Here is a 72089-nt window from a genome sequence, read left to right on the forward strand (position 1 = left end):
ATCAATCCTGATGTTAAGTTACTCGCTGTTCTCATTTCTACTACTTCTCATTACCTTCGTCTTTCTCCGATTTACTCTCAAACCATACTGTGTACTCATTAGACTGTTCATTCCGTTCAGCAGATCATTTAATTCTTCTTCACTTTCACTCAGGATAGCAATGTCATCAGCGAAACGCATCATTGATATCCTTTCACCTTGTATTTTAACTCCACTCCTGAACCTTTCTTTTATTTCCATCATTGTTTCCTCGATGTACAGATTGAAGAGAAGGGGCGAAAGGCTACAGCCTTGTCTTACACCCTTCTTAATACGAGCACTTCGTTCTTGATCGTCCACTCTTATTATTCCCTCTTGGTTGTTGTACATATTGTATATGACCCGTCTCTCCCTACAGCTTACCCCTACTTTTTTCAGAATCTCGAGCAGCTTGCACCATTTTATATTGTCGAACGCTTTTTCCAGGTCGACAAATCCTATGAAAGTGTCTTGATTTTTCTTTAGCCTTGCTTCCAATATTAGCCGTAACGTCAGAATGGCCTCTCTCGTCCCTTTACTTTTCTTAAAGCCAAACTGATCGTCACCTAGCGCATTCTCAATTTTCTTTTCAATTCTTCTGTATATTATTCTTGTAAGCAGCTTCGATGCATGAGCTGTTAAGCTGATTGTGCGATAATTCTCGCACTTGTCAGCTCTTACCGTCTTCGGAATTGTGTAAATGATGCTTTTCCGAAAGTCAGATGGTATATCGCCAGACTCGTATATTCTACACACCAACGTGAATAGTCGTTTTGTTGCCACTTCCCCCAATGATTTTAGAAATTCTGATGGAGTGTTATCTACCCCTTCTGCCTTATTTGACCGTAAGTCCTCCAAAGCTCTTTTAAATTCCGATTCTAATACTGGATCCCCTATCTCTTCTAAATCGACTCCTGTTTCTTCTTCTATCACAGCAGACAAATCTTCACCCTCATAGAGGCTTTCAATGTATTCTTTCCACCTATCTGCTCTCTCCTATGCATTTAACAGTGGAATTCCCGTTGCACTCTTAATGTTACCACCGTTGCTTTTAATGTCACCAAATGCCTTTACGAGAGTATAAGATAAATTTCTGATCAGTAAAGTCAGGCATGGTATTCTATTACTATTACAGAATTATTTAGAATGAAACAAAATAATTCGATACAATCTGAGAAAGAAGGTATTGTTAAGAGTGGATCAAAATGTGTAGACAGTTTAATTAAATGAGAAGCTTCCACAATACATTATTTGATCAGCATAAGACCGTGTCATACGGTTCCGCTTCCCAGGATTGATATAAATCATTCACAGTAACCGTTTGTATGTCAGCCCAGCCTAGAAGAGAGAGAGGATAGTAGTAGTAATGCTGTGTATGTCGACACAGCCCGGAAGTATTATTTTATACAACCTTGTATTGTAGTATTCAGTATGAAAATGTCAAGTTCTTCTTTTGCGGCAGCCATAGTGAAGATGTCGACTGTCTCTTCGAGAATATTTCGCGTGTGAATGATCGAAAATTATGTTTTCTAAGCTAAGTTCAATGAATATTTTTCAGTTTTGCTTCTTATTCCTACTAATATTTTCTCTTGCCTTTTTTTACAGCACAGCACTTAATTCACCTCCATGATGCAAACACATGTTCACTAGCTGTGGGTGGCTTCCGTGCCACATTGCTTTACTGTGCATTGCTCTACTGGAAATAGAATGACCATACCTCTTACTCACCTGTGAACTGTCTGAAATTTACAGTTTCCTGTGGACCTTAAACCTCGGTGGGACTTGGATTTAGCTTCAGATCAATCAAGCTGGAGATAACAAAAGATTGTGCGACTGGGGAAAAGCTAGATCGCAAATATATTGACATGCAGTCTTAACTCAGAACCATAAGAATTTTCTACGAAACTAAATCTCCGCAACTAGGCGCAGTATTAGTAGGTACGAACATTATTTTTTGTATGTTAAATTATTGATGCCTCTTGTACCATATTTGTTCACTTAGACATATGCTTGGTTTCTCTTCATCTTCAATGACAACCTTTAGCAGCAGACACGTTTAGTACACTGTAGATGCATAATAAGTTGTATGGTGCAAACAAGGGAAGGAATGCTAATACTTCAATAGTATGATAGCAGATGTTATTAATGTTTAATTAACAGATGTTATTGCATTTAAAGGTATATGTACCTGCTGAAGACGTATATAAATACATTTCTCGTTAAAAAATGTGAAGCGCCCAAAGACATGTTCCGTTGTCGATGTAATTGCGTACAATTACACACCATCTGCAGGTATATAAATGAATAGAGTTCCAATTCTCTTGTACAGGTAAAACTGTCACGAAAGTGCATTTGTGTTATAAGCGCTCAGTATTGTTACCAGATGTGGTAGCCTACATGAGGTAGCTGAATAGCGTCAGATGTGGAGAGAACACTGTCAGGGGCATGCAGATACATTACAGTTCTGTGGGACAGCGCTAAAGAGCTTGAATGACCGGGATTGATGGTCTCCATTTGGCCGGATGGTCGAATCGAAAATGTCCAGATTTACGAAGTATTTGAATGTGACAGCGTCCCACTGAAGTACTGTATGAGTTCATGAGGGCAGTCATATATTCGTCAACGTTCCAGTTGACCACATCCGACCACCAGAAGGGAGAATCACTGTACTGTGTACGAAGCACAACGTAACGCCTTCACATCTGCATCTGCCATCCGAACAAGTTATGGATTCCCTACGATAGTATCTGTCATCCCACACTGCCCACACAGTCGCTCAGAGATTAGCAGCAGCTGGACAAGGGAATTATCGTCGTATGTCTCGACTGCCATCAATGGCACAACACAAACTCATATAATTGGAGTGATGCTGTAACTAGAAAGCAAACAGTACTGATTAATGTCGTTTCATTGTGTTTAGTGACGAGTCACGGTTCTGCACTACTCGGAAAACCATCATCAAAAGATATAGAGACCTTTGATGAAACCAAGTTCTTCCAAAAATTTGGAGAGACACAGCAGTGTAACTAAAAGTGTCATTGTCTGAATAGCCATCAGATATGATTTCAGTTCATGGCTGTTGGTGACTGAGGGAACTCTAATGGCACAACGGTATATCAAAGACATCCTGTCTCCTCGTGTATTAGCCTTCGTTCGACAATATCGCGGTGCCATTCATCAACAGATCAATGGTTGTCCACACACGGCCAGCAAGGTCCCCATATGTGACCCCAGCAGAATGCGTGCGACCATCTCAGGCGTCAACTCGGTTCCAGTGTCGATATCCAGGATATCAGGGACCAGTTACAGTAGTTATGACCTAGCTTGCCTCAGGAGAGGTTGAAACCGCTTAATTATACCCATCCCAACCAAATCAATGTATGCATCGAGCCCTGAGAGGGAGGGGGGAACGCCATACTCATTCGTGTGCTCGTACTTCAAATTTCTTTGTAACTTTCACTCGATTCTGTAATCACTGAAATAACATCACACACTCTCTCAAGTCGTGATGTTTAGTTACTTTTCCTCCCTTCCTTCTGTGTACTTCAGTATGGTCCATTGATAGTGACCGGGCCAAATATCTCACGAAATAAGCACCAAACGAAAAAACTAAAAAGAACGCAACTCGTCTAGCTTGAAGGGGGAAATAAGATGGCGCAGTGGTTGACTCGCTAGATGGCGCTGCCATACGTCTAACGGATATCAACTGCGTCTTTTTAAATAGGAACCTCCATTTTTTACTACATATTCGTGTAGTACGTAAAGAAATATGAATGTTTTAGTTGCATCACTTTTTTCGCTTTGTGATAGATGCCGCTGTAATAGTCACAATCGCATAAGTACGTGGTATCACGTAACATTCCGCCAGTGCGGACAGTATTTACATCGTGATACATTACCCGTGTTAAAATGGACCGTTTACCAATTGCGGGAAAGGTCGATATCGTGTTGATGTATAGCTGTCGTGATCAAAATGCCTAACGGGCGTGTGCTATGTATGCTACTCGGTATCCTGGATGACATCATCCAAGTGTCCGGACAGTTCGTCGGATAGTTAAGTTATTTAAGGAAACAGGAAGTGTTCAGCCACGTGTGAAACGTCAACCACGACCTGCAACAAATGATGACGCCCAAGTAGGTGTTTTAGCTGCTGTCACGGCTAATCCGCACATCTGCAGCAGACAAATTGAGCGAGAATCGGGAATCTCAAAAACGTCGGTGTTGAGAATACTACATCGAATGCAGCCGTACCATATTTCTGTGCACCAGGAATTGCATGGCGACGACTTTGAACGTCGTGTACAGTTATGCCACTCGGCACAAGAGAAATTACGAAATGATGACAGATTTTTGCACGCGTTCTATTTAGCGACGAAGCGTCGTTCACCAACAGCGGTAACGTAAACTGGCATAATATGCACTATTTGGCAACGGAAAATCCACGATAGCTGCGACAAGTGGAACATCAGCGGGTTAATGTATGGTGCGGCATTATGGGAGGAAGGATAATTGGCCCCCATTTTATCGATGGCAATATAAATGGTGCAATGTATACCGACTTTCTGCGTAATGTTCTACCGATGTTACTACAAGATGTTTCACTGCATGACAGAATGGCGATGTGCTTCCAATATGATGGATATCCGGCACATAGCTCACGTGCGGTTGAGTCGGTATTGCATAGCTTGTTTCATGACAGGTGGATTGGTCATCGAAGCACCATACTATGGCCCGCACGTTCACCGTATCTGGCGACCCCGGATGTCTTTCTGTGGGGAAAGTTGAAGGATATTTGCTATTGTGATCCACCGAAAACAACTGACAACATGCGTCAGCGCATTGTCAATGCATGTGCGAACATTACGGAAAGCGATCTACACGCTGTTGAGAGGAATGTCGTTACACGTATTGCCAGGTGCACTGAGGCTGACGGACATCATTTTGAGCATTTGTTGCATTAATGTGGTATTTACAGGTAATGACGCTGTAACAGCATGCGTTCTCAGAAATGATAAGCTCACAAAGGCACATGTATCACAATGGAACAACCGAAATAAAATGTTCAAACGTACCTACGTTCTGCATTTTAATTTAAAAAACCTACCTGTTACCAACTGTTCGTCTAAAATTGTGAGCCTTATGTATGGGACTATTAGAGCGCCATCTATCACAAAGCGAGAAAAGTGGTCCAACTAAAACATTTATATTTATTTACGTACTACACGAATATGTAATAAAAAATGGGGGTTCCTATTTAAAAAAAACGCAGTTGATATCCGTTTGACCTATGGTAGCGCCATCTAGTGGGGCAACCATAGCGCCATCTGGTTTCCCCATTCAAGCTAGACAAGTTTCATTCTTTGTAGTTTTTTCGTTTAACGCTTATTTCTTGAGATATTTGGCCCGGTCACGATCAATGGACCACCCTGTATATATATATATATATATATATATATATATATATATATATATATATATAAAATCTAAATGAGTCTGCAGTAATTCCACTTTTGAACAAAATACGTAAGTACCATGTTGGAACGTTAAGACAGGTACCGTAATACTGTTGATAAATAAATTTGCTTGACAAAAATGAGAAAACGTGGATTAGTGTACTAAACACATGGCTAAATAGAGGCTGCGTGATAGAAATATTTAACGAAATACATTCATCGCTACTGAAGAATGAATAGTAAGGAACACTAATTTTCTCAAAAAACAGTTTATTTTATAACTGTAACCATAAATTGTGGTATACACTTGAAGCACACATTGATGAACCTTACATTGCATTGTGATAGTACTGCGTTCACACATGTCTACGACAGATGTAAAGAAATGGAATGCTCACATTCATTACAGGTGATACTATATGCAGTAGAAGACGATAGATTTTCATCACCAAGGGGTTGTTTCAGTATGGAGTTACAGAGAATGAAATTTTAATGGCGTTACGTTTGTAAGAATAAAGTCTGAAGTAAATTTTTGCAAACGGTTTTCGAAACAGGGAACATGGTATCTGAAAGTGAAAGAAACACTTTTAATACAATCAAAATAATGGTTATAAAAATAATTTTTCTACATAGTTCAAAATACAGTACACAAGCAGCTGGGTAGGTATGTATGATCGTTGCATCTACGTAGCAAGACTAACATAGTCCTTTACTTCGAGCAGGACGTACAACTCGTCGGATCTTCATGAAGGTGGGAACACTGAGTTGTACGGGACTTTGGCAAACAATCTCCTGGCCATCTCCTTGAAAGAAGCGCCCAGTGCTTCCCCTATGGCAGGTTCCAGCTCCTTCGCGATCTCCCCAGAATTCTCGTTGAGGAACTTGAGAGTGTTATCAGCTGAAACATTCGCACACATTTCTGAATTAGTTATATTGCCCAGATGCATGCTGTAATCGTAACAAATATAATTTGTGAGTTTTCAGCTCAGAAGCACAGATAAACAGGCTGATAGTTTCTGAGATGTTGTAAGAGGTCCGTAGGCCCTTACTATAAGTTTGCACTCGGCACAGGTCGATAGAGCGAACAATCGATTGTGTCGTGTTGCGAGAACGAGTGTGGGGTTGAGTCAGTCCCATGTCGCGGACAGAGGTGTGTGGAGACCAGTTGTTGTAATGCAAGGCTTTAACGACAAAGGGAGTGGCCATCGCCGTGGTTTATCCCCTTTGTACTAGAATAATACCGGGGAAGTGAAGAGGTATAATTACGAGAGTGATCAGTGATATTTCTAGTGCCGATATTTTGGTTTCGCGTCTACCGCGCCGGCATCTCTTTGGATTGCAGTGTTGGATTGCAGTGATTGGATTAGCGTGTGACGGTAATGAATAACGAAGAAGCCTGTGCTGAGATTAGCCGTCATTAGATATGTATGACGAAGGCAGTGGCTGTCTCCTCCATTTTGTGTTTTTGAGACGAATATAGGTTCTTGATTAGTGAAACTGTGTTGGTGTTCTTCTTGTTACCAGACATTTCATTATTACAGCATTTGAGAAGGACGAACTGGAAAGTAACAACTTCCGTAACAGTCAATTTCGATTGCCAGCCCCATTAGGTACACGGTCACATTAATAACAATTATTGGGCTGCTATTCGATCAGATCAGGTCGGGTCGAATATAAACGGAGGTGTTACAATGTACATCATGAAACAGAAATTTAGAGAACCAATTTTCTAACCCCGCCCGCCAAGTATATGGGATCAGCACACATCACCAACTCTTGTCTGAGAAGGCGGCACAGTCAGTGACACACAGGGCCTCGCTGGGGTTGGCACGATACAGCTTTTATCAGTGTGGAGCTTATACAGGCGCGTCATCTGGAAAAGAAGCCAGCGCCATAGTTTTTGAGCCGGGGGGGGGGGGGGGGTTGGGGGCAGGGTCTGGGCGAAGTATGGTGGGCTGTTCACACTATTTTTGCAACAGCGTAGCTGCCCTAAGGAGCCGACAGGGAATGAAGTCGGAAATACGGGACTGAATCGGACATATCTTCTGGAAGCCAGCGCCGGACTGCTTTGTGTACGTGGATGATAATTTTTTCGTTTGCAGCTGTGTCAGTGCATTGATGCCGTGTTTTATGATTGTTTGGAAACGTTGGAAAGACCCAAGACTGGCTGGACCAAAGCAGTAGGGAGTGCGACCAGTGACATCGTCTTGAGCTGGTGCTGTAGATCACTGTGGGTAGCCGTGGGCAAATTATGCAGTGCAGTAAAGTCAAGCTGGGGCATCAGTTGCTTTTTTTCTTTGCATCATCGTCAATGATCAATATGTTGGGTGCAGCATTGGTCGGAGATACCGCAGTGGTTGGGGTTCGTTGATGGCTGCCCAGGAAAACCGTCTCTGGGGAACCAGAGTGCCGTTGAGCCGAGAGTAGTGTGGAAACAGCGGCAGTGCGCTGCAGTGGTTAGTGTTGGAGATGGCCGCTTGTAGTGCGGACATCGTCAAGCTTTGGTACCAGACGGTTTCTTTCTTCGAGAGCCCAGGGGAAGACGGGGCCTCATAGACACGGAGAAAGACTGAATGTCCCTCATGGATTAGTAGTTGAAGTGACATCTGACGACCAGTTCATATTCTTCAGGCCACAAGTGGCCCATCGGGACCATCCGATCGCCGTGTCATCCTCAGATGAGGATGCGGATAGGAGGGGCGTGTGCTCAGCACACCCCTCTACCAGTCGTTATGATGGTTTTCTTTGACCGGAGCCGCTACTATTCGGTCGAGTAGCTCCTTAATTCGAATCACGAGGCTGAGTGCACCCTGAAAAATGGCCACAGCGCATTGCGGCCTAGATGGTCACCCATTCAAGTGCCAGCCACATCCGACAGCACTTAACTTCGGTGATCTGACGGGAACCGGTGTATCCACTGCGGCAAGGCCGTTGTCAGCTGCTACCTTGCATCCTTCGCAATTTAAAATGAAGAGTTCCTGTGATAGCAACACACTCTACAGCACAAACCGACAAATCTTTTTTACGTGTTATTTATGCAGTTGACACGCACTAGCGTTTGTCAGAATTTTGACCAAATAAAAATGCATTGTGGGAGTATGCATGACGGTCCGCGAAGTCAGCCTGGTATTGGTTGTGGTATGAAGAAGGACGGCGATGCAGTGAGGAATCTGATTGTGAGATAACTGCATAATTTCATTACAAATCTGTTCACCTGTTTTCAAATGTTTATTATCTTCATCTTACAGATCTCCCGTTCCCTACTTCTGTATATCATGCCAGCCAGAAATTTGCAAGCGTAGGCCTGTAACCCCGATAGTTTACACACAGAAACACACACACACACACACACACACACACACACACACACACACACACGCACGCACGCACGCACACATACAAACACAAACACACACACACACACACACACACACACACACACACACACAATTTCCTTATAAGCAATATTTAATATTGGTATATTCTGTTCCTTCTAGGTAAATAAGAGGATGTTGCATTTGTGCTGTTTCTGTAGTTTCCAATCGGCGCTACCTCTCTCATTCGTATTTATTTATTCTTTAGTTCTATGTCATGTGTATCATTAATTTCCTATAACGATTTGCTATTGGACAATATCTCAGAATGACTGGAAACAACAGGGTATTAATGTAAATAAGGTTTACAATATACTGTTTTCAACGATGTGACTGAAATATGTATTAGGGCACCAATACACGTCGTTAACTTGGTTAGGAGTACAGGATTTTCCAGATGTTGCTTTCAAAAGAGCCAACATTCCTTGGTGTGTACAGGAATCTAACCAATATGACATAAATTCCATTGGTTACGTAATTTACCTAAGTGATATAACTCATCAAAAATAATTTAACCAAATATATTTCCGTCCTTAGATAAATCATTTGGTATAAGGAATAGCACCCTTCGAAGGACTCTTGGGCTGTAGAAAGTTGCCTTTTTTGTAACGGGTCTCATACTCTTCATAAAATGAAATAATTAACAACTCATTCAGTCCACATGGCATTAACGTTACTTCTCCACGCTTAACAACTGACCAAAATGTAATAAAATCTGTGGATCGCCTCATAAATTATTACCTTCAAGCTTAATTTCTCCTACGACTCACCCCTTCAACGTACCTGACTTTTACAGTATAATATTCTAGAACAGGTACATAAATTATTTGCTCAATAACGCGGGATCTACTCCACTGCTTACCTAGTGCCTTGTCGTTGTTGTATAATCCCGTTAAGTCAACCACCAACTTTTCCAAATGGGGATTGACTTTGAAGTCCGTCACATCCCAGTACACCTCTCCATCCCGTTCAACCGGCTGTCCAGTCATCTCCAGGTCGGCCTCCAGTCTAGCTGTAAGTAAGAGGAACATGAGAAAGAATATTAGAGTAAATTTCAGGTCACTCAAGAAAAAGCACAGGACGAGGAGTCTCGCATACATTAAGCTAGATTTTGCAGCTTTCAGTAGATAACAGATTAATAGGTTTATTTAAAGATGAATTATTTCCGTTTATGTCGCATTTCTTGAAATCTCTATTATTCATAGTGGTGACCTAAGTCGAATCAAATTACTACGAATGACACATGGTAGAAATAAAAAATCTTTGTAACGGTGTTGTTATCAAGTCTTAGAAATGGTTACAGACATTCCTTCCAAGTGAATATTTTTAAGAATTTCTAATATGGTTAAATATTATTTACTGTACAGGCAACATTATTCTGTGTTATGAGAGGTGTACAGTCTTCAATAAGCTATTATGAATGATTATATACCTATAACAGGTAATAAGTGTGTTTATTGTAAGTGGAAAAGTTTGGGATCTTCAAATCTCTGTTAAATCTAATTAGACATGTATACTAAGTAAACATTACAATGAGTAGTACATAATAATAATAGTAATAATAAAAAATTAATAAAATCTTTGATTGGGCATCAGCTTTGAAAGCCTTACACACGACCTGATCTACGACACTCACAGTTTCCACAATTAACAGTAAATATAAAGCTGGTTTCAAAACCTACTACAGATTGTGTACTATTTTGTGACAAAATTTAATATGAAAGGAAAAGGACAATAACGTTTATCTTGCTCCACTGCACAAACTGCTGTTTAAAAGTGGGTATCAATTTGTGGTATGCTGGCTTCTCAAATACTCCACTATTTACTTAACTGGTCCATGTAATCACATTTGTCTCATGCAACAGTGGAATGTGGTGGTGGGAGACGGGGTGGAGGGATGTGGTCCCAGCATACCTTAAAAACCTGTGTTCATACATAGAGTGTATCATAATTAATAGCGTAAACGCACTGACGGTACACGATACCAGAAGCAAAAAAGTCTTTATACAAATAGTTCTGCAAACGAAACATTTGCAAGGTAATTGCAACTTTGTGATTATCAGTCACTACCCATGTGATTCCGTGTAAATACCGTATTCCGGTCGCAAGTTCGAATCCTGTCTCGGGTATGGATGTGTGTGAAGTCTGTAGGTTAGTTAGGTTTAATTAGTTCTAGGTTCTAGGGGACTCATGACCTCAGATGTTAAGTCCCATAGTGCTCAGAGCCATTTGAACCATATTCCGGTAGGTGGTGTCAGCTGTGTTCACATTTTGTAGACGTGGAGTAGTAAACAGAATTGGTACTACAGTAGAGTACACAGTCAGAGTGTCACTCGTGACAGGTGTTTCCAGAGCATGAGTTGTTTTGTACGGTTGTTGGCAGTAGCTTGGAACTCTACAATATGAGGGAGTATGGGGACATGCATTTCACGCATGGTAAGGATAACGGCAATGCATGAGAGACTGCACGTTTGTTATAAGGAATACTACTTCGACTGAAGAAACCTAGACAGTCGAACGTTTACAATGGTACATCAACGCCTCCGAGAAACTGGGAGCTTTGCACATGCTGCTGGAGTGGATAGGCGTGCACGAATTCCACCTGTGCTTGATGATGTGGAGCTGGAAACAGCCGAACATTCTCCATAGATAACGACAAGGCGGTTTGCCACAGATATTCCTGGAATATGGTGGAGAATTGTGGTGCATCACCTTGCGATGTACACATACCACCTGCAACGAGCTCAGTGTCTTAGTGAGATGGACCTCGGTCCTACACTAACGTTCTGTTAGTGAATGTAACAACAAGGTGTAGCAACGCTGCATTTGACAATAACACTTTATTCACAGACGAAGTAGGATTCGCTTGTTGTGTTTAATTACTACACGTTTGGAGACATCTAGGCTCCAAAGCACATGGGCACGTGTCTCCATACCCGCGTCATTTCTCAGTGAATGTATGGTTAGGGGTGCTAGGTGATCGTCTTATTGGGCTGTACATTTTACCAAACCAGCTAAGTGGATGGTATGACCTTTGGTTTCTGCAACATCATCTAACAAGGATTGCTTGAGGATTTTCCCTGTTCGCAACGTCAGGGGACGTGATGCATGCATGATTGGGCACGGGCGAATTTTGCTGTTATGGTGAGATGCTATCTAAATTGGCGATATGGCTGAAGATGAACTGGGCGAGGAGAACTCCAAGATCACTCGATCTCAGCGACAATGGAGTTCTATGCTTGGAGCCACCATACGCGTAGCGTACGCCACTGCGGTTAACACTGTTAAAGATCACAAACAAAGCTTTCGGAACTCATTACAACGGGTACAAGCCTGCATCTGAGCATTAGGTCGACAGTTTCAACATCTCCTTCTTGTACGAGAACAATTCAATAACTGTCGACGTTTTTATTTAAAGTGGCTGTACTTCTACCAAAATACCTCTAACAACTTTTCTTAATTTTGTAAAGAATTGTCAATTTTTCCTAACTGGTATGGCATTTACGCAGAATAAAGCCAGGGCGGGTGGTAACTACAAGGTTGCAATTATCTTGCCGACGGTTATATGTTTACTCAGACTCTTTTGCTTCTGCCACCGTGTACGTTCAACTGTACGCTTTTACGCCATTAATTGTGATACATCATGTATAATGAGTCATAAACTGTTAGTGTTGAAAGTAATTTGTGTCTTCGCTAAGGCTTTTAACTGTCAGAACTTTACATGAAGAGATAAAAATACCATGAAATATCCCAATAGCAAGTTCAAGGTTTCCATCTCATTTAAATAATAAAAGACAATCTGTATCAGTTCATCATATTCTGTGTTATATTCTGTACCTGAAAGAGTCAATAATGATACACCACAAGCTTCTGCCTTGGATCTTTCGTAGTTTAAAATGTACATTACGGATCTTTCACTGTTACAAGACGCTAGTCTTTAAGTTTTCTTAGATCGCAGAAGTATAGAAATAACATTATTATACTAATACTAGTTACCTTACTGCAGATGCAGTTAAGGGCTATTTCTAAATATTCTGAAGCGTCTGGAGGCAAGTGTATTGACATTACATTTTGATTAGAATATGTACAAACAGTGTAATACTTCACGTAGACTATTGGAGCCTATAACCGTAATTAATCCGAAAAATAAAATACATAAAGTTGATAGAGCTCAGTAGTTCGTGGAACGTAAAACCACAATATGAACATGTGTACTTATGTATAAGATTGTTGGGGCAGTGGTAGTTTCAGTTTCCGACAACCAGCAGTTTCGTTGGTGAAATCAAGTCTCAGTTTTGTGCAGAGCAATTTGTAGATTAAGATTATATGTTCGTTTACTAACAAGGCTTAGTAAAAGATTTATTAGTATGTCAATTTGTCCCTGTTTTGTTTACAGTGACATATGAATAAGGTACTTTAAATTAGGTAGGGTACTATGCAGAATGATAAACATATTAAAGGCCAAGAATACAACAGTAGTGAAAGATAAAATGATTCGCCTCCCAGAGAATAAAAAAACGTACCTGAGTGAATGGACGGTTTCCCAGACTATACTACTTATATGAAGCCCTAGAGACTCTACCAAGGTGGCAGTGTGTGGCAGTGTTTAGATACCACGATCGTACGTCTAGAGTGATAGTCTTCAGGTCCTAGCAGAGTGTCGAGATGTCCCTATATTTACTCATTATGGTGGCCATCCCCTCCACCAATGACTTCTTGTATACTTAAACAACACCTATCATAACATAATAGTCATCAAGTTGTAAGATAGGAAATTGATGTCTCGTTTTCTACTGTTTCTTAATGAAGAAGAACACTAATGGTATTCTAGGCCTTGCAGTGTTTAGGAAGGAGACCGCACAGATCTATAACTGGATGCAACTAACTGCCACCATCGAATGGTGCAACATACAGTGCTTGCATACTGATCCATACAGCACAAGTCATCTGTGATAAGCAAAGTCTTCCAGCGGAGCTACAACCACAGGGAGGAAGTGTTCTATCAAAGTGATTACAGTGAACCCCAGTAAAAAAGGGCATTCACTGAAAGAAAAGACACCACATCAGCCACCTTATGTGGGACCATTCTTAATAGAGTGGATAGGCCGCCTGGAAAAAACGACATCAGAACTGTCTTCCAGCCACCAATAACAGCGAATGATGCTCTAGGATCTACCAATCACCCAATGAAACTTCAAGTTCCGGGGATACGTATTATTTGATGTGAATAAAATGTCCAGTAAATCAGAAAGACGCACCATAGGAAATCGACACAGAGAGAGGGACTGGTTAGATTCCGCGCGGTACACTCACAGAAATCAGCAGCGGAAGAGTACTGCCTGAATGAAGAACATGCGCCGTCTGATGAAAAGTTTCTGGACAACTGTTCGCGGACATTAATATGGAATGTGTCTGCGCTTCACACGTGTGGCGACTTCAGCTCTGCTGGATATACTTCCAAGGAGGTATCCAAATGTCTATGGAGGAATAGCAGGCCCTTATTTCTGAAGAGTCAAAAGTAGAGAAGGTCTGGGATCTTGAGCGAAGTTGACGTTCTGAATCACAGCAGAGGAGTCCCAGTCGGTTCATGTCGTGATTCTGGGCACGCTTGTCCATTACAGGAATCTTATTGTCCACAGATCCCTACGTCAAAGATGCTGTTATATGACAGGATGAATGGTCATGCTGAAAAGAACACAGTAAAATGTATTCATATGTTTCCTTATTTCGATTTTTCTTGAGCGCAATAAGGGACCACACCCTAAGTACGAGAAATACCCCTACATCCCAACACCATCTCCTGTGTATTGCACATTTGGCCCTATACGTGATAGCCGTTAACGTTCGCCAGATATCGGCTGAACACAAACCCATCCATCGGATTGCCCCAGGATATAGCGTGATTAATCGCTCAAACTCACAGAAGTGTCACTTAGCACTGACTACAGAATTATGTGGCTCATAATAAATATCTGAACCCTTCCACCTCTTACTTTGTAATTCCCGGCGCATAGTCACTGTGGTGGCAGGATTGCTTGCAGCATTTTGGAACACACGAATGCTATCTTCCACTGAATTGGTGCGATTTATTGCAACTTCCCCCGCAAATCTCGCTATATCCTGGAGCAATCCGATGGATGGGTTTGTGTTCAGCCGATATCTGGCGAACGTTAACGGCTATCACGTATAGCTCCAAATGTGAAGTACAGAGGAGACGGTGTTATGATTGTGTGGAAATAAGATTCCTGTAAAGGACAAGCGTGCCCAGAATCTCGACATGAACCGACTGGGACTCCTCTGCTATGCAGTTCGAAGACGTCTGGATGACCTTGGTTTAGCTGTGGTCCCTGATGGATTAGTTGGTGATGACTAGCCCACATACATAGTAGCTGTGCCTTCGTCACCGTCGAATTCCGCTGTTATTGATTCTCTGTTGATAACAAAATACCCTCCATTTCCTTCTACAGTGAGGATTCCGCCTCTCGTGTTAATTACACATTGCATTGTGCCGTCCAAACAGTTTCTATAGGATAGCTTACGTTCGATATTGAAAACATCAAGTTGCCGTGCCGAGCTGGGCTAATAGGAATCCACAGAAATGAGGTTCGACTCGGTCTGTGAATAGGGCGGTAGATTATCAGCCAAGTTCGGCGTGAAATTCCACGTTATGTGTGGCCAGCACGCGGTACGGACGAACAACGCCCACTCAAAGATTGGAACAAAGTTTGGCCCCCTTTCCCCCTTATCACAACGCTACGTCCCTTCCATTCCTCCCCATCTGCCGGTTCGGGAGCCTGGTAGCAAGGGTGGCCGAGGGGACGTCCGAAAAACGCAGCATTTTGCCAGAAGACGATGTGCAGTGGCAGCCCGTGAGTACACTTTTTGGCTGTTCACATATTTTTTTTTTGTTCAGATAAACTGAAATAGCATTAGGTGTATAAGTGCTATGATTATGAACAAATTTATACAACTGCAAAAAATGGTTCAAATGGCTCTGAGCACTATGGGACTTAACATCTGTGGTCATCAGTCCCCTAGAGATTAGAACTACTTCAACCTAACTAACCTAAGGACATCACACACATCCATGCCCGAGGCAGGATTCGAACCTGCGACCGTAGCGGTCACGCGGTTCCAGACTGCAGCGCCTAGAACCGCACGGCCACATCGGCCGGCTATACACCTGCAGCCATTGCCAGTAACAAAAACGCAATAATTACGCCCGAACTTATTTTTATGTATAGTGAGTGAATCAGCATATCTGAGGAGCGTACTACAATCCAACGGGATTCATGTCAACTGCCAAGCGAACAGAGATAAACGACTGCCACAGTTTGCAGCCAACAAGTGACACTGACGTAAATTTGCACGCCACGAAATGTGCATGTTGTTCATCAAATACGTATATATTTGACTAATAAGGCAATAACGTCATATCAGCTGCGCATGTGCAAAAACTGGTTAAAATGTGTACAACGGAAGACATGCTCTGGATCCAGATTTCAAGTTCCACAGAGTCCAGAAGAGGAGCAATGCAGCATAGCACGCTAGATTTAGTTGCCGTGGCTTCAGACCACTACATCTATGCCTTCAACAGCATTCTAAGAAAAACAAGCAATAAATCCGCAAGGTGTGAAAAGTTCGGGTGTACACGTGCTCTTGTGCTCTTACAGAGCCGTCGCCGCCGGGTGATGAGTGTGACAGTCGTCAGAATTTCGCGGTACACCAACATTTCCACCTGGATGGGCCTTGGAACCCGAGAGCTTTTCAAAAGAAACAAACTTAAATCAGAACTCTGGATTGTTGTTGATAACCAGTAACAGCTTCACGAGAAGTGCTTATGAGAAAGCGTAAGATGTTAGAATCTGGATACTCACGTACAGTTATGTTGCTTATTCCCTCTCCCTTGACAGGGAGCACCAACACCTTGCCATCGGCCTTGTATGGCCCGACCAGCCGGAATGGTACGCCAGAGTGTATGTGTGCCTTCATGTTGTAGCTGCCAGGCTTCATACTGCAAACAGTTGTACAGACCAGTTTTAAGGCCAATCTACATTCAACAAATACTCAATTCTATAATTGTGTGGAAATAACATACAATTTACAAAGCAAAAGGAAATGCCGAGAAGATTTAAAATAGAACTAAAGTAGTGTAGCTATTCATTACAAGGTAGATAGGAATGCATTTCGTCTCATTTCTCTGTATAGTCATCAATGTTATGTAAGCACGTCTGCATAGAAATCAAAAGCCAGGGCCCCCGACTGGTCTCTGAAGTTTTTCAACGCCGCACTGTTAGTGTGAAGCTTCATGCACTCTGTGCGTACAACAATTTCCAAAATACATAGAAGCATTTGAAGGTCGCATCCTATAACAATTACATAGCAGGAATACCCTCTAGCAGTGAATTGCAAGGTTTTTGCCTCTTGGAGATCGTCGTACACTCATACATATATATGTTTCCCACCTATCTTGACCACACCAAATAATCTTTTTCCAGCAGCAAAATAAAAAATCCATCACGAAAATTTTTCTTAGCTACAAGGGGGTCATTAACTAGTTTCATAGCCTTTCTTGCAACCTTGTTAGTTACGAAGATATTAAGCCTTTTTAAAATAATATCTTGTATATTTTATTCTTTATTCCACTTCCTCTCCTCAAGAACCGTTCAAAAACGTATCAGTGTACCATTCCCCTGTATTTCAGTCCACCGTTTTCAGTGAGTTTTGGGTGAGTACAATGTACACGACAGAAGAGAAGGTGGAAATGCTACTCATCTGTGGACACTGTAAGTTAGAAGAACGGTAACTGCAATAATGTTTCCTTGTTAACAGAATGGGTAGGTGCGATACGGTACTGTAATACTACCCGACAAATTATTAGTGTTCTTTGCCTCCAGTGGCCGTAATAGGAAAAGTGTGATGATGTTACAGTAAACAGGTACAGTAGCGACTAAGGAAAATACATCGCACTGCAAGACAGTTTTGCATTTACTATCAAGTGGTTCAGAGTGTCCCTGTGACATACTAGAATAAAAACTGAGTACAAGCCGAACGAAGTGCTCTCACCCTCAGGTGCAATAATATTACTGTCAAATAATACCACTATATATGTTGTATACAGTATTTGTAGTCCTTGCTTAAAAACTTCATCGTCATCAGTTTTTCTTTTATTGTGGCTGTAGGCAGGTGCAAGGTTACTTAGGAAGGCAGAACTCTACAGACAGTTATACCTTGACAAGAATCCACCTTCGTATAGGATGTTTTCTCGTCGTTCTAACGCTTCAAGAAATAGGAAGTTTAAGCCCAAACTTACATTCTTCCGCTGGAGTGCACTGTTCTCACACAGACATTCAACCGAAGACGTTTTACAGAATGGACGGACTGTCAACATCAGCAATTGGACCAGTTACGTTACCCAGAATATGTGTCCTATGTGCTAGTACAGGGATTCAAAATTAATTTCGTGTTATGCTTTTAGTAACGTCATTTTTACTCACTGAAAAGATCTTGATGAGAGAAGTGGATTTCTGAACAGCAAATAGAGGGCTATTTAAAATAATTCGTTCTACTACTCATATCTTCTTTGTGAACAGAGTTACAATAAAATCTATGATGCTGACCTGATAGCTAAACACCATTTGTTTCACACATTTTGGTCCGCAGCTCGTGGTCGTGCGGTAGCGTTCTCGCTTCCCACGCCCGGGTTCCCGGGTTCGATTGCCGGCGGGGTCAGGGATTTTCTCTGCCTCGTGATGACTGGGTGTTGTGTGCTGTCATTAGGTTAGTTAGGTTTAAGTAGTTGTAAGTTCTAGGGGACTGATGACCATAGATGCTAAGTCCCATAGTGCTCAGAGCTATTTGAACCATCACACATTTTGTACAATGCTTCTACACAAAAAGCTATTTTGGATGATCAAAATAAATGGAATACCCCATGTACAAGAAAGATTAATAAGATGCACTATATACAAAACTAAAACATCTACTAAACACGCTCACACACACACACACACACACACACACACACACACACATACAGTCATAGTTTTGTATGTAGAACAATAGATACTGTCCCAGGGAAATGTTAGTTCAATTCCCCAGTACCGATTGAGGTTTTCAGGAAGTTTTCTTTGGTCATAAGGCAAATTACGTAAGTGATAATCCCTTTCAATTTATTCCCGTATGGCGCTCCATCTGCTGCACTACAAACTTTCCTGGTATTAACTTGGAAGGAACCGCAACTCTATAGTCGGATGGATCTCAATCAATCCCTCCACTCCCTACTTCTTGCAGAAGAGAATGAAAAGTACAAATAACAGAAATATGACGTAGTTCTTCAGTGGCAAATTATTTCGTTATGAAGTACACTGCCGAAGTTGAAATATCTCAACAAAAAGTAAATTTTCTTTTGTAGCAGTGTCCAGAAGATATAGGCAAATCCTAGGATAGCGTTTTGAAGTAATTAACTTGTGCCAATTTCCCTCATCAGTGAATTTAGCAGTTTTTTTGGAAGTAACTGAAAAATAATGAGGGCCTATGTTTTATCACGGATTACTTGGGTAAAGGAGAAGCAGAGACCATAGATGATGTTGCGCCACAGAATAATACTCCTGGCCCATATTTAAAAATGCCCTGGCAGTGCCAGACGCAGAGCAGAGAGAATGAATGACCAAGTGGGATGCCAGCGAGAGAGAAATAGTGATATAGTAGCACTAAATACACAGGCTGTTTCCAGTCTTTCGCAGAGAGCCCGTGACATAACGCTCCATGACCACGGCTACTTCATGCAGAGCTATTCACTGCCTTTCTGGAGTTCAGTCTATGTCATCAACGATATCACCGTAGTAGTGTGCTAGCTGTGCTCCTTGTGACTACACAAGCTATTGCATCCGTGCTGGGGCTAATGTCTATGACGTCGCGATGTGCTAAGTGTGTGCCTTTCTCGCCACAGCAGTCAAGAATGCGAGATGAGCTGACGTCAGCGCATATCAGCGTGGCCAGAGTCCTACTCCCAGTCACACTGATGGCAGCTGTAATGGAGGAATCTGTGTATCTATGATCGGCGAATGACCATTCTGATAACAATGTCCCATTAGCACCTTCAGACGTTCGACAGATCCTCGTAACCACATTTGGCACAATGCTATTCTGACAACTGTAGAGGCCACTGCTCTGGCCCTCTACAATGACACCACAATGTGGAAAATATGTAAAATGTTTTATTATTAACGGCAACGTCAAGGAAATAGTTTGTTATGAGAGGGAAAGATTGGAGGGTTCTGGAAGTACCTCCCACCCAAAATTGCAACAATAAGAACCTTTTACAACCTGTGCCGTTTGTGACTCAGATTGGTGTCCTTTATGTGTCCTGCAATATGTGGATGCATGTCTGATTGATTTTCCACTGCACGACTATATCACTGGCATTCAAAGCACATACTTCCTTTATCAACAAAGCATGAAATGTTCGAGCCAGTGTGTGACATTCGTGATGAAGAACAACAATATTTAAAATATCTTCGTGCACCTAAATCCACCACGTTCTCACTTTCTTAGTTTCAAACGTGCATTCTCACATGTGTCCTTTCCAAAAAAAAAATTCTCTTGTAATTCGGTCATAGACACCACAGGACGACTAGAAAGAGTGGATAGTGTCTTGAGAATAAGTTAAAAGCTGAACATCAACAAAAGTAAAACAAAGATAGTCAAGAATGGACTGATTAAAATAGGAAAAGCACAAAGAAGTAGGTAAGGTAATGAGACGCTAACAGTGGGAGAGAAATTTTGCTGTTTGAGCAGCAAAATAACTGAAGATGGGAGATACAAAGAGAACGTGAAGTGCAGACTTGCGATAGCAAGAAAAGATTTTCTGAAAAAGATAAAAATATAAACATCAAATAGCAATTTAAGTGTTAGGGAGCGTTTTTAGTAAGCGTTTGTCTATCGTGTAAACTTGTACGGAAGTGAAACGCAGACGATAGACAGCACAACAAGTAGCGAATAAACGGTTAGAAAATGTTTCGCAGACGACTGCTATTGGTGTGTTTAGTACAGCGGTTAACTAATGAAGATTATTCAGTCGTATTTGGGAGAAAAGAGCTTTATGGGAAAATAGATTAAAAGAAGGGTTGATAAGAGTCGTCCTGGGGCATCAAGGAACAGTTAATTATGTAATTAATGGAGGTTTGGAGTTTAAAACGTGTATTGGAAAACTAAGGTTTGACTACATAAAAAAAGTTAAAGTTTATGAGGCAGTTATGCAGAGACTAGCAGAGAGCTGATAAGGTCGGAGTACTGCATCAGACAAGATTTTGTCCTGAAGATCGCTGCAGCAGCAGCTACTTACTCAAGGGTGTCAACAATTCCCTCACCCATGCCGAACATATCGGCCTCATTGAATTCCAGGTTAAGAAACACTGGACGATCCGGTGTGTCCTTAATGCTGATCTGCGTGAAGTGCATCGGGTCGATAGATGGCAGCCCCAGACTCGGAATTCCTGGAAACAAAACACGTATGAGAACGGATAGGCAGATGCGCTGCACTACTGCCACTTACATATATGAAGCAGACAGGACAGATGGATATGATCAACAACATCTTATCTTTTTGATTCGCTGCACTTGACTCACTCCTACAAGTCAGAGCAAAACACTAAATAGAAAGCAACAATCAAGACATTTGATTACATTTGCAAATCAGTGGTTCTACGCAAAGTACTACAAAAACCATTAGCGTAACAGTTCAGTTACGCCAGAGGTCGATGTTGATTTGGGGAGCCATATCGTGGTATTCAGTGGTTACTATGCACGGCCTCACTACAACCAAGGATTACCTGACTGTTTTGATTGATCAGGTTGTAACATTATAGACGTAGTATGGACAGATTAATTATCGACTTCTGGACCAGATTTCCGATATAGAGAAGATGTATATCTGACCACTTTATCCTTCCATATATAACATTTCTGTAGATAACACAGGTAGGCACTCCGTAAGGACTATATTCAAGAAATAATCAGTAAAGAAGATTTTACTATCGAAAATTTTTATCAAAGTGAGCTTACAACTAAATTTGCAAATGAACTATTCTCCAGAAACGTAAATTACAATGTACATTTTACATGTAACCATATCTCTGAATGTTAATAACATGGAATTGACGATTTTCTTTCAATAACAATGACGAAACTAACGAACAGTAAAATTATGTTAAATTTCAAATAAAATAATCGTCTGGAACTTCCTATCACGTCCGAAACCTTAGGAGACAGGGACCATAAAAATACTTTTCAGTTTACGCGACTTCTTTCCAAATAGAAAATATCCAAATTTGAATGCGGAAATTGTGTCATAATTTTGAATTCAGAGATATATGTGATTCACGGAACTATTCCCGCCAAAATTCTAGGTACAATTTGTTATTCTAGACAATACGATCCATATAACTTATTAGTAGGAAGACACAAAACAACAAATCACGTCTTTGACGACCAAAGCAGAAAACACATCCTAGTTAAATTATGCGAACCTTCGTCAATACAACATATACACTGAAGGGCAAAAAATCTGTTACACATAACTAATATCGTATAGGGCCCCGCGAGCAAGCAGAAGTGCCGCAGCACGACGTGGTATGGAATCGACTAACGTCTGAAGTAGTGTTGGAAGGAATTAACACAATCAACCTTGCAGATAAATCCGTAAGAGTACGAGGAGTGGAGATCCCATCTGAACAGCACGTTGCAAGGCACCACAGATACATTCGATAATGTTCCTGTCTGGGGATTTTGGTGACCAGAGGAAGTATTTGAAATCAGGAATGGTCCTGGAGCCACTTTGCAGCAATTCTTGACGTGTGGGGTGTCGAATTGTCCTGCTGGAACTGCTGAAGTCCGAAAGCTCAATCGACATAAATGGATGCAGGTGATCAAACAGGAAGCTTACGCACATTTCACCTGTCAGAGTCATATCTAGTCGTATCATGGGTCCCATATAACTCCAGCTACAGACGTCCCACACCATTACAGAACCTCCTCCAGCTTGAACAGTCCACAGCTGACATGCAGGGTCCATGGATTCATGAGGTTGTCTCCATAGCCGTACACGTCCATCTGCTCGACACAATTTGAAACGAGACTCGTCCGACTATACAACATGTTTCCAGTCATCAACAGTCCAATGTCGATACTGACGGGCCCAGAGGAGACGTAAAGTTTTGTGTCGCGCAGACATCGAGGGTACACGAGTGGGCCTTCGGCTCCGAAAGCCCATATCGGCGATGTTTTGTTGAATGGTTCTCACGCTGACACTTGTTGATGGCCAAGCACTGAAATCTGCAGCAATTTGTGGAAGGATTGCACTTCTGTCATGATGAACGATACTCTTCATTCTTGCAGGATCTTTCTCCAGCCGCAGCGATGTCCGAGATTTGGTTTTCTTATCGGAGTCCTGATATTTCCGGTACATTCGTGATACGGTCGTACGGGAAGCTCCCCTTCGTACTTCGGAGATGCTGTCTCCAATTACTCGAGCGCCGACTATAACATCAAACTTACTTAAATCTTGATAACCTGCCATTGTAGCAGCAGTAACCAATCTAACAACTGCGCCAGATACTTGTCTTATATAGCCGTTGCTTACCGCAGCGCCATATTCTGTATGTTTACCTATCTCTGTATTTGAATGCGCATGCCTATACCAGTTTCTTTGGCGCTTCATTGTAATTTCATATTCTCATGAATAAGTGCAAGTAACGCCTGTAAGCTTTATTCACAACCTATATGTTTTGTATTTTACTTTTATTGTAATGTTACAAACCTGTCTCGGAAATGTAAACGAAACAGAGACTAATAACTGGAGCCTAAACTTGGAGGTTTTTCAAGGTACTTTACTGCTCGAAGTATACGCTTCTCTTCGTTTTCTAGTATCCTAGAAAGCAGTCGTGTACTAAGAGAGCCCTGTGAAGTATTTCATCACCATAACGAATGGATGACAATAATTGTACTAAATGACAAAAACGTAACTTAGTTAGAAACTAAGGCTTCTATGCACTTTGTTCACATTTAAACGTCACTGTATATGTTCGGAATTAGGCTATGGCATGTTAAATATACATGCCATCATTGGTGATAATGTGTCGCAGGTAAATAGCGAAATTCTGCATGACTCACTGAAGTGTCGGAAAATCGATGCTGTCGATGATCTCCTAAATGGCTGTTTTCAGTTCAGAAATGGCTTTGGGGCTATTTCTGTGCACCTTGTCTTTAATTTATTCCCACAAAAAGGAGTCGCATGTTCTGGCGCTGCAGTCCGGAACCGCGGGACTGCTACGGTCGCAGGTTCGAATCCTGCCTCGGGCATGGGTGTGTGTGATGTCCTTAGGTTAGTTAGGTTTAAGTAGTTCTAAGTTCTAGGGGACTTATGACAAAAGATGTTGAGTCCCATAGTGCTCAGAGTCATTTGAACCATTTGGAGTCGCATGTGCTCAGATCCGGAGAATGTGTCGGCCAATCGAGGCCCATGCCAGAGGCCTCTTTGTACCGCAGAGCCAGAATGCGGCCCCCAAAGTGCACCTGCGGGACACAAAACACTCTCCTGCTCCGTTTGAGTCGTGCACCCTCTAGCATGAACCACATCTAGTCGAAATTAGGGTCACTTTGGATAAGGGGGATGAAATCATCTTCCAAAACCTTCACGTACTGTTCGACCGTACCGTCCCGTCATGCAATATCGCACAGAAGGAGATTTTCACTCTGCAGCGGAGTGTGCGCTGATAAAAAACTTCCTGGCACATTAAAACTGTGTGCCCAGCCGAGACTTTCTCGGGAAAGTGCTCTACCATCTGAGCTACCCAAGCACGACTCACTACCCGTCCTCACAGCTTCAATTCTGCCGGTAACTCGTCACCTACTTTCCAAACTTCACAGAAACTCTTCTGAGAACTTTGCAGAACTAGCACTCCTGGAACAAAGGATATTGTGGAGACATGGCTTAGCCACAAGCCTGGGGAATGTTTCCAGAATGAGATTTTCACTCTGCATCGGAGTGTGCGCTGTTAAGAAACTTACTGGCATATTAAAACTGTGTGCCCGACCGAAACTCGAACTTGGGACCTTTTTCTTTTGCGGGCAAGTGCTCTACCATCTGAGCTACCCAAGCACGACTCACGACCCGTTAAATTCACGTATGAATGACTGCTTAAATGCATCTGCGCATGTTATAATTAGTCTTATCATGTTATTGAGGTTTTCAGAGAAGTGATATGATGGTGGCTGTGGTATAGGGAATTTTTGTTACTATTTTTCGTGGTAGAACTGACTTTAATATTTAAGCGTCTGTAAAGTCAGGTATATCAGCACTTCCGTGTCACGTTGCAGTGGTTCAATCATACCCATAACCATTCAGTGTGAACTTCTTCGTAAATATTCAATACCTCTGATATATCCTGTTTGTATTATTTCCCTACACTTCTAGGATGGGTCACATGAATATTTTTCAAATAGTCTCTATTAGATATTGATTGAAGTTTGCCGCCTTCTTTACTCTGTACTGCAAATATCTGATGTTACGAATTCATATGCCGACGAATTGTCAGGCACAGGTGATTTGCAAAGGGTACTCCATTAGAAAAGTTTTTAAGTGCACAATTTCCCGTTTCTGAACATTTATAAGGTTCCAATCTTTGCACCGCTTTGAAATCTTCCCAAAATCTTACAATAATAAGAGCTGTTTTATATAGACCCTGAGAAAGCTAAGTAGAAAAAACACCGGCGCATGACATCCAAGAACTGCACGAGGAAGTCCGCTTCACGCTACTGCTCCACCTGTCTCTTATGTAATTTCGACTATTGGGAGGGGGAAGTAAAAATAATAGTCTACATTCGTGAAATGCATCACTGCCTCGACAAAAGTTACCTTGTCTCAGAATTGGTCTGGAATCCATGAGAGCATTCTTCAAGCAGCCGCTGAAGTCTGGGTCAGTCTGCTTGCATGTTTTCATCGATGGTGCTGTAATGAAACAAGAATTCATTAGTGCACTATTTTACGTATCTAAAACACGTCGTATCACAAATAAAACGACGAAACACCTATTGGATGTGGGCTGTCAACCGTCGCAAACATTTTTTGTAATTTCTCTGCTACTTTATTGAAACCACTTTTTTTTATTTCAAGAACTTGAACTGCAGTCGTAACATATACAAGAAATGCTTCTAAATCTGTGAACATTATAGGGCTCGGTACTCATTGCACTGGTGTCAGGGCATATACAGGTATGAAGATGTACAGCCATGAGCTATAGCTGAATGGTAATAATTATGTACCAATTTTTCGGGATTGTATGTCACTGATTCAGGGGATAAATATCTACTGTCTGAAAAGGAAGCTGTTCAGGCATGTGGCAAAGTTTCATGTGTACAGACGCTTTTCTTTATACTTTCAGTTTCTTGTGATTTTGCGCTAGGCTTGCAGTTTAATGTTGTTTCTATTCTAGAGCTCGGCAGTAGATTTAAAATTGGGAGTACTTTGGAGAAGGTAACGATAACCTCCGGAAACCTTGACGATACAGGGGAACTGGAACTGTTCTGAGGCAATTTGTGTCAGAAAAAAATATTAGGCCAATTGTAAGTATCGGAGTACAGGACCGTAATAATTAAACTTAAGCTACTTGAGATAGCCCCGATGGAAACGAGTGATCGTAGGACAATAAGACATTGTGGAAACATTTGTAAGAACATTCGGAAAATAAATAACTAATAAACTGTTGAAAGGAACACATTTTAATTTCCTCATTACAGAGTAACATGCGTACCATGTATGAGCCTCAGGTCACAATCGTTGCTCGATGTGACGATCATCTGCGTGCAGGACAGTCTGGGACTGCAGCAGAGACTGCCCTACTGCTCTCCTAAATTTTTAATGTGGGGTGTTGACGACGGAATATTCAGCTGTCGTGGCACAGCTTGTGCACTGCTTCAAGACCCTATATTGCGTCCAGCATTCTCATCCACGTCAGCACTAATTTCTTCAACAAACTTTGCTGGAATAGGCCTTTTCTAGCGTCACTTTACAAATCACCAGTTAATTGGAACTTAGGAATCATATTTTTCAACCCCGATGTGGAGAGAAAACCTCTCTGTAAGCCATTAAAGTGTCGACACTGGCGAATAGCAGCTGCACTACTGCTTTTGTTTTGGTAAAACAGCTTTACCAGTAAAACCTAGACCCCTTGTCCAGGCCCTTATTGACTGTGTGGAACTATAGTACACCCTGGTGCCTCTGTTTGACCCCTACGTCGCCATACCAGTGCTGGTGCCTAACGGCATGTCATGACACTAACACTACGAGAGACGTTCAATCAGAATTGTGACACATGTTTTTCTTGCCCTACGTCGGTTGAAAAATGCAGAGTTTCTTGTGGAACTTCGTCGAATACTGGCACTTCAGCCCCTACACCAATGGTTCCCAAGCTGAGTGCAATTAGACATTAGCTCGTACCACCGCCCTCCCACCTTCCCCTCCCGTCTCTTGTCACTGTCCCCCACATTATCACCAACATTAGCATCTAACTATTCTGTAGAATAATGGCTTTTGTTGGAACACTTTTGTTTTTAAAATGACGAAATATGACCGGTATTTACATTGTGTGTGTATGTGTGTTTGTATGCGAGAGAGAGAGAGAGAGAGAGAGGGAGAGAGAGAGAGGGAGAGAGAGAGAGAGAGGGAGAGAGAGAGATAGAGAGAGAGAGAGAGAGAGAGAGAGAGAGAGAGAGAGAAAGAAAAGAGAGACAGTGAGCGAGAGAGAGAGAAGAGAGACAATGAATGAGGAAGGAATTCGAGGTGCATAGTACTTACTCCCCACAACTCCGTCTCAGACAAGAAATCTAACTAATCACAGTGAAGGCAGACACTTCCTATGTATTACTTCTCTCCACTGCGTCACTTGGGTGAATTGCACACTGCAACCCCAATGAAACCCAACCAACCTAAAATGTGTGCACCATAGTTACTGTTCGTAAGTCACTTGATTGCTGCACGCCTTACTTCTAACTGGCAAATATTGGAAGACTTCAGGCTGTTAATCCTTTGTGTCTGACCGCAGGAACACAGTAATAGTAATAATAATAATAATAAAATATACAGCGCTACGGTAGGCCTTGCATAGTAACAGCTATGTCGTGCTGTCAATTAATTCATTTACCTCTTTCGAAGCGAGTAGTGAAGCAATTTCTAGACTACTATCTACAACTTGGAGAAGACATTATCTTGAGATATTCAACATTTGTTAGGTATATGCCTCATTTTTACCATCATCGATGCATGGGATAAAGCACAACGTATGTGTGGTGTGGACTGAGGAAGGAATCTCTAGCTACCAAAGCATTAATGCTACTAACTGCGAAAGTATCCGCCCCTGGTAGCTGCGTCGTATGCCGGCACGGTAGCTCAGCGTGTGTCAACGCGACGGAATGTCATACCTAACGGCCCAGGTCCGATTCCCGGCTGGGTCGGAGATTTTCTCCGCTCAGGGACTGGGTGTTGTGTTGTCTTCATCATCATCATTTCATCCCCATCGACACGCAAGTCGCCAAAGTGGTGTCAACCCGAAAGACTTGCACGAGGCGAACGGTCTACCCGACGGGAGGCCCTAGTGACACGTCATTTACATTTTACTGCGAAACTTATATAATCAACATTGTTGTCCTAAAAATTGTGATAATAGCAATGATCTTTTCGAAATAATTTAGTTTCATGACTGAAACAGATTCGAATAATTTATTTTTTAACCCTCAGAAAATTTCATTTCATCCCTTACGGGGTTATTGCTCCCACGTTGAGAACCACTGGCGCTATATTTTCATGAAGTTCCGATAGGTGGCGGCGCTACACGTAGCTTTTGAAACGGCTTCTGTAACAGAGGTGCTTTCAAAGCAGAGAGCTGAAACACTTTTGTCGGAAAACAAGAGCGTCGTGGGCGCTTGCAGAAAGTTTACAAAGATGTGAGAGTGAACGAAAGCACGGTGTCTTTGGGCGAGGCATCTGCCAACATGTCGACAAGATCGTGGAAAACCTGTCCGATCATTGCTATAAAGTTATGTATCAGTATGGTAAATAGTTTTCCGTCGACGCTGGCTCAAGTAGTGAAAGTATTATAATCGCTGTGGGGTGGGGGGTGGAAAGGAGAGGACCAGCAATTTATTACAAAATAAAATTGTAACGGAAAACATAGTTTATAAAACGACGAACATTCTGATAATATTACTTGATATTAAATACCTACGTAGGGACTTCAGAAAGTAAGATCGTTGTACACATTGATGATAGTACGTGTTTCGACTTCCCTGTAAACACAGTCCTGCTGCGGCACGAGTAACAGGAGCATCACAGCGCGAGTGAACTTGTTCTGTCTTAGTTAAGTGTTACCTACTCTCTGAAGTATCCTCACACTATGATTGTCTACAATATTCTCAAATGAGATCATAAGAATAGAAAAAAATCATAGCGATTTATAGGTACAACACTACTGGAAGCTGTGAGAACCTAGGGGCATCTGGCAAGGCGGATGACGGAAGAAGCAGAAATAGTCTTGAGTTTCGAAGAAAAATTGCTGTTGGCACACTTGATACCAGAAACAACCTTTAAACTTTATACCTTCCGCCAACACGTACAAAACTATTACGTCTGTCTGTTTGGCGAGGAATGATATTAACCGGTTTACGAAGGCCACAACATTTTTTTTTTTCTACGGCGAAGCGACAGCTATCACATGTCGACAAACAGACGCTGTAACATGCAATAATAAAGTAGAATCAAAGGGTTGTGTGCCGTACACGTAAATAAGTCTCCATAAATAGAAACTTTAAACTTCGTGCTTTCTCTGGACATACCGTTCTTTCATGGATCAGTTTATACAACGATTGTTTTAGCCGCACGGGATTAGCCGACCGGTCTAAGGCGCTGCAGTCATGGACTGTGCGGTTGGTCCCGGCGGAGATTCGAGTCCTCCCTTGGGCTTGGGTGTGTGTGTTTGTCCTTCGGGTAATTTAGGTTAAGTAGTGTGTAAGTTTAGGGACTGATGACCTTAGCAGTTAAGTCCCATAAGATTTCATACACATTTGAACACTTGACATTGTTTTATGCGACAACACAACGAAACCATGATATAAAGAGAGGAATGTGTTGTTCTATCTATGTCTACGAAACAATGCAAAGTCTGTTCCGTATATTTTCTAGTTTTAACGGATTGTGTGTAGTGCTTCCAAAAAGATAATATTTAATCAGCTAGGAATTTCCAGAATGAGATTTTCACTCTGCAGCGGAGTGTGCGCTGATATGAAACTCCGTGGCATATTGTATGCCGCACCGAGACTCGAATTCGGGACCTTTGCCTTTCGCGGGCAAATGCTCTACCATCTGAGCTACCCAAGCACGAATCACTCCGTCCTCACAGGTTTACTTCTGCCAGTACCTCGTCTCCCTACCTTCCAAAGTTTCAGCTAGAAATTTGCTTGAAACAGTGTGAGGTGTACCAAATGCAATAATCATTTTATTTTCGAAATATCTGTGATGTCATATCAGCGATTGAATTATTCAGATACCTCTGCACAGGACGAAACAATCATCCATTGACGTTAGACATCATGAACCTGGTATAAAAACTCACTAACAGGAATCAAGATGGAAGTCTATGTTGGGATAAAGCTCACAATGAAATGAAACAGCAGAGAGAGTAGCTACAGAAGCCCCTCGTCTCAGAAAGGGAAACACTTAGGAGCAGCAGCTGCAGATATATTAATCGGCGTCAAACCAATAATCTGAGAGACGTGGTACGCAGAATTCTGATAGTCATCCAATTACTTTCTCCGAGCGTACGCTATAATAAACCCAGTACTGGTGATTTGAGTTCTGGCGGGAGAAACGTCAGTTTATCAGAACATTTAAGAACATTAAAACACTCCTTACGTTCAACCATGGCTGATACACGAAACAACTTGCTCTTATGTGATAGCGGTAACCGACAGCATGCCAACCATTTCTCCTTTAGCTGTCCGAACAGATGTGATACTACAACTGCTGCAACATCGGGTCAACATGAGCTGCCCTCTACAACTTCTATAACAGTACTGCTACGTCGAAGAGACTTTACAGTATACTCATTTTTGACTGAGGTGCTGGTCCTCTTTTATTGTAAACATCATATAAGACCTGTGCGTAAGTCTCTGAAGTAAGTGGTTTGGGAGGTTTCAAGCTGTGCGTCTGTTTTGTGTGAATTTGTTTCCAGAAGGCATATATATGTCTTTATGACAATATGAGTCCCTACTCAAGTGCCAAATAAATTAAACAGAAAAGAACAAATGAACATTGAAAAGCTTCGTAATGTGTTTGTACGGGCTGCTTCATTACATCATTTGCAAACATTGTGGAACTGTAGCTTAAACATACAGAACCTTCACCTCTTGCGGAAAATTTTTCTTTTAACACGTCATTTGCTACGCAAACGAGTGGTCTTGTAGGTTCCGAGAATGAAATTGAAGAATTTTTACGTGGTCGTTCGGATAATTCATAACAGGCATTGAGCCTTCCTAAGGCTGACTGTTTCCCTACCACAGGAAACTATTTGTTCCTCTGGAGTGGGCCGTTACTTCTCGTGAAAAAGTAAGAGTGATTTTAGGCTTCAAACATACAACTGCTTCAAATAACCCGTCCCTTTTCATAACAAACTCTCAGCTGTTGTCATGGCGTTTAAGTTTTCGTTTTTGATTTCCACTTTATAAATTATTAGTAACACGTACGGACAGTCAGAACCACATATCGAAACAACTGAGCTATCCTAGTGGATTCAGCAGGTCGAAATACAGCGTGACCGCAAAGTCCGCTAAAATTGGAAAATGCTATAATTCACGGAATAATGTAAGTTGAGGTGTAAAACGTGACGCACGTGCCTAAAATGGCATGGGGTTTTTTGAACCCACAAGCGGGTGAAAAAACGGGCCAACAGATAAAACTGCAGAATTTGGGATACCGAAATTACTATAAGTGTCATAGAAACCGAACTGCATGACGACATCACGGTGAGGCGTGTATTTACCATGTTAGTCGTGATGACACCCTTTTTTTTTTTCGAGGAAATGCGGGCTGCTACTTATCAAACTACGTGTGCGATGTACACCAATAACGCATCGTCCCTAGCCTAGGTGATAAACACCTGCTGGAAGGTACGGCTTTTATGCAAGATGGCTCTCCACCCCTCATTAATACTCGTGTGAAAGATCTCTTGCACACATCGTTTGATGGGGATCTAGTGCCGATCCGCCACATTCGGTATGCTTGGCCTGACAGGTACCCACACCGTAATCTGTGTGATTGTTGGTTATGTGGTTACGTGTAGTCTTAAGTGTACCGCGATCGTCCGACATCTTAAGGGATGCTGAAAGACAACATCGTGTAGCAATTTCTCGCCACACCTTCTGATATGCTGTACAGTGATGTTCACAAAATTGTCCCTGAACTACAGGTATTGTTGATGATTGATGGCCGATATGGTGAGCATTTGCTATAAAGAACATCGTCTTTTTTGTGCTAATTATTGCTTTTGTATCATATGAAGAGCAGCCTGATGTTCTTTTTCTGCATTATTCTTTTGGTTTTGAATAAAACTATATGTCATTTCCAGCGTGTGTGTCAGTTTATACCTTTTGAGCTACATTATTCAGTGAATTACTGAATTTTCAAATGTATACAGACTTTTGGATCACCCTCTACATCGATTCAGACCATTAGTTCCACATACATGACTTTATTTTCATTGGTGTAAATTAACTAATTCCAAAGAAAACAAAAATGTTATCATCTGCGACAACCTATTATCACTCTATTTTTTTCCTTGAGACACGTCTCTGAGTACACGTAAAGTGTATACGACAATTACCCGTATCAGAGCTTCAGGGGGTTTTCTTTGACGTTTTCATGTTACGGCACTTACCTGTGGGACGCCATGGAAAGAGATGGGTATGATGCAAGTCGGATTGAAAGCAAACCACACGAATTTGCTGCGTAGTCTCTGCCATTGATGATTTGTCTAATACGTGGTTCTTGTGCACCTCTTTTCTTCATCATTACAATAAGAAAACAAAACTCGAACATCGTGCACTGTACTTAATATACGAGTACCCTCTAAGAACACATAATCAGTTGCTCCAACACGTCAGCCTATTCTAACTGGTTTCCACAGGTATAATGCACAATTTTTTACGGACACCGCTAGTGGATATTTAGTGACAAATATCGCCTAATCACGAAAAGCCACAATCCGATATAATTTCCAAGTGAAAGAAGGACGGAGCAAAGCGGAAAGAACGTTATTGATCTGGCTTGAATAGAATCAGAAGAACTGTTTGCAATTTCCCATTACGACCAAATTAAATTGGAAAGAACACATAGAAAATGTTGTGGGGAAGGCTAACCAAAGACTCCGTTTTATTGGCAGGACACTTAGAAAATGTAACAGATCTACTAAGGAGACTGTCTACACTACGCTTGTTCGCCCTTCATAGGGCGGAACGATCATCACGATAAAATAAGGGAAATCAGCTCTCGTACGGAAAGATATAGGTGTTCATTTTTCCCAAGCGCTATGCGAGATTGGAAAACAGGGAATTGTGACGGTGGTTCGGTGAACCTTCTGCTAGGCATTTAAATGTGATTTGCAGAGTATCCATGTAGATGTAGATGTAGATGTAGACAACAGATTTTCAAAGACATTGTGACCCTGCGATGAGATACAGCATCTACAATTAAGTCTCTCTTCGTCACATCGAATTGCTCTTTGAGGTGTTACAACACATAATGTATGTTCAGCAGGATAACACTTTAAACTAATCTAGAAGATGAAATTAATTTTCGTTCAATTGCGTTTTGTTTCTCTATCAGGTAGTTTACGCACTTTGTTACTATATTCACATGTATCTAGCTGGGCGTAAATGGTAGAGAAACACATTTTCCGCGATAATTTTTAAGGCGATGGGTATCAGAAGTTGGCATGAGATGCCTTTCCAAATGTTATCTACCTTGAAACTTCATGGCAAATTAAAACTGTGTACCGGAACTGAGGACCTTTGCCTTCCGCGGGCAAGTGCTCAATATCTGAGCTACCTAAGCGCGATTCACGACCCGCTCTCACAGGAGACGAGGTATTGGTGGAATTAAAGCTGTGAGGAAGGGTCGTGAGTCGTGCTTAGGTAGCTCAGATAGTAGAGAACTTGCCCAAGCAAGTAAATAGGCCCCGAGCTCGAATCTCGGTTCGGCAAACTGGTCTGCAAATAAAGTAGTTTAAAACAGAAAGGAAGTTCCGCATCAGCGCACACTCCGCTGGAGTGTGAAAACTTCGTTCTGGTTATCTACTTTATTTGCAGACCAGTTTGGACAAGTTTGCTTCCATTATCCGACGAGCACCAAGCCATACACAAGAGAGCCGCTGCTCAAAGCACTGAGGGATCGGTCTCGTGTAGTGGTCGACAAGCAACCACGATCTTAAATCAGTGCAGCGTGGCTTACGGAAACGGAAAAGTAAATTTCGGAAAAATACTTTTGTAGCTGTTCGGTGCGTTCTTCTGCTCTACAAAATACACTACTAGCCATTAAAATTGCTACACCAAGAAGAAATGCAGATGATAAACAGGTATTCATTGGACAAATATATTAGAACTGACATGTGATTACATTTTCACGCAGTTTGGGTGCATAGATCCTGAGAAATCAGTACCCAGAACAACCACCTCTGGGCGTAATAGCGGCCTTGATACGCCTGGGCATTTAGTCAAACATGGCTTGCATGGCGTGTGCAGCTACCGCTGCCCATGCAGCTTCAATACGATAGCACAGTTCATCAAGAGTAGTGACTGGCATATTGTGACGAGCCAGTTGCTCGGCCACCATTGATAAGACGTTTCCAATTGGTAAGCGATCTGAAGAATGTGCTGGCCAGGGCAGCAGTCGAACATTTCCTGTATCCAGAAAGGTCCATAGAGGACCTGCAATACGCGGTCGTGCATTATCCTGCTGAAATGTAGGGTTTCGCAGGGATCGAATGAAGGGTAGAGCAACGGCTGGTAACACATCTGAAATGGAACGTCCACTGTTCAAAGTGCCGTCAATGCGAACAAGAGGTAACCCAGACGTGTAACCAATGGCACCACATACCATCACGCCGGGTGATACGCCAGTATGGCGATGACGAATACACGCTTCCAATGTGCGTTCACCGCGATGACGCCAAACACGGATGCGACCATCATGATTCTGTGAACAGAAGCTGGATTAATCCAAAAAAATGACGTTTTGCCATTCGTGAACCCAGGTTCGTCGTTGAGTACACCATCGCAGGCACTCCTGTCTGTGATGCAGCGTCAAGAGTAACCGCAGCCATGGTCTCCGAGCTGATAGTCCCTGCTGCTGCAAGCGTCGTCGAACTGTTCGTGCAGATGGTTGTTGTCTTGCAAACGTCCCCATCTATTGAATCAGGGATCGAGACGTGACTGCATGATCCGTTACAGCCATGCGGATAAGATGCCTGTCATCTCGACTGATAGTGATACGAGGCCGTTGGGATCCAGCACGGCTTTCCGTATTACCCTCCATATTCTGCTAACAGTTATTGGATTCGACCAATGCTAGCAGCAATGTCGCGATACGATAAAACGCAATCGCGATAAGCTACAAGCCGACCTTTATCAAAGTCGAAAACGTGATGGTACGCATTTCTCCTGCTTATACGTTTCACCAGGTAACGCCGGTCAACTGCTGTTTGTGTATGAGAAATCGGTTGGAAACTTTCCTTAAGTCAGCACGTTGTAGGTGTCGCCGCCGGCGCCAACCTTGTGTAAATGCTCTGAAAAGCTAATCATTTGCATATCACAGCATCTTCTTCCTGTCGGTTAAATTTCGCGTCTGTAGCACGTTATCTTCGTGGTGTAGCAATTTTAATGGCCAGTAGTGTATTAAGTACTTAGAGAAGTTGGAAACTGTAGATCAATAAAACTGTGTAATCGCAAAGAGGTAAACATTTTCTTCACTGAAATAATAATATAACAAATGCCAATAAGAAGATTTGCAGAAAACATAGCATAAGGGGCGATTAAAAAGTTTCCGTTTGAGAGCGTTGGTGCAGCGTATATACACCGTAGAGCGACACCAATACGGGTATATGAGCACCGACATTTAGGAAACGGATTAATGTGGCATTCATGTTTCTCCAAGGGGCCTGCGGTTGAAACGAATTATTGCGACGTTTTTGCCAAATACGTTGAAATACGACCAGCGTGCTGCTACTCTTTCCTTGGCTGCTGATGGACGAATTAAGAATATAGATGGGGCAGAACATCTCTCTAAAACCCTAGTTGTGGAATCAAGGGCCAAATTTATGATAACGCACGTCCCCATGTGACAAATTTCCTAAAGTGGGAGACACTCGAGCACCAGGCGAATCTCACGATCTCTCTCCGCCGGCCGCTGTGGGCGAGCGGCTCTAGGCGCTTCAGTCTGGAACCGCGCTGCTGGTATGGTCGGAGGTTCGAGTCCTGCCTCGGCCATGGATGTGTGTGATGTCCTTAGGTTTGTCGTTCTAAGACTAGGGGACTGATGACCTCAGATGTTAAATCCCATAGTGCTTAGAGCCATCTGAACTTTGCTCTCTCTTCGTGCGATTAACATGCCTTCAGTCCCTTAAAAGTTTCGACGATCTCTGTCGTAAAAATATGTACAGCAGGCAATTACGGACATCTTGATGTAGCACGATACGGTATTTACCAGACTTGTATCTTCAACCTGGTTCGTCCGTGTGATGATTACCTCAAAGCCCTCATCGATTTTGCCTCGGTGGCATACTGGTTCTGCACTGTACGGCCTTCGAACGGAAACGTTTTGATCGACCCTTATACCATAGGCAAAGGTTCTCAGGCATGTGCCATGTTCCTTGACTTCAGGAAGGATTCTATACAGTTCCGTATTGTGGTATTGAGAAGAATGTACAGGCTTACCGGGTATCGGAGCAGATTTTTGGTTAGATACAGGAGTTTCTTACGGCATGAACACGTATTTCTTAACTACAAAAATTCGAGAAAGATAAACATACATTTCGGGATTACGATATGGAGTTAGAGGACCGCTGTTATTGACATTTTCTGATAATGATAAAGTAGATCATGTTTGCGTATCCGAGACGCTATTCACGCACAATGCTGCTGTCTGTAGGACGGTTGCATCTCCCAGAGTACTACATCAAAATGACAGAAAAACCTGCGCAGGTTCGACGCTTGGTGCAGGGACGACGAGATCGTCTGCTGTCCGACTACACTATTGACTACAAATTACTGGAAAGAGTAACTAGCGTAGAATTCCTGTAATAGCAGCAACCGTCCAGAGTGACAGAAAGTGGAATGACCAGATAAAACACATATGGCCCCTTATATGTAAATTGAAGTTGCAGGGGGGGGGGGGGGGGGAAGGAAAGGAAACGGGTTAGCGACATCAGCTGTATTCAGACGTTACACAGAATCAGCGAAGTCGAGTGAAAACGTGTGCCACACCGGGATTCGAACCCGGGATCTTCTGCTTACAAGGTGGATGCGTTAACCACTGTGTCACCCGGAACACAGTGTTCATCACAACTGCTGGGGTTATCTCGGTAGGCCTCAAGGCCAACCGAGTCTCCCACCGAGCGCCACGGATCCATAGTCCATGTCCATTTCCTCCATGCTCGCTACTCACATTCCCACAGGAGGTCTGACGTGCATCCGCACTGGAGAAGTTTGATCCATTGCCCAGCTAGCCGAAGCATTTGTATGAAAGTGTGGCATCTGTTCTTTCGGATATGTCCGAAAGACCAGACACTAAGCATTCATATAAATATAGTCCCGCCAAATAGTAGATAATCCTTTCAAAAGGTGGGGTAGAAGATTTTATTTTACTAAATGTCTTTATTTTACTATATGGCTCCAAAGATTGGAAAACTAACTTTTTTCAACAGAATTTATATTGCCTAAACTCTCTGTAGTCAAAATGCTTTCAAAATAAAGGACTCTATTCAGTTTTCTTCTTCAAAAAATATCAATCTCTTATGCTCGTAGAGCTTTGGCATCTATTCACTTTTTAAAAGAGCAGAAAATTCTATGCAAATTTGACTATTACGACTTCCTTCATTACCCTCCTTCAGTACCAAGCAGTGGCAAAGTTTGTCAAAAAATATGTTTTTAAAATTTTGTGTGATAGGCAAAATACCTAGTTCTTGAGCACTTTTATTTCGGTTTCTGTTTATATAGTAGATATATAACATACATAATGTTATATATTGGAATTGAATGTTTCACTTTGCAGTATTCAATTACTCCATGTGCAGTTGGATGATTCCTGGGCATCCATATATTGTGATTGGTACTTCAACACGACATAATTTACTCATTATGTTATGTTGATAAGGTTATCATCTCCAAGGAGATGATAACCTTATCAACTTCTTTATCTACGTGTGAATGGTCGACTGGAAAACCAAAAAGGTTGGTAAGCATAAATCTCCACTGCTTTGACAGAAAATTTAACTATTATTAAATTAAATAGGAGAACGGAAATAGGTAGCTAATTGCGCTTGTATAAAGAAACCATACAATATAAATGACTCGTAGATGGCAATATTATTAAGAAGGCATTAACATTTACTAACACTTGTTAATACCACTTCTGTATGCCTAATAATTCTGACGGTGTTTTGCAGTTTTTACAATTAATATCACTGCAGTTGTAGCAAATGGCAGAATTTCTCAAACCTCCACTAAAGATCAACTTAAGCACGAAACAAGGTGAAGAACTGACTAATGTGTCGGGTCTTGGTTTATGGCCTGAGACCGTTGTTAGTGTGAGTTCAGCCCCATTTCTCAGGAGGTTCAAAGTTTCCCATCCAACGAACTAAATGTAAGCGTTCTAGAAATAATAGGGAAGGAAAAGTTTATATGTGGATGGACTGTGGATGACAGCGGAATGAGGCAGTCGCAAGTGGAGAAACGTTAGATACGTTATGTTTTTCGACAAGTCAGGTGTGAGGGAATCAGTTATTGAAGCGAAACTGGGTGGATTCTGAAACTCTGCATGTAGATCACAGAGTTGTGTGAAATAGAAATATGGTCGAATGGAAATTCGGAGATGAAGAAACTGGACGGTGTAAAAATTTAGTGCTAAAAATATATGTTAAATTTTAAGGTGGTAAACAGCGAATTAAATGTACACGTTCTAGAAATAGTAAGCGAGGGAAAGTGTACATAAAATACTCTTATACTTAGGAAGGATAGGACACCCTTTTAATGTTTCATAGCACGAAATCTGATACTGAGACCTTAGAAGTTGATAATAAACGAAATGTCAACAAGTGCAAATATTCATGGCACAGGAATGTAGGTAGACGCGTTAGCACAACGCCTGTGCGTTCTCAGACATGCACAATAAGCACTCACGTAGCTGAGCGGCGCCGGCGTATGCGACAAGCAGCAGCACAAACAGCGGCATTGTTGACCCCATGGCGCCTGGAACTGGAAACCGACCTCTGGAGCTGGAGGATGGCGTGTGGCGTTGGCGGCACACCGGTTCTTGTTTTTAAAGATTCCGTTCTCAAGGGCAACTACACCCACCGTGTAGCCGTGACGTCGCCGCACGCATGCAGACTCTTCTGTGCTCGGGAGACAGCTGTAGAAGAGAAGGTCGTAGGTAATGTTTAGCCTGAGCTATCGACGATCCGATACGTACAGGCTACAACGTTCCCGATATCCTCACCCTTACTCCCAAATGGAGCCTGAGGCGTTCGCGACGCTGTCGTACGATATGCTAGCCAACTTGTTCACATCAATTCACATCAACAGATAAGCATCGGCGCGGTGTCTCAAGTCAATAATAACACCGCTAAACGAAATTTTAGGCAACATCACAACAAAGTTTTTCCTAATCGTTCGCCTTGCAAGTATGCATTGCCTGACTGATATAAACAAAACTAACTACATGTTCAAACGTATTAGAGGATTCTGCCTCCAAGCCACTTACAAAGAGTTGGGCTCCTAAGGAGGAACCACCTGACAACAAGAAATTCTCACATCGAATGGAAATAGGAGGAAAAACACAATACAGAATAGAAGCAACTGGCCACCGTCTGGGAGCTGTGTGGAAATACATAACCCTCAAATACGTACATAAGACGTTACATCCACGTGTTAAGAATAATATTGCAAGAAATGAAAAGCTCCACGAAACAGGAACTAGAGACACGGATAAACGTCCTTCATGTGGTTTAGTTGATTCTCAATTTCAGCCTTTCACTAGCTACTGTCGTTTACGCAAGTGGCGATGGGTCAGGAACAGAATTGCCTTCTTGTTAACAAGGAGCTCGAAACCAAAGACAGACATCGTACATCGCCCTGTATACAAACTGTATCCTACCACAAAACATGACTCGATGGTGTGATTACTGGCGCATTATATAACTGACATCCAAGGAGATGATAACCTTATCAACTTCTTTATCTACGTGGGAATGGTCGACTGGGAAACCAAAAAGGTTGGTAAGCATAAATAATATGGCAACAGCCTGGAAATAATATTTGACAAACGCGGAACAGAATAATCTATTGGAGGCGAAGCAAGACAGGAAGAGAACAACAATCTTAGCAAGAAGAATTTTAAGTTTGTAAAAAGATTAATTTTGCCGCCCAAAAACATATTTTATCCTTTCATTTTCATTAATTCAATTAAAATATGCATTTTCATTGTGATTTTTCATGTATATGATTACTATTTGTTAATAAAGCTTTTTCTCAAAAAAAGGCTGTACAGCCTCTCTAGGAATAAAAGTTAAAATTTCGTAAACGACCATACGAAACATGAGACTGCGTTCCTGACTGGACGAAAGAGTTCGCAGCAGGCAGAACTTAAGATGTCATTCTCAACGGAGGGACTCTTCAGACACAAAGACTTCCGACGAGTCCCTGGCGAGTGGTGAGTGTTGTAGGACCTTTACTCTTGACATTATGTATAAATGATCTTGTGGATGACATCGGAAGTTCTATATATACGCAACTCATCGTAAAGAAATGTAACTTGATGCGTAGAAATAAGCAATAAGATAGCTTAGTTTACTGCTGTTCGACAGCCCATCTATCTTTGGAAAGAGAAAAGTCATCTAAATACTTACGAGTTATTATACTGAGTGATTTAAAGTGAAACGACAACATAAAATTTATCATAGGCAGATGCGAGACTGAGATTAATTTGAAAAATCCTCAGACAGTGTGTACCAGCCATGTAACATGTAACCTACGAAACTTTCGTGTGACAGATTCTTGAGTATTGCTTGTCAGTGTGGGACCGTTGCCGGATGCGATTAACAGAGCCAACAGAAGACAACCAGCGAAGAGGAACTGTTTCAAGAAGGGTTTGATTAGCAAAATCTCCAGTGGCAGGTCCAACAGCACATGTTTTGCTCGTCATGTTGTGTTATACTGTGAAAACTCTGAGCGCCTAATCTCCTAGAAGAGTAATTTGATATATTCCTTCTGCTTATCTATATCTACGGAAAAGAAGGTAAAGTTATATAAAGTCGATGCCAATTATCGTTCTTCTGGCGCACCATTCGGCAGTGGTAAAAATAGGGGAGTAACTCTAGTAGACGAGGTACCCTCTGCCACACGCCAGGAGGTGTACGATGTATGAGTGTAGATTTGGACCAGAGCTCGTATCGCACCTTGTCACAAAGACGTATGAAGCAATTCAGGCATAATTTAAAGAGAGCCGGAACGTTCAATGGATATTGACGAACTAGCAGCATGTGCCCCCATAGACAGTTTCGTGAAATATCAAAAATTTTTCGCCGTATGACACAATGGCAATTGAATCTCAATGTAGACAAGTGTAATGTGCTGCGAATACATAGAAAGAAAGATTCTTTATCATTTAGCTACAATATAGCAGGTCAGCAACTGGAAGCAGTTAATTCCATAAATTATCTGGGAGTACGCATTAGGAGTGATTTAAAATGGAATGATCATATAAAGTTGATCGTCGGTAGGGCAGATGCCAGACTGAGATTCATTGGAAGAATCCTAAGGAAATGCAGTCCGAAAACAAAGGAAGTAGGTTACAGTACGCTTGTTCGCCCACTGCTTGAATACTGCTCAGCAATGTGGGCTCCGTACCAGATAGGATTGATAGAAGATATAGAGAAGATCCAACGGAGAGCAGCGCGCTTCGTTACAGGATCATTTAGTAATCGCGAAAGCGTTACGGAGATGATAGATAAACTCCAGTGGAAGACTCTGCAGGAGAGACGCTCAGTAGCTCGGTACGGGCTTTTGTCAAAGTTTCGAGAACATACCTTCACCGAGGAGTCAAGCGGTATATTGCTCCATCCTACGTATATCTCGCGAAGAGACCATGAGGATAAAATCAGAGAGATTAGAGCCCACACAGAGGCATACCGACAATCTTTCTTTCCACAAACGATACGAGACTGGAATAGAAGGGGGAACCGATAGAGGTACTCAAAGTACCCTCCGCCACACAGCGTCAGGTGGCTTGCGGAGTATGGATGTAAATTTAGATGTTGATGGACATTACAGCTGAAAATTCCAGATGGCTCTGGATTCTCAAACGCCCAAGTTGGAAATTTGTGTTAAGGTCTTAAGGGACCAAACTACTGATGTCATCGGTCCTTAAGCTTACGCACTACTTAATCTAACTTAAACTAACTTACGCTAAGGATAACATCCTCACCCACGCCCGAGGCAGAACTCGAACCTCCGACGGGGGGAGCCGCCCAGTTCAAGTTTCTCGTACGTTCAATTGAAGGAGGTTTTCTTGTTACCAGCCAAAATCAAAAACAACTAAACAGTTTAGAATTCCATACCAACTATATTCTCCTACTTAACAACATTGTAAGAAGCATGTGAAAGTTGCTGGATTTGGACGGGTTACTCCTGTAACTGAAATATCAGATCTGAAGATGGTTCTGAATGAACCGAACACGGTCATATGAATAATAAAAAAAAATTTTTTGCAATCAAGACGGATTTCAAGTAACATTATGAAATCACTGATTGCTGTTATCCCATAAGACATTATGTCTGTTTTTGCAAAAAAGAAAAAGTTGTAAGAAGCAGCTACTTGTTATCAAGTGGTAGCTTCAGCATGTCTGGTGATCACCAAACACCGTTTTTCAGTAGTTTCGATTTCTACTTCAGATGAAACCTCTTTTTCGTTTCTCCACCCCTTACGTGAGTTGGCTTAGTTCTCCCTCCCCCACCTCCCCCTCCTTATCCGCCTGTCATAGCTTTTGCACGCTATCAGCGTGAACTCAGAAAATTTGTCACTGCTTAGTTCACGAATTCCAGTTGCAGTTGTTGTAAAGCAGAAGACATTTTTATGATGACTGTGTTAAAATTTGCTAAATCTGAAGTAAACTTGACTTTCAGTTTGCATTAACTGCAAGTAATATGTAGATTACAGCTTTTGCGTAAGGGAACCAATGTTTTCTACAAACTGTTTCATTCCATCACACCCAACAACTTTTTTCAATATTACCCAGCTCTGAGTTCGTTCTACACTGAAGTTTCAAAAACAAACTGGTATAGGCATGCGTATTCAAATACAGATATATTTAAACAGGTAGAATAGGGTGCTACGGTCGGCAAAGCCTAAACAACACATCAAGTGTCTGGTTCAGTTGTTAGATCGGTTATTGCGATTACAATGACAGGTTATCAAGATTTAAGTGAGTTTGAACGTGGTGTTATAGACGGTGCACGAGCGACGGGACACAGAAACTTTGCGGCAGCGATGAAGTGCAGATTTTCTCATACGCCCATTTCACGAGTTTACCGTGAATATCAGCAATCCGGTAAAACATCAAATCTCCGACATCGCTGCGGCTGGAGAAAGATCTTGCAAGAATGGGACCAACGACGACTGAATGTAATCGTTTATGACAGAAGTTCAATCCTTCCTCAATTTGCTACAGATTTCAATGCTGGGCCATAAATAAGTGTCAGCGTGAGAGCCGTTCAACGAAACATCATCGATATGGCCTTTCGGAACCGAAGGTCCACTTGGGTACTCTTGTTGACCGGATGACGCGAAGCTTTACGCCTCGCTTGGGTACGTCAACACCGACAACGAACTGATAATGACTGGAAACATGTTGTCTGGTCGAACGAATCTCGTTTCAAATTCTACCGAGTGGATGGACGTGTACGGGTATGGAGGCAGCCTCATGAATCCATGGACCCTGCATATTAGCAGGGAACTGTTCAAGATGGTGGAAGCTCTGAAATGGGGTGGGGTGTGTGCAGTTGGAGTGATATGGGACACCTGATACGTCCAGACACGAGTCTTAAGTACGTATGGATACACTCAGGTCGCCTGCATCCATTTATATTCACTGTGCATTCCGACGGACTTGGGTATTTCGAGCAGGACAATGCGACACCCTGCACTTCCGTAATTGCTACAGAGTGGCTCTAGGAACACTCTTCTGAGTTTAAACACTTCCGTTGGCCACCAAACTCCCTCTAAGTATATCTAACGCAGACGTATTAATTTTTGTGGAAACTGAAACTCTTTCAGGACATTCGTTAATACGCCCCTATGTGTATTCTCATAGCTTTTTGAGCTCAACAAACTTCATGTGAATATCAGTACTATGTTCCTAGTCTCCGTTTCCTGTCTGAGCGTGGAGAGCTGATCTACAGTTGACTTATTCCTTTTGAAACCACAGTGACAGTCCCCTATAATTTCTTCTCTAATAGGAATCATTCTTTTCAGTATAAACTGATACAGAATTTTGTAGCTCACGTTAAGTACTTCGGCCATCGTCGTTCTACTTCAGAGATATTAGTGAGGATCTTCCCGTGTGTATCATTACCTAATGTATCTTTTGTCTTTGTGTTACTTTCTGTCCTTATCGTTATATTTGTATTGTCCTGTGCTGAATACATTCCCGTTCGGCTTCTTCTATTAGCTTCCTGTTATACATCGGTTTCTCCCGCCTTAGTATACTTGCCATTTCCTTCCTTATCCTAATATACATGTCTGTTGCTCCTGATGCCTGATATTTGCTAGCCACGTCTTCTTAGCCAACCTCCTCTCTCCACTCTTTTGCTGACACAATTGACTGAACCACACCTTACCTGACGCCTTTAGTTTGCCCATAGTTTATGACGCTACATGTTTACCGTTTCCTTAATCTGACACCAGTCGTGTTTATCACAGTCTCCTTCTTTTTCCTCACAATTACTTGGGTTTCCTGACAGTGCTGACTCGTACTTCCTTTTAATCTATTTTTATAATAATGTGTAATCTGCTTAGTAGTTCTACATACCTATTTAAGTTTTATGTTCCTCAGTGCTTCAGTGCGGTTTTATAAGGTCCACGGATCTTTAGTTCTGTTCGCATGCTGCTTCGGGATGCTTCCGTAGCCTATGTATATGTCCGTTTGTGTATGTTTTTATATTGAAACCATTTACTCTTGATACAGATATTATCAATTACGAAGTTTATCATATGGGTGCTACTGTCGCTTCTCTCTCGTCGCAGACTTTCATTACCGGCCACCGGTTTATAGATGTGTTCCGGACCCACTCCGGCGTCAAAATCACCCAACATTGATACAACACTATGACTTGGCAACCAGTGATACACAATACAATTCAGTAGAGAATTCATTCTTTATTAATTCCTCCTTATCCTCGCAGTCCACGTGTACATTAAAGGATGATACTTCCCTATGACGAGCAGCCATTGTAATATAGGATAGCCTGTTTTTGACGGATTTAGATTCTTCACCCCCTTGAATTGTTGAGTTATGTACGCTATGTGATCGAAAGTATCCTAACACCTCAAAAACATAAGTTTTTCATATTAGGTGTGCTATGCTGCCACTTATTGCCACGTACACCATAACACCGACATCACTAGTCAATAGACATCATGAGAGAGCAGAATGGGGCGCTCCACGGAATTCACGGACTTCGAAGTGGCCAGGTGAATGGGTGTCTGTATGTGAGATTTCCTTACTCCTAAACATCCCTAGATCCACTGTTTCCGATGTGATAGTAAAGTCGAACCGTGAAGGGACACGTACAGCACAAAAGCGTACAGGCCGACTTCGTCTGTTGACTGACATAGACCGCCGACAGTTGAAGAGGGCCATAATGTGTAATAGGCAATCTATCCAGACACAGGTATTCTAAACTGTAGCAGGATCCACTGGAAGTACCACGACGGTCAGGAGGGAGGTGAGAAAATTTGGATTTTACGGTTGAGCGTTAAATGCCAAACGACGCCTTGCTTCGTGTAAGGAGCGTCGGACGATTGACAGTGGAAAAACGTTGTGTGGAGTGACTAATCACGGTACACAATGTGGCGATCCGATGGCAGGGTGTGCGTATGGCGAATGCCCGGTGAACCTCGTCTGCCAGCTTCTGTAGTGCTAACAGTAAAATTCGGAGGCGGTGCTGGTATGGTGTGGTTGTGTGGAGAGGCTTGCACCCCATGTTGTTTTGCGTGGAACTATCACAGCAGAGGCCTACACTGATGTATTAAGCACCTTCTTGCTTCTCACTGTTGAAGAGCAACTCGGTGATGGCGACTGCAGCTTTCAACACGATCCAGCACCTATTCATAATAAACGGCCAGTGACTGAGTGGTTACACGACAGTGACATTGCTGTATTGTACGGGCCTGCACAGAGTCCTATAGAACACCTTTGGGATGTGTTGGAACGCCGACTTCGTGCCAGACCTCACCGCCTGACATCTATACCTCTCCTCAGTGCAGCACTCCGTGAAGAATGTGCTGCCATTCCCCAAGAAACCTTTCAGCACCTGATTGAACGTATGCCTGCGAGAGTGGAAGCTGGCATAAAGGCTAAGGGTAGGCCATCACCGTATTGAATTCCAGCATTGCCGGTGGAGGTCGCCAGTAACTTGTAAGTAATTTTCAGTCAGGTGTCCGGATTCTTTTGATCACATAGTGTATGTGTCGGTACTAACCGTCACCAGGCGTGTGACCATTTGAAACCCCTGCTGCCCGCCGCAGCGCGAGAAATCTCGTCGTTAGAGCAGGCACCTGGGGCACCGTACATATACATCTACAACTACATCTATACTCTGCGAAACACGCTCAAGAGCCTAGTAGAGGGTTCATCGAACCATCTTCACAATAATTCTCTATATTCCACTCGCGCATAACGTGTGGAAAAAACGAACACCTATATCTTCCCGTGAGAGCTCTGATTTTCCTTATTTTATTATGAAGATAATTTTACCCTGTGTAGGGTGATGTCAAAGAAATATTTTCTCATTCGGAGGAGAAATTTCGTGCCGCGGTGAGACAAACTTTTGTTTTAATGATTTGCACCCCAAATCCTGTAACATGTCAGTGACACTCTCTTCCCTATTTCTCGATAATACATAACATTCTCCCCCTTTTGAGAATTTCTCGATGTACTCCGTTAATCCTACCTAGTAAGTATCCCACACGACACATGGGTACTCCAAAAGAGGGCGGACAAGCCTAGTTTAGGCAGTCAAGATCTTCTCCAGTGGTTCATGGTGTGGGTCCCTGTAGTTATGTCCTAGTTCATGAACCACGGGCAACGTAAGAGTGGCCAACTAAGTGGTCCCGACAGTCGGGATACCAGTTACTTTGGAATAAGGCTGGGCATCTCGGACATATTCTGAGTCGTAGTCACTTTTGTGCTCATACGGCATAGACTACCAAATCCACCGGTTAGTCGCTCAACCGTTAGGGGTAAAACTCAATGGGACTCGGGGCAAGTAAGGCTAGCAACCTGCTTCCCTGGTACTTTAAATATGATGCTGGCAACAATCAGAGCAAAAGGCCTCGGACCTTTCGAGGTGACGGAGTCCCACCTCTAACTGACAAACCAGGGACTCCTAAGATACGACTTAGCAAGCAAATGGTAAAGAGATGGGGAGCTATTAATATCAATGGGGGCTACCCTGAGAAGAAGATAGAGCTGGCAGAGGCTGCAAGTAAGATGGGGCTGGACGTTTTAGCTGTTAGTGACATTCGGGTAAGGGGTGAGAAAGAAGAGGAAGTGGGAGAATACAAGGTCTACCTGTCAGGAGTCAAAGCAGGAATAGCACAATGGGGTGTAGGGCTTTACGTCAGGAAAGAAATGGAACCCAGCGTAGTTGCAATAAGGTATGTAAACGAACGACTGATGTGGATAGAATTGACAGTGTCTAGCAAGAAAATTAGGATTGTGTCAGTATATTCGCATTGTGAAGGGACAGATCAAGATAAGATGGACAGTTTTTATGAGGCACTCAGTGATGTAGTTGTTAGAGTAAAGGACAAGGACAGTGTTCTGCTCATGGGTGATTTGAAAACCAGGATGGGAAATCGAACAGAGGGCTACGAAAAGGTTATGGGTAAATTTGGAGAGGATATGGAGGCCAACAGGAACGGGAAACAACTCTTGGATTTCTGTGCCAGTATGGGCTTAGTAATCACAAACTTCTTTTTTAAACATAAGAACATTCACCGGTATACTTAGGAAGGCAGGGGAACCAGATCTGTCATTGACTATATAATAACAGATCAGGAATTCAGGAAGGCTGTGACGGACGCACGTGCATTCAGGGGATTCTTTGATGACACTGATCTTTATTTAATCTGCAGTGAAATTGGGGTTGTGAGGCCAAAAGTGCAGGAGGTCAGGTCCATATGTAGGAGGATAAGAGTGGAGAAACTTCAGGATAAGGAAATCAGGCACAAGTACATAACAGTGATCTCAGAAAGGTACCAGTTAGTTGAATGTAGTCAATTACAGTCATTGGAAAAGGAATGGACAAGGTACAGGGACACAGTACTACAAGTGGCTAAAGAATGTCTTGGAACAGTAGTGTGTAAAGGTAGGATGAAGCAAACAGCTTGGTGGAATGACACAGTGAAGGCAGCCTGTAAAAGGAAAAAGAAGGCGTATCAAAAATGCCTACATACTAGAAATCAGGTAGAGAAAGTTATGTTGAAGAAAGAAACAAAGCCAAACAGATAACTGCAACATCCAAGAAGAAATCTTGGGAAGACTTTCGAAACAGGTTAGTGACTTTGGGTCAAGCTGCTGGAAAACCATTCTGGAGTGTAATTAGCAGTCTTCGAAAGGGAGGTAAGAAGGAAATGACAAGTATTTTGGACAGGTCAGGAAAACGTGGTGAATCCTGTGGATTTCTTGGGCAGATGGAGGAAACATTTTGAAGAGTTGCTGAATGTAGTTGAAAATACGATCAGTAATGTTTCAGATTTCGAGGTACAATGGGATAGGAATGATGAAGGAAATAGAATCACATTCGAGGAAGTGGAGAAAATGGTCAATAAAGCAGCTGGGGTGGATGAAATTAAGTCGGAACTCATCAAATACAGTGGAATGTCAGGACTTAAATGGCTACACAGAATAATTGAAATGGCCTGGGAGTCGGGACAGGTTCCATCAGACAAAAGCAGTAATAACGCCAATCTTTAAACATGGAAACAGAAAAGATTGTAACAACTACAGAGGTATCTCTCTAATCAGCGTTGTGGGCAAAATCTTCTCAGGCATTGTTGAAAGGAAAGTGTGAGTATTAGTTGAGGACCAATTGGATGAAAAGCAGTGTGGGTTTAGGCCTCTTAGAGGTTGTCAGGACCAGATCTTTAGCTTACGGCAAATAATGGAGAAGTGTTGTGAGTGCAACAGGGAGGAAGTTATTGTCTGTTCTACGAGTTTATGGAATAGGAGGCAAACTTTTGCAAGCAATTAAAGGTCTTTACATGGATAGTCAGGCAGCAGTTAGAGTTGATGATAAATTGAGTTCATGGTTCAGAGTAGTTTCAGGGGTAAGACAAGGGTGCAACCTGTCTCCACAGTTGTTCATATTATTTATGGATCATATGTTGAAAACAATAGACTGGCTATGTGAACACAAAATAAGCAGTTTGCATATGCGGATGACTTAGTTGTGATGGCAGATTCGATTGAAAGTTTGCAAAGTAATATTTCAGAGCTATATCAGAAATTTAAGGACTATGGTATGAAGATCAGCATCTTCAAAACGAAAGTAATATCAGTGGGAAAGATATATAAACAGATTGAGTGCCAAATAGGAGGAACAAAGTTAGAACAGGTGGACGGTTTCAAGTACTTAGGATGCATATTCTCACAGGATGGCAACATAGTGAAAGAACTGGAAGCGAGGTGTAGCAAAGCTAATGCAGTGAGCGCTCAGCTACGATCTACTCTCTTCTGCAAGAAGGAAGTCAGTACCAAGACTAAGTTATCCGTACACCGTTCAATCTTTCGAGCAACTTTGTTGTGTGGGAGCGAAAGCTGGGTGGATTCAGGTTACCTTATCAACGAGGTTGAGGTTACGGATATGAAAGTAGCTAGGATGATTTCAGGTACTAGTAGAAGGGAACAATGGCAGGAGGGTGTCCACAATGAGGAAATCAAAGAAAAACTAGGAATGAACTCTATAGATGTAGCAGTCAGGGCGCACAGGCTTAGATGGTGGGGTCATGTTACACGCATGGGAGAAGCAAGGTTACCCAAGAGACTCATGGATTCAGCAGTAGAGGGTAGGAGGAGTCGGGGCAGACCGAGGAGAAGGTACCTGGATTCGGTTAAGAATGATTTTGAAGTAATAGGCTTAACATCAGAAGAGGCACCAATGTTAGTACTGAATAGGGGATCATGGAGGAATTTAATAAGGGGGACTATGCTCCAGACTGAACGCTGAAAGGCATAATCAGTCTTGATGATGATGATGATGATGATGATGATGACCTTCTCCAATAAAACGCGGTCTTTGGTTCTCTTTTCCCACCACATTTCCTATGTATTCTTTTCAATTTAAGTTGTTCGTAACTGTAATTGAAATTGTAATTATTCAATTGAATTTAATGCCTTTATATTTGGTCGACTAATCGTGTAGCCGATGTTTAACGCATTTCATTTAGCAGTCATGTGGGTGGCATCATACTTCTCATTATTTAGGGTCGATTGGCAATTTTCGCGCCATACAGATACCTTTCTACATCTTTTTGCAAATTTTTATCACTTTCTGATGATTTTACTAGACGGTAAATGACAGCATCACCTGTAGACAGTTTGAAACGGCATCTCAGATTGTCTCCTAAACCGTTTATGCAGATTGATAAGGAACGGGGCATTTAACACTATCTTGGGGATGAAAGAAAGCACTTCTCTTTTACTTGAAGACTTTCCATCACTTGCCACGAGCTGCGACCTCTGTGACAGGAAATCGTGAATCCAATAACTGAGGCGATTTTCCATAGGCACTAACTTGGTTACAAGTCCTTGTGGGGTAGGGTGTCGAAAGCCTTATGGATGTCTAGAAATACGTAATCAATTTGAAATCTTATGGTGAAACCTCTCAATACTTTGTGTACGTAAACAGCTAGCTGTGTTTCACAAGAAAGATGTTTTCTAAATCGTGTTGACTCTGTGTCAAGAGACCTTTCTCTTCGAAGTAGTCCATACTTCGAATACAATATATGTTCCAAAATCCTGCTGCATATCGACATTAATAATATGGGCATCTAGTTTAGAGGATTACTCCTATTGCCTTTCTTGAATATTTGTATGACATGTGCAGCTTTCCAATACTCTGAAGTGTGACCTGGAAAACTTGCTTTTATTAAGTGATTTATGTCTCTTTCGCCACTCCAAGGATTTTTTTCTTTTTTTTTTGTTTATTTGTTCATCGGTCTACTAACTGGTTTGATGCGGCCCGCCACGAATTCCTTTCCTGTGCTAACCTCTTCATCTCAGAGTAGCACTTGCAACCTACGTCCTCAATTATTTGCTTGACATATTCCAATCTCTGTCTTCCTCTACAGTTTTTGCCCTCTACATCTCCCTCTAGTACCATGGAAGTCATTCCCTCATGTCTTAGCAGATGTCCTATCATCCTGTCCCTTCTCCTTATCATTGTTTTCCACATATTCCTTTCCTCTCCGATTCTGCGTAGAACCTCCTCATTCCTTACCTTACCAATCCACCTAATTTTTAACATTCGTCTATAGCACCACATCTCAAATGCTTCGATTCTCTTCTGTTCCGGTTTTCCCACAGTCCATGTTTCACTACCATACAATGCTGTACTCCAGACGTACATCCTCAGAAATTTCTTCCTCAAATTAAGGCCGGTATTTGATATTTGTAGACTTCTCTTGGCCAGAAATGCCTTTTTTGCCATAGCGAGTCTGCTTTTGATGTCCTCCTTGCTCCGTCCGTCATTGGTTATTTTACTGCCTAGGTAGCAGAATTCCTTAACTTCATTGACTTCGTGACCATCAATCCTGATGTTAAGTTTCTCGCTGTTCTCATTTCTACTACTTCTCATTACCTTCGTCTTTCTCCGATTTACTCTCAAACCATACTGTGTACTCATTAGACTGTTCATTCCGTTCAGCAGATCATTTAATTCATCTTAACTTTCACTCAGGATAGCAATGTCATCAGCGAACCGTATCGTTGATATCTTTTCACCTTGTATTTTAATTCCACTCCTGAACCTTTCTTTTATTTCCATCATTGCTTCCTCGATGTACAGATTGGAGAGTAGGGGCGAAAGGCTACAGCCTTGTCTTACACCCTTCTTAATACGAGCACTTCGTTCTTGATCGTCCACTCTTATTATTCCCTCTTGGTTGTTGTACATATTGTATATGACCCGTCTCTCCCTATAGCTTACCCCTACATTTTTCAGAATCTCGAACAGTTTGCACTATTTTATATTGTCGAACGCTTTTTCCAGGTCGACAAATACTATGAAAGTGTCTCGATTTTTCTTTAGCCTTGCTTCCATTACTAGCCATAACGTCAGAATTGCCTCTCTCGTCCCTTTGCTTTTCCTAAAGCCAAACTGATCGTTACCTAGCGCATTCTCAATTTTCTTTTCCATTCTTCTGTATATTATTCTTGTAAGCAGATTCGATGCATGAGCTGTTAAGCTGATTGTGCGATTATTCTCGCACTTGTCAGCTCTTGCCGTCTTCGGAATTGTGTGGATGATGCTTTTCCGAAAGTCAGATGGTATATTGCCAGACTCATATATTCTACACACCAACGTGAATAGTCGTTTTGTTGCCACTTCCCCCATTGATTTTAGAAATTCTGATGGAATGTTATCTACCCCTTCTGCCTTATTTGACCGTAAGTCCTCCAAAGCTCTATTAAATTCCGATTCTAATACTGGATCCCCTATCTCTTCTAAATCGACTCCCGTTTCTTCTTCTATCACATCAGACAAATCTTCACCCTCATAGAGGCTTTCAATGTATTCTTTCCACCTATCTGCTCTCTCCTTTGCATTTAACAGTGCATTTCCTGTTGCACTCTTAATGTTACCACCGTTGCTTTTAATGTCACCAAAGGTTGTTTTGACTTTCCTGTATGTTGAGCTGTCCTTCCGACAATCATTTCTTTTTCGATGTCTTCACATTTTTCCTGCAGCCATTTCGTCTTAGCTTCCCTGCACTTCCTATTTATTTCATTCCTCAGCGACTTGTATTTCTGTATTCCTGATTTTCCCGGAACCTGTTTGTACTTCCTCCTTTCATCAGTCAACTGAAGTATTTCTTCTGTTACCCATGGTTTCATCGCAGCTACCTTCTTTGTACTTATGTTTTCCTTCCCAACTTCTGTGATGGCCCTTTTTAGAGATGTCCATTCCTCTTCAACTGTACTGCCTACTGCGCTGTTCCTTATTGCTGTATCTATACCGTTAGAGAACTTCAGACGTATCTCGTCATTCCTTAGTACTTCCGTATCCCATTCCAAGGATATCTACTTCCAAATTAATGTTGGCAGCTGTTCTTGTTTCTAATTTTGGAATATTTACTTCGCCTTCTTTGATGAAGGAATTAATGTGTTTAGTAACTCAGATTTAACACCACTGTTATCGACAGTGTTGCTGTCGCGCAGTGAAAGCCTTCAATATGTCTTGATGTTAGCTTATTTTACATACTATCAAAATCTCTTTGGATTCTCTGCCAGGTTTCGAGAGAAGTTTTCGTAGTGGAAACTCTTATAAGCGTCTCGCATTAAATTCCGAACTAAGTTTCAAGCTTCTGTAAAAGTTCGCCAGCCTTGGGAAGTTTGTGGTCACTTAAATTTGGCACGCTTTTTCTGTTGTTTCTGCAAAAGTGTTCTGGCCTGTTTTATGTACCATGGGGATCATCTCCGTCGTTGGTTAAATTATTTGGCATAAATCTCTCATCTGCTGCTGACACTATTCCTTTGAACTCAAGCACCATCTGGTCTAAACTTACATTGTTAAGTGGAAAGGAGTGGAAACTGTCTCTCGGGAAGACGTCAAGCGAATTTGTTATCCGCTTTTTTGAATAAATATATTTTTCGTTTATTATTGGAGGTGTTGGGAGTTACGGTATTCAGTCTCGCAACAACACTGTGTTCACAAATCCTTGTATCCGTTTTGATGCTCTTTATTTCTTCATGGTTAATTGTTGCTAAGAGTTGAAGTATGCTTTCATAACCGATTACTATTCGACTGGGCTCATGAGTTCACTGCTCGAAATAATTTTCAGAGAATGCGTTTGGTACAATAATTGCGTTTTATGCATAACCCCGTATTTATAAAAGTATTTCGACAACATACCAAGGGTAAATAGAAGTCGCCACCAACTATAATTATATGAGTTAGGTACTTGTTTGAAATTAGACAATTTTTCTTTCAAAATTTCAGCAATTACACACTACTGGCCATTAAAATTGCTACACCAAGAAGAAATGCAGATGATATACGGGTATTCTTTGAACAAGTATATTATACTAAAACTGACATGTGATTATATTTTCATGCAATTTCGGTGCATAGATCCTGAGAAATCAGTACCCAAAAGAACCACCTCTGGCCGTAACAACGGCCTTGATACGCCTGGGCATTGAGTCAAACAGAGCTTCGATGGCGTGTACAGGTACAGCTACCCATGCAGCTTCAATAACCAAGGATGTGACCATCATGATGCTGTAAACAGAACCTGGATTCATCCGAAAAAATTACGTTTTGCAATTCGTGCAACCAGGTTCGTCGTTGAGTACACCAGCGCAGGCGCTCCTGTCTGTGATGCAGCGTCAAGGGTAACCGCAGCCATAGTCTCCGAGCTGATAGTCCATGCTGCTGCAAACGTCGTCGAACTGTTCGTGCAGATGGTTGTTGTCTTGCAAACGTCCCCAACTGTTGACTCAGGGATCGAGACGTGGCTGCACGATCCGTTACAGCCATGCGCATAAGATGCCTGTCATCTCGACTGCTAGTCATCCGAGGCCGTTGGGATCCAGCACGGCGTACCGTATTACCCTCCTGAACCCACCGATTCCATATTCTGCTAACAGTCAATGGATCTCGATCAACGTGAGCAGCAATGTCGCGATACGATAAACCGCAATCGCAATTGGCTACAATCCGACCTTTATCAAAGTCGGAAACGTGATGGTACGCATTTCTCCTCCTTTCACGAGGCATCACATCAACGTTTTACCAGGCAACGCCGGTAAACTGTTGTTTGTGTATGAGAAATCGGTTGGAAACTTTCCTCATGTCAGCACGTTGTAGGTGTCGCCACCGGCGCCAACTTTGTGTGAATGTTCTGAAAAGCTAATCATTTGCATATCACAGAATCTTCTTCCTGTCGGTTAAATTTCACGTCTGTAGCAAGTTATCTTCGTGGTGTAGCAATTCTAATGGCCAGTAGTGTATCATCTGAGTTGTGAGATCGGTAACAAGATGTAAGTATTGTTTTATTCCGGTTGCTAACAATGACCTCCACTCATAATAACTGACAGGAACTATCAACCTCAACTTCGATACAAGAAAACTATTTCCAACACCAACAAACGTGCCACTGCCAACTGTATTTAGCCTACCCTTTCTCAACACCGTTAGGTCTTCCACAAATATTTCGGCTGAACTTATCTCCAGCTTTCAGGGCTTATAACGATTTGTGCATCAGTGGTTTCTATTAGCATTTGGCGCTCTGGTACTTTCCCATCACAGCTACTACAATTTGCAATGTTATACCAATCGTTCCTAGACGTACGTTCTTCCTGTATTCGATCTGCACCATTTGAGACTGAAGCCCTTTCTGTGTTCCCCCGAAACCCTCTAAGCTAAAAGAAGGCCAGTCCGCGCTACATAGTTCCTGCTACCCGTGTAGTCATCTCCTTCATGTAATGGACTCCTGGCCTATGTAGCGGAACCTGAAACCCTAGTACCTTATGACGCAAGTCGAGGAATCTGCAATGTACATCGTCAGAAAACCATCTGAGCTTCTGATTCAGGCCATCCAGGTCTGCAATCGGTCCTGTCGACTGTGCTGCAAATGGTGAGCTCTGCTTTCATCTTGCAAGAAGATTGGCGGCCCTTACCACTTTTAATATCAACTCGAAACCAGAGAGAATCTCTTCCAATCCAAATCCATACACGTCAGTTTTACTGGTGTGATGCACCACCTGCAATTAACTGCAGCCTATGCTCTTCGTGCTAAGTGGAATACCTTCCACATGTAGAATGACTTCACCCAGTGCGCACATGAAGTGCACACTGGCTTTCTTCGCCTCCTTGCAGCCATGTCCATAAGGGGTATCAAAAAACGCCTAACACTGGAGCTCCCAATGATAAATAATTCCACCTCTGTGACTGCACGTATCTTGCAGACTGAGATGTTTGATCTGAAATAGGAGTAATGAATGCGTGTGTCTGCCGGACGGGGTGGCCGAGCGGTTCTAGATGCCACAGTCTGGAACCGCGCGATCTCTGCGGTCGCAGGTTCGAATCCTGCCTCGGGCATGGATGTGTGTGATGTCCTTAGGTTAGCCACGTGGAATCTGCTTGTCAGACTGAGAGGCCTTACAGTTAGCCCCTTGGGGAGTCTTATGCAGCCTGCCATGCCCTGAGACGACCCCCCACTCGACCAGGGGTGAGGTGTTACTGGGATGGCCACCACTGCAGACCGATTGGCGGATTCGTGGGTCGTGCCGGACGTTTGTTGAATCCCAAAGGCCAGACCATCCACTGCAGCCCCATGCCAAGTAACCAAAGTCAACAAAGCCTGGAGCTGAAAGCGAAGCATCACCAACTCAGCTCACAGCACACTGAGCAGTCACAGGCCCTAATTGCAAGGAGTGCGTCTGAATAACTCGCTCCTCATGAAGTTACCGTATATCACAAAATCGGTTTGCTTTTAGACACAAACGAAAGCACGAGAACTGTGACTTTTAAATTTTACATTACTACTCAGAAATTCAAAAGCTGAGCTACCAAAGTACACAAACTATATAATTGGCTTCTGGTTAGGAGCTATTATATTGTATGAGAACTGCCACACCATCTGGAGTCGGTCGGTGCAGCAGGTGTTGGAAGTTGGTGGCACCTTATGGGGTCAGCGAGCAACAGGCCAACATCGGTGTCAGGATGAGCTCACACAGGGAAACCTGGCGCATACCGAGACGACGCTGTTTGCATTTTACTGGCTGGACTGGCAGCAATGGAGCACTCTAATGGTGGTAGCGGTCTGAGGGAGTTGGTACTTGGAAGGACTCAGAACAAGAAGAGCACATTGGTTTATCCTGTTGTATTAAGTCTTGATGATTCTTTCTCTGGTCACAGTGGGTCAAACTCAAATGATATTGTAGGTTATCAATATTTCTGTTCCCTGTCGCTCTGTCACTGATTATTGATGGATTAATCTGCTGTGAAAATTTTTGTAGTGTTAACCAGCGATGCAAGTTTTTAGAAGGGTGTTTCACAGCTGAGGAGCGGTTTGCAAGGAAGTATCCTTCTTATTGTTGTGATTAAAAACTGATATTATGCTTTGTCGACAAATAGCCGTTCATCGGTAAGCTTGTGCTCTGTGTTCATGTGTGCTATTTATTCTTAACTAGAGTTACTTATTATCTTGTTGAAAAGCACAACGTTATTTATGCACCAGCCACCTTGGAGCCCTCCTCTATGTCAGTAAATGACCATATGTGTAGTCTGTTATGGATCGTTGGTATTTTGTACTGACTGTTCTTTACATACCATTCATTCCGCCCTGGCTGGACGTGTACTGTTTGTTCTTAAAACTATGGCATAAAAAAATTAGCCGTGTTGAGCCTGGGTGAGCTTTTGATATGAACCATGGAAGTTACTGAAACCGTAACTGAAGCTGGAGCCTGACAAGCAATTGCGTTTTGGGACTGTAAGTTGTGTGGATAGCTTGTTTAAAGGAAATTAATTTGGGAGAGCTGAATTTGTCAACACTGTGTTACGAAAATTCTAAATTTTAGTGCAAATTTTCTATTTTCTTGTTTGAGCATCAACGAATTGTGCAAAGCTTTAATTCTGTTAAGATGATGTCTGGGTATTTTGTCGAAATATTGTGGACTGGGTACACACCCTCCTGGAGTGGGGATTTCAATTGTTTGGAGAAAGAAAGAGTTTTAAAGTCTGTACGCTGTCTCTCATCCCAGCACCACCTCTTCCGAAATCTAAGTTCCCGTAGCAATGTACAGGGCGATTATAACTGAACTTTCAAAACGCTGTAGAAATAACACCACTGCCCAGAATGACGGCTAATTGTCGGAGAAGGGGAAAACTATTGGCAGAAGAAAACAAATAGTGTGAAAATCGAATAGATAGCGCTGTATGTGCCAGATTACGTAAATTAAAACACCTATCATGCGCACAACCCCTTGTTGGTACACTGCTTTTCCTTCATTCGCGTCTGCGACTTTCGTCATGACTGTCTCAATGCAGGATCGCACTCTGCTTGTAAAGCCGTATTACAAGAATGATGACTGTGCACAGGTCGCCCTGCAGAAGTTCCGGACACTGAAGGGTTTGAAAAAAGGCGTTGGTCCGATGACTGCCGTAAGTCTGGAGAAAATGATTCGGAAATTCGAAAAGACGAGTTTCGTTTGGTGTGCAACCTGGTAGAGGGAGAACACGAATTGATTTGCAGTGGAATCAGTGGCCACAGCAATGCAGGAGGAGACGAGTGGTGGTGTGCAAATATGTAGGGCACGGAGAACTGCCCGAACATTGGACATACCCGTGAGCACGGTGCGTAAAATCCTACGAAACATCCTTCTTCGCTATCCATTCAAAATTACCCATGTGCACAAGTTGCTTGTTGTTGAATTGCCAGCAAGAGAGACCTTTGCTTTAGACTTTATTGCTCCCATTGAAGTGGATAATGACTAGCCGTGGAAGATTTGGTGAGCAGACGAAGCCCACTTCCGCCTGGCAGGATATGTCAATACACAGAATTGTCGAATATTGGCAACGGAAAATCCACACGCAAATCAACCAATACCAATTCATCCCGAAGGTCACTGTGTGGTGCGGCTTTACGGCATCATTTATCATACGGCCATATTTTTTTCGAAGAGACAGGTGTTTCCGGTCCTGTTACCTGTACCGTCACTGGTAAGCGCTATGAGTGTCTTTGCACAAACGCGTCATTCCAGCTGTCCAGAACATGTTTTGCGCCAGTCACACAGAAATTAATAATCCGATTTGATTTTGATTCATGCTTTTTATGTGGTTTTTATCCTCAGGATAATTAGAAACCAATGTAATTGATGCTTTCTGTGCGCTTTTGGCCTCAAGACGGTTAAAAACCGATGTGTTTGATAGTTTTTAGGCGGTTCTTTGGCTCAGGACAGTTAAAAACCGATTTTTTCCTATATGATGCGATATGACCTTGCCGCGGTGGATGGGCTTACGTAACTAACACTATCACACATGTACACCCACGCACACAGAGTAGTGCAGTTATTTTAAAGACAAACGTACCATTAGACATTGTTGTATGATTCATTTGTCATTTTTAGTCGATCACTATTAAATTATGATGCTTACAGCGCCATCTATTGCTACATTTTGTAACCATTTATTTTCTTCTCCCACATGTTTTTCCCCCCCTCCGATAATATTCCGTTGCAATTTGACGTCATTCTGAGCAGTGGAATTATTTCTACAGCGGTTTGAAAGTTTAACTTTTGTTACAATCACCCTGTATATAAAAACCAGAACCGAACTCAAGGGGCTCTCCACAGTTCCCCTGCAGGGCATTTCCAACCAGGACGGCCAATAGCGCTATATTTGGATGCCACTACTTCTGATCCACCACTTGGCTTGCTAGTTTTGGACCACCCCGAGTGTTCTATTTCCTCTGTGCCCACTGTACATAATGAGTGTTCCTTGACCCACCACCTGGGAAGAGGCTCGATGTGGGACTGCGAACCCACAAGGGCTTGCGGGAATCTCCATCACAAAATTAATTCCTTTCCTTCTTTCATCTCTTGAAAAGGCTGCACAGTCTTTAAATAATTTTTATATATACGATGTCTCATACTAAAAGTCATCGACCAGTAGAAACACAACGGAATTACTATCCACAACTACACATTACAGCTCATTCAAAACTGTAAAGTAAACTGTAAAAGTTAACTTTATGGTACTGGTTGTGCTACGAAAACGTCAGAATGCGTTAGTCCTGTGTAAAAACGAACGGGAGACAGATTTTGAAGATTAAAACGTGAACTGAACGGTAAAAGCTTGAGATGGGAACCTCTAGGTGGCAATATGAGGCTCACAGACTCACAGACAAATAAATACGTTCTTTATAAGTATACGCGGCAAGGCCGTAAGGGAAAACAATGGAAATGTAAAGAATATGCGGAAAGCCGTGAGATAATATATTTTCGTTAACTGTCTACTGATGAAAAGCCTTTACGTAATTTGTATGATATCACTGTGCAAGTTCAAAAAAGGTGAGCATGATGGCACACAACTATCCACATAAGCAGTTTACCAGAGGCTCTATAAAATACGAAAATATCAACATTTAGATGTTTACCAGATTCACAACTTCTAGAAAAGCTTGTGCATGGAGAAGCTCAAAATGTTGATGACAGTCACAAATCTTTGATATGGAAACGGTACCCCAAGACAATGTTTGTCTCCTCAGTTTTTGTTGAAATTGCAGTATATGATGCTTGTTTAGCTTTTAGCTGTGGTAATTTTGGCAGACTACGAAATCTGCAATGGCTATGGTTTGACCCAGGTGCTTTCACACTGTCGATATTGAAGGAAATTGATAAAAGGAGAATTTCTGCAGCTGACACTACTGCTATTCAATTTGAAAATCAGGTTATGCAAAGAAGACAAGTAAAGAATAGATTACTTGAGGATGAAGCGGAGTATGTTTATGGTTTGTATTAGTTCACCGGATCAGATAAGGCCTATATAATATACTGTTTCAGGTTTCCAATAACTTGCATTTTATAAACATTGTATACCGTTTTCCCACGAATCACTGACGTTCGCAAGCAACTAGTCATCACTGTAGTGAAACGTTCTGTGGACGGAATTTTCATTTAATACGATGGTAAGGCATTTTTGTAAGAGAAAAGTCCCAAATATTTTTGCCTTTTAAACATGCATGGTGCTGTAAAAACCCAGCAAAAATAGGTATCAAAATTCCGACCCACAGATTTTTTAATATTGGTACATCAAACTCTGTACAAAAATGCGTTAAATTCGTTCCGATACATTTTTTCAAAAAAAGGAATATTTATACTTACATCGCTCATAATGAAAGACTTATAGCGTCAATAAGGACGAAAACATGTTTGTGTAGGCGTATAGCATATTTTGACGCTTGTGCCAAATTTTATCACAGTGTCTTGAAACCTTCGGGCTTTGCAAGCTTCTCTTCAGACTGTTACAATTTTGTCTACGTCACTCCTTAACCTAATGCAGTAATTTCACACCATTTCTCTTCTGTTTCATTTATAGAACATAGATAATAATTATCACTTAAAGACCATAGTGGTTCATTACATAAGCGACAAAATAAGCGCAGCACACGTTTAATAAATTAACATTACATGAAAGTACAGTAAAAGACATTCGCTGATAAGAAAAATTTCATACCTCACACATGTTTTGTATTTGTGTTAATAAAAGTTGGTGCCTCGATGAACTAGTGGGAGCTGGTACGGTAGTTCATTGTGTCCGTTGAGAGGGTTAGCTGCCCTCTGTAATAATAACAATAATAATAATAAGTAAGTAAAATATTCAACGATAAATCCGAAAGGGTGTCATGTGACGTCCGCCAAGATGAACTAACGGCTACAATGACTAACAAAATGAAAAAGCTGTAAGCGTCGTGCAACTTAGAAATAAAAACTATATGGGTGGAGTACTAGACCCTGGCCCTACCGGTTCTTGGTTGAGACCTAGCTACGGAAGGTGTTTTTCGTCGTTCCATTACCTCATTGAAGCCAGCAGGTCCATTCGGTCACCTGTCAAAACAAGTACCGGGGCTCTTTCCCGGCATGAGCCTGCGAAACAGAGTTAACGTTTAATTATTAAATGAGCAATAAGTTATTTAAAAATATTTTTAACAAAACAAAGAATACTTGTCGAATCGATCCCTGTTAATTACGTAGGAGAAAATCTTCATTATCAAGTGTGTTGAACAATAAATTCACTGTGCAACAAAATTAAAGGGTAACTTTTTCGAAACAGTGCAATTATCTCACATTCTGGCGGATAAGTCCTATATTTGGCTGAAACGGACCTAGAGCACTTCTCTGTACGGTGCAAAATCGACACACAATGGGAATGTCGTCACTGGCACTCTTAGCCACACTTCACTCTTTCTTTTCACCCTTCAGCGATGAAGGTCAGTGATGTGACACCCAGTGTTGAAACCACTCGCATTTTTTAAGGGTGACGAGAAAACAAGTTAGACACACCGCAGCTCAGAAACAACATGAAACGCCCTCAAGAGGTGCAATAAACGGCATCGATGAAACCACTTGTTCGCTTGGCGAGCTGATTCCCACAACTAAGTTGTGTCAAAGAGGTTGCCTGGCCTCGGATGCTACAGCAGCGGCGAGTCTCGACTCATCTGAATTGATGTCAAGGTATCTGACAGGCATATTTTGAAAGTGCACCAACAAAGCTGCGTAGGTGGTGCCGAGGGTGTCGGTGAACTGAGGCATCTTAAAGGAACCCTTTGCGTTCCATCCTGGCACATGTCAGAGTGCTGCACCCCCCCCCCCCCCTTCCATGATCACGCCACAGGGGTGCGTGGAACAACTGGGCTGCTTCGTATCACCTTTACATTTAAGCTAATGGTTTCTATGGTTCTTAGTGTTTCCAACCTGTATACCAGAGCAAAAACTGCACTCGCATTGCACTCTAAAGAGGTACCACCTTCAATGAGGTTGTAGATCCACAACATCCACAAAGTAGGGTTGAATCGCTCAGGGGGTGTCAACAGTGCTTAACATTATCATGAACATCGTCCTGTTGCTCCACACTCTGCGAACTGTCATTTTTTTACCGCGAAATGCATGGAAATCAACGCCTCAAAATAAGGAATGGTTTCAATTACGTCGTTATGCCAACTCCTGAGGGGTTTTCTCAACGATTCTGAGCGGCGGTGTGTCTGAAATGTTTTCTTCGGCCCAGCTGCGTCAGTTCACCACTGGGAGTAGCGATCCTGATGTTCATCGCAGAGGGGTCCAAACGAGGGGTAAAGATAAGAGGGGTTGTGATGACCTTGTCGTGTCACGTCCACGATGGCGTTTCCCAGAAGTGCGGTGAAATTTCGTGAAAATTTGACATCGTCAACGCGTTTTACACCTCATACAAACTTCTGATCTGCGATCTTTTTTTCACTTTCGTCGACTACTCGCTGTTTGAAGCATCGCCGAGCACGAGGGTAACGTTGCACGGTGCCACGATTTTGCACAATTTTACAGGAATGTTGTTGGTATGTTGGAGTCAAATTCCACACTTATGCCCCTCAACTGTTGAAAATTACTCGGTTTCTAAAACGTTATCCTATGCTTTTGACGCGCAGGATGTAAATGTACGAAATCTCTATCGCCATAGACTAATGTCGAAGTCGATAACATAAAAAGTGCAGGGTTTGAATAGTGATGAGAAATGTTCTTTCTAAACTCAGTGACACTGGCTGGCACAGTGGTTTTTGTGTAAAGCACATTTATTTTATGAGAGGCAGTCAAAAGAAGTGAGAGATGGAAAAATATGACTAAACTATTATTTCAGGAAAATCACCATAACTATTAATAAATTTATCCAACTATGAGACAAGACCTTCACGGAACAATGTGGTATCAAGAATCTACCCAGGCATACACCTCTTCGTCCTAAGCAAATCGACGAGCAGAAATTTCTTTCTTGTGGTTTCCAAAAATATGAAAATCACTTAGGGAGAGATCGGACAGCATGGAATATGGGTAATTGCTTCCCAGCAAAACTGCTGCAATTTAGTCGAAACAATAGACACGCTAGCTTCGGGATAGTCAGTGACATTTTTGTTTGTTTGTAGTGGCCCACTGCTCATTCAGGAACATGGTGCCACAATTAACGCTGGCGGTACATGGACAATGGAGAAATTGAAGGAGGCCCATAAAATTAAAACGTCCAGAGATGTTGGCGATAGGCCTCATTCTGTTGTAGGATAATACCCATCCACATTTTGAATCCTGTTCTAGACTTTCGCTGGAAAGGCGTTACATATATCCCATATAGTACCGATCTCTCCCCATACGATTTAACTGCTTTTGGAGCCCTGAAGACATTTCTAACCGTCGATTAGCTTGGGATGAAGAGCTGCAGGCTTGGGTTCAATCGTGGTTTCGTAGGCATCTAGAAATATTTTCCGTGAAGACGCTGACCGTATTTTCTTGTAGTGGGGTAAATGTATTTGGAGTTATTGCGATTACGTATGAAATGATAGTTAACTTACTTTTTCGTCTGGTTAATTTTAATTTGACTGCCTCTTGTACGAGGGGCATTCGGTAAGAAATGCAACACGTTTAGTTTTTCTCGGACAATTTTGGTTGAATCATTTAGTCACCAGATTTCGGGATTTGCAGAATGTCTATGGTCGTCTTCATTGGAGTGTTCTTCTTCATCCACTCTACAGTTCGGATCTCGCACCTTTCGACTTTCATCTGTTTGACTCAACAAAAGATGCACTCCACGGCAAGCGGTACGTGGGGTGGCGAGGGTACTGCAGCAAGATGTTGGCTCCAACGTCGCCCAGTGGAGTGGTACCAGAGGGAGCATACAGGCCCTCCGAGTAAGGTGGCTTACGGCCGTCTAATTGAACGCACATTATGTTGCAACATACGGTTTTGTAGCCAAAGAATGGGGAATAATATGATGTATTGGAATCCTGAAAGGAACTTACCCGCTTTCACAAATAAAGTGTTGCGCTATTTATTGAATGCCTTTGTACGTCATTGAATAAAGATCCTTCGAACAAGAAGACCTTTGTTCCAACTTTTGATCCGTTCATTTAATAATTTCCCATAATTAATCCAAAAGTAAAGCTTTAATTAAGTGCTTTTTCACTGTAATATTGAAACCAGCTGCAAAAATTTTTTCCTCACTTAGTTTACCTTTCTGTCGTATTTATGTGTGTTACAAAATCTTGAAATCTATGCAGTGAAATCGAATTTTCAATTTTATGTTATCTTTCCGTTTTTCATATACATATGTGCAAGTTTTCTTACTCCTCTATCTGCATGTTTATCCAAATTTCATTAAAAATTATGTGTTACTTTATACAATACACTAGTAAAATATGCGCATTCGTCATTAAGTCTATAGGCCTTCATCAGTCAGGAAAGAATAAATCGATTTCCATTGGTGAAGCGTTTAGGCAGAGATGTTATCCATATTTCATTAATGATGCACTAGGTTTCCATTCGCGTTTAACGTATTTCTTTGCAGATTCTGCTTCAGTTTAAAATATCATTTATTTTATTAATACACTCCTGGAAATGGAAAAAAGAACACATTGACACCGGTGTGTCAGACCCACCATACTTGCTCCGGACACTGCGAGAGGGCTGTACAAGCAATGATCACACGCACGGCACAGCGGACACACCAGGAACCGCGGTGTTGGCTGTCGAATGGCGCTAGCTGCGCAGCATTTGTGCACCGCCGCCGTCAGTGTCAGCCAGTTTGCCGTGGCATACGGAGCTCCATCGCAGTCTTTAACACTGGCAGCATGCCGCGACAGCGTGGACGTGAACCGTATGTGCAGTTGACGGACTTTGAGCGAGGGCGTATAGTGGGCATGCGGGAGGCCGGGTGGACGTACCGCCGAATTGCTCAACACGTGGGGCGTGAGGTCTCCACAGTACAAGTACATCGATGTTGTCGCCAGTGGTCGGCGGAAGGTGCACGTGTCCGTCGACCTGGAACCGGACCGCAGTGACGCACGGATGCACGCCAAGACCGTAGGATCCTATGCAGTGCCGTAGGGGACCGCACCGCCACTTCCCAGCAAATTAGGGACACTGTTGCTCCTGGGGTATCGGCGAGGACCATTCGCAACCGTCTCCATGAAGCTGGGCTACGGTCCCGCACACCGTTAGGCCGTCTTCCGCTCACGCCCCAACATCGTGCAGCCCGCCTCCAGTGGTGTCGCGACAGGCGTGAATGGAGGGACGAATGGAGACGTGTCGTCTTCAGCGATGAGAGTCGCTTCTGCCTTGGTGCCAATGATGGTCGTATGCGTGTTTGGCGCCGTGCAGGTGAGCGCCACAATCAGGACTGCATACGACCGAGGCACACAGGGCCAACACCCGGCATCATGGTGTGGGGAGCGATCTCCTACACTGGCCGTACACCACTGGTGATCGTCGAGGGGACACTGAATAGTGCACGGTACATCGAAACCGTCATCGAACCCATCGTTCTACCATTCCTAGACCGGCAAGGGAACTTGCTGTTCCAACAAGACAATGCACGTCCGCATGTATCCCGTGCCACCCAACGTGCTCTAGAAGGTGTAAGTCAACTACCATGGCCAGCAAGATCTCCGGATCTGTCCCCCATTGAGCATGTTTGGGACTGGAGGAAGCGTCGTCTCACACGGTCTGCACGTCCAGCACGAACGCTGGTCCAACTGAGGTGCCAGGTGGAAATGGCATGGCAAGCCGTTCCACAGGACTACATCCAGCATCTCTACTATCGTCTCCATGGGAGAACAGCAGCCTGCATTGCTGCGAAAGGTGGATATACACTGTACTAGTGCCGACATTGTGCATGCTCTGTTGCCTGTGTCTATGTGCCTGTGGTTCTGTCAGTGTGATCATGTGATGTATCTGACCCCAGGAATGTGTCAATAAAGTTTCCCCTTCCTGGGACAATGAATTCATGGTGTTCTTATTTCAATTTCCAGGAGTGTAGATTTGTTACTTGAACACAACTATTTCAGGAAAAAGTTGTACTAAAAATTTCGTAAAATAAGAATCCATTTCAGTTGTAATTATAATTTATTTGTTTAACTACGCAACTGGTTTCAGAGCAATAGAGCTCCATCCTGAGGTGCCAACAACTGTAAAGACAAGAGGAGAAAGTTAATTATAAATTCCATGGAAGGGCTTAAGAAAAATGAGATAATCTACGGAAAACTGTCATACTCACCTAATTAGAAACAATCCTACATACTGTATAACTTTAACCAAAACCAAGGGTCTACCTTAAACGAACCAACTACACTTGAACACGCTTCTTTCTGATAATTACGAGTTCCTCAATGACACATCAACAGGTTTAATTTTTCAAGTTTCCAAGATTGTGTTGTCCGTTATTATAATTATTCTGCCTGTGAGTAGTACTGTACGTTTATCATTAAAAAATTTTAAGCCCGTCATAACGTATATGCCTTAGTTGGTTTCCAGTGTTAAACAAGTCCATTGTACTACACACGACTTTTTGTGTGTGTTATTATTTTACTCCGTGGTACACAAAAAAACACACACACACATTTAACTGTTAGTCCGATATACTACATGCATGTATCATATGTAAGCACCCCCTACATAAATAAATCCCTATGGTTTCGACATTGGGTGTTGAGTGTTTTAGATATCGGCATCACAACATTAAACTATAAACTTTGTATGCTATGTCTCACTGGACGGTGCATTCTGAAAACGCTTTTCATATTTGTTCCATCATAGCATTTCGTATATATTGCGTCGCGTTTTATTTATGACTATTGTAGTGCATATTATATATTCCTCCTCTTTTTCTCATTGTTATTTTTATCTCTATTCTTTTATTCGGGCTTATTATGGTTTTTACACGTTATATAAAAGGTTCTGGTTACTATGTGTCTTGCATAAGTGTATCAGGTTCCTCTGCTTTCATTTGTTGTTTCTTAATGTATTTACTTCGGTACCAACCCATTCCAAACGGACAGATTAGTCAGCCCCTTCCTTCGGGTCATTTCTTCGTACCGTCTGCGATTCGTATTGTATGTTGCGCCCTCCTAGCCCCGTGGTAGGTTGACCCGAGCAGTTCCTTGTTGACTTAGGTGACGTTCTCCCCTTACTATTCGTAGCATAAGTGGTGTTTATATTTGCTCTTTACATGGCACCTTGCCTTCCGGCTACCGAAGGCGTTGTGGTTTTCAGGGCGTGAGCTTGAATTTTCATACGACTGGCCCGAGCGCCATGCATGTAAATAAGTGAGTACGACAAAATTCAACAGATTATCTCATTTTTCTTTACTTCTTTGTTGTAATTTACAACTAGCCTTCCTTCTTGTCCGTAACGTTGAGCTTTAATGCCCTGAAAGCTGCAGTGCAATAAAACGAATAGATCCTCACTGTAACTAATGCAGATGCTTACTTTAGCAATAAGTTACTCGGATTACGATTTTTTCCACACCAGACACATTTTAATATTAAAGAGAGCTTGCATTTCTCGCGAATCTCTCGCCAAGCGCAAAGTCATAAGCGACTGGAAAAAAGCGGAAGCGACTCCTGCATACAAACAGAGTAAAAGAACTGACCCGCAAAATTACAGACTAATACCTTCAACAGGAGTTTGCTGTAGAATTCTTGAACATATTCGTAGTTCTAACGCAATGAAGTTCCTTGAAACAAAAAGCTCCAGTCGACAAATCAGCATTGTTTTTGGAATACAACAATCATGCGGAAACCAGCTTTCCCTTTTCTCAAATGATATCCTGCGAACAATACTTAAAAAGCAACGCCGATTCCATATCCCTACATTTACAAAAATCATTTAACTTGGTGACCTACTGCAGACTATTAAGGAAGACACGAGCATATGTTCCCAGGTATGTGAGTGGCTCGAAGTCTTCTTAAGCAATGGGCCCAGCAGTTGTCCTCGACGGCGAGCGTTCATCAGAAACAATGGTATCACCAGAAGTGCCCAAGGCAAGTGTAATAGGACCGCTATTATTCCCTACACACATAAATGATCCGGCGGACAGGGTGAGCAACAATTAGCGGCTGTTTGCTGATGATGCTGTGTTGTAGGGATAGAAGTTGTCTTCCAATGACTCTAGCAAGATGAACAAAACTTCTAGTTGGTGTTATGAGTGACACCTAGCTGTAAATTAACAAACCAGTAAGTTATTGCAGATGAAAAACAATCCAGTAATGTTAGAATACACTATCTGTAGTGTGCTACTTGACACTGCACATATACGAGGGTAAGTGAATTATTATCGGCAATTTAGTTATATTTTTGTTTATTTTGGTAGTACTGTCGTCTTACGTTGATGACGCATGCTTTGTTTATTTGTTGTTATATCTTTGCAATTTTCAAGCTGCTAGGTTAGTTACGCTATCGATGCAGTGCTGTTAATGCTGGCTGCTCCACTGTCTATTTGCACCAAAGAAGAGCAACATTTAGTGATCTGTTTTTGTGGTCTGAAGGTGTATCAGGGGCCAAAATTCATTGAAGACTTTCGGTACAGTACGGGAACAGTGTTTTGCCACAACGCAGTGCCTACGAATGGATTGAAAAATTCCGAAATGGGCGCACAAGTGTAACGCACGATGAAGGAGCCGAACGACCGTTTACAGCCACAAATTAAGAAACCATTGAGCGTTCACGTGAAATGATTCTCTTAGACAGACGATTAACTATTCACGAAGTGGCACATGGTCCGCAAATTATTCACGGTTCTGTCTACGAAATCATCCACAACAGACTTGGGTTTCATGAGGTTTGTGCAAGATGGTTCCCATAACAACTCACACAGTTGCATAAACAAACGGGCTTGGACATCTGCAAAAAACATTTGGATCGCTATGGTAACTAAGGGGACAACTTCTTTGACATGATAATTACTGGTGACGAAACATGGATCCATCATTACTAGCCGGAGAGTATTCCGGAATGTGGAATGGAAACATCCAAATTCGTCTTGCAAGAAAAAGTTCAAGACCCAACCGTGCGCAGGAAAACTGATGCTTACGGATTTTTGGGACGCAAAAGGTCCAGTACTGGAACATTATGGTGAAAGGCGCACAACAATAAACAGTTTACATTACAGTGAGATGCTTACTGAGAGGCCAAAGCCTGCAATTCGAAGCAAACGCCGAGGATTGCTGTCGAAAGGTGTTGTACTGTTGCACGACAATGGCCGTTCGCATACTGCTGCCCACACTGTTGAAATGCTCCAGAAACTCAAATTTGAAGTACTGGATCATCCTCCATATAGTCCCGATCTTGCCCCTTCTATCACTTGTTTGGTGCACTCAAACAGGCATTAACGGGACGTCGATTTGCGTCAGACGAAGCAGTGAAAGAAGCGGTGCATTCCTGGCTCGCAGCTCAACCGAGAACCTTCTTTTATGAGGACATCAGGAAGCTTGTACAACGATGGACCAAGTGCGTTGGAACGCAAGGAGACAATGTCGATAAATGAAGTTCTTGTAAGTTTTCTATTTGATTAGAATAAAATTTTATAGCCACTTTGCGGATAATAATTGACTTGCCATCGTATTAAATATTTCTGCGTAACGTCGCCAACCGACGAGAAATGGAAAAAGTATATCAGGATTGTAGATGGGAAGATGAATGATCGCCTTCGGTTTATTGGGAAGGTTTTAGGAAAGTATGGTTCATATGTAAAGGAGACCGCCTACAGTACACCAATGAGATCCATTCTTGAGTATTGCTCGAGCGTCTGGGATTCTCACCAGATCGGATTTAAGGAACATGTAGAAGCGTTTCAGAGGCGAGCTGCTAGATTTGTTTCCGCTAGCCCCGCCAGCACGCTTGTGTTACGGAGATGCTGTGGGGACTGAAATGGGAATCCATGGAGCAGAGGTGACGATCTTTTGGAGAAACGCTACTCAGAAAGTTGAGAGAAACGGCATTTGCAGGTGACTGCAGAGTGAAGCTACTGTCGCGAACGTAAATTTCGCGTAACGACTACGAATATAAAACAAGAGAAAACAGGGCTCTTATGGAATTCGTATAGACTGTGGTTTCTTCCTTGCCTTATCTGCGAGTGCGACAGTGGTGCAGTAGTGGTACAACGTACCATAAACCAAGCACCGTGCGGTAACTTGCGGAGTGTGTATGTAGTTGTGGTACACTGAATTACATACGGTGCAGCTAGTCTGCTCGTTCGTCATGCAATAAGTGTCACATGGCGATAACACAGCAACGAAATGTCTTTTTCCATTTCAGAAGGGTCAATAAAATTAGAACTGTGCGATGTCATCTCCGTGAAGGGTACAGTACTGCCCTTCCTACTGCTGAGTGCATTCGATGACTGTACCAGTAGACTAAACACGCCGCTTTCTTATGTAATGAAAAACCCTCAGGCGATTCCTGTCTGTTCGTGAAAGACGTAGAACACAAACGACACAGCTTGTCACGCAGTTCACTTAATTATACTCGTGTGCCATGCGTGTTTCGCGGCAATGTTTCTGTTCGAACCGATATAAGATTCAGTCACTACAAGGTCTTCATGGTGATATGAAATAACATGAAATTTTTTGAACGGTGAACGTGAAGTAACTTGAGGTATGGGAACATACACTATGTGATCAAAAGTATCCAGGCAACCCCAAAAACATATGTTTCCATATTAGGTGTATCGTGCTGCCACCAACTGCCATATCAGCGCCCTCAGTAATCATTAGACATAGTGAGAGCAGAATGGGGCTCTCCGCGAAATTCACGGACTTCGAACGTGGTCAGGTGATTGGGTGTCACTTGTGGCATAATATTTCCACACTGCTAAACATCCCTAGGTCCACGGTTTCCGGTGTGATAGTGAAGTGGAA

General features: G+C 42.3%; 1 protein-coding gene across 1 annotated transcript; it reads right to left on the bottom strand.

Annotated features, from left to right (window-relative positions):
- Positions 1 to 5732: 5732 nt before the first annotated feature.
- Positions 5733 to 39470, bottom strand: LOC126100781 (protein takeout-like). The gene is made up of 6 exons (XM_049911403.1): positions 39341 to 39470; positions 25761 to 25853; positions 21192 to 21342; positions 16723 to 16859; positions 9708 to 9857; positions 5733 to 6369 (listed from the first exon to the last, which is right to left on the bottom strand). Exons 1-6 carry the CDS (start codon positions 39402 to 39404, stop codon positions 6215 to 6217), a joined length of 750 nt encoding a protein of 249 aa, XP_049767360.1. The 5' UTR covers positions 39405 to 39470; the 3' UTR covers positions 5733 to 6214.
- Between the last annotated feature and the right edge of the window lie 32619 nt (positions 39471 to 72089).

The sequence above is a fragment of the Schistocerca cancellata genome, chromosome 9 (assembly GCF_023864275.1).
Source record: "Schistocerca cancellata isolate TAMUIC-IGC-003103 chromosome 9, iqSchCanc2.1, whole genome shotgun sequence".
Classification (NCBI taxonomy): Eukaryota; Metazoa; Arthropoda; class Insecta; order Orthoptera; family Acrididae; genus Schistocerca; species Schistocerca cancellata.

Bases quoted from the DNA above. Each gene is read 5' to 3' on its own strand.
- LOC126100781 (XM_049911403.1), bottom strand. From the start codon at position 39,404: ATGGGGTCAACAATGCCGCTGTTTGTGCTGCTGCTTGTCGCATACGCC. The intron at 21,343-25,760 runs GTAACTTTTGTC...TTTTGTTTCCAG, and splicing joins CAGACCAATTCTGAGACAAG to GAATTCCGAGTCTGGGGCTG. The intron at 16,860-21,191 runs GTAAGTAGCTGC...AACTGTTTGCAG, and splicing joins GGAATTGTTGACACCCTTGA to TATGAAGCCTGGCAGCTACA.